At 34.7% G+C, this 71,097-nt stretch overlaps 7 protein-coding genes across 8 annotated transcripts; 4 read left to right on the top strand and 3 right to left on the bottom strand.

Annotated features, from left to right (window-relative positions):
- Positions 1 to 6,664: 6,664 nt before the first annotated feature.
- Positions 6,665 to 8,799, bottom strand: LOC112284320 (uncharacterized). The gene is made up of 2 exons (XM_024524030.3): positions 7,761 to 8,799; positions 6,665 to 7,138 (listed from the first exon to the last, which is right to left on the bottom strand). The coding sequence occupies exons 1-2, from the start codon at positions 8,638 to 8,640 to the stop codon at positions 6,798 to 6,800; spliced, it is 1,221 nt and encodes a 406-aa protein (XP_024379798.1). The 5' UTR covers positions 8,641 to 8,799; the 3' UTR covers positions 6,665 to 6,797.
- Positions 8,800 to 8,935: 136 nt separating this feature from the next.
- LOC112284327 (polyubiquitin 9) lies at positions 8,936 to 11,208 on the top strand. The gene is made up of 2 exons (XM_024524042.3): positions 8,936 to 9,233; positions 9,329 to 11,208. Exon 2 carries the CDS (start codon positions 9,760 to 9,762, stop codon positions 10,927 to 10,929), a length of 1,170 nt encoding a protein of 389 aa, XP_024379810.1. The 5' UTR covers positions 8,936 to 9,233; positions 9,329 to 9,759; the 3' UTR covers positions 10,930 to 11,208.
- A 1,503-nt stretch (positions 11,209 to 12,711) lies between these two features.
- Positions 12,712 to 14,446, bottom strand: LOC112284346 (DNA-directed RNA polymerases I, II, and III subunit RPABC5). Its single transcript, XM_024524071.3, has 4 exons — positions 14,310 to 14,446; positions 13,484 to 13,542; positions 13,241 to 13,335; positions 12,712 to 13,087 (listed from the first exon to the last, which is right to left on the bottom strand). Exons 1-4 carry the CDS (start codon positions 14,343 to 14,345, stop codon positions 13,056 to 13,058), a joined length of 222 nt encoding a protein of 73 aa, XP_024379839.1. The 5' UTR covers positions 14,346 to 14,446; the 3' UTR covers positions 12,712 to 13,055.
- Positions 14,447 to 14,464: 18 nt separating this feature from the next.
- Positions 14,465 to 17,183, top strand: LOC141046212 (transcription initiation factor TFIID subunit 7-like). 2 transcript variants are annotated; one of them, XM_073538886.1, is made up of 6 exons: positions 14,798 to 14,937; positions 15,027 to 15,205; positions 15,565 to 15,695; positions 16,031 to 16,150; positions 16,475 to 16,544; positions 16,658 to 17,183. In XM_073538886.1, the coding sequence occupies exons 2-6, from the start codon at positions 15,115 to 15,117 to the stop codon at positions 16,834 to 16,836; spliced, it is 591 nt and encodes a 196-aa protein (XP_073394987.1). In that variant the 5' UTR covers positions 14,798 to 14,937; positions 15,027 to 15,114; the 3' UTR covers positions 16,837 to 17,183. The 2 variants fall into 2 exon arrangements, with proteins under 2 accessions (XP_073394983.1, XP_073394987.1); XM_073538882.2 differs by lacking the exon at positions 15,027 to 15,205 and having other exon boundaries at positions 14,465 to 14,937.
- A 289-nt stretch (positions 17,184 to 17,472) lies between these two features.
- LOC112284336 (uncharacterized) lies at positions 17,473 to 19,512 on the top strand. The gene is made up of 5 exons (XM_024524055.3): positions 17,473 to 17,966; positions 18,197 to 18,290; positions 18,394 to 18,431; positions 18,698 to 18,833; positions 18,927 to 19,512. The coding sequence occupies exons 1-5, from the start codon at positions 17,592 to 17,594 to the stop codon at positions 19,355 to 19,357; spliced, it is 1,074 nt and encodes a 357-aa protein (XP_024379823.1). The 5' UTR covers positions 17,473 to 17,591; the 3' UTR covers positions 19,358 to 19,512.
- Positions 19,513 to 19,563: 51 nt separating this feature from the next.
- LOC112284313 (uncharacterized) lies at positions 19,564 to 23,159 on the bottom strand. The gene is made up of 9 exons (XM_024524018.3): positions 22,936 to 23,159; positions 22,459 to 22,688; positions 22,021 to 22,139; positions 21,693 to 21,887; positions 21,232 to 21,561; positions 20,932 to 21,093; positions 20,528 to 20,799; positions 20,272 to 20,380; positions 19,564 to 20,060 (listed from the first exon to the last, which is right to left on the bottom strand). The coding sequence occupies exons 2-9, from the start codon at positions 22,601 to 22,603 to the stop codon at positions 19,899 to 19,901; spliced, it is 1,494 nt and encodes a 497-aa protein (XP_024379786.1). The 5' UTR covers positions 22,604 to 22,688; positions 22,936 to 23,159; the 3' UTR covers positions 19,564 to 19,898.
- A 9,873-nt stretch (positions 23,160 to 33,032) lies between these two features.
- LOC112288917 (protein DEHYDRATION-INDUCED 19) lies at positions 33,033 to 37,169 on the top strand. The gene is made up of 6 exons (XM_024533665.3): positions 33,033 to 33,389; positions 34,517 to 35,006; positions 35,438 to 35,580; positions 35,873 to 35,950; positions 36,164 to 36,432; positions 36,630 to 37,169. Exons 2-6 carry the CDS (start codon positions 34,928 to 34,930, stop codon positions 36,739 to 36,741), a joined length of 681 nt encoding a protein of 226 aa, XP_024389433.1. The 5' UTR covers positions 33,033 to 33,389; positions 34,517 to 34,927; the 3' UTR covers positions 36,742 to 37,169.
- The last annotated feature ends 33,928 nt before the right edge of the window (positions 37,170 to 71,097 follow it).

Below are 71,097 nucleotides of genomic sequence, written 5' to 3' on the forward strand. Positions count from 1 at the left end.
TTCTAACAAATATTACAAACATGAAAAATCTTATTGTTAAGTGTTACTTTTAACAATTTTCGATATAACTTCTTGGACTTTTGCAATAACTACCTCTTGAGGTTGGTCTACAAATTTTTTTTAGCAACAACATTATTCATGCAATATAGGAAAAAAGATACAATCTATCTCATATTTTCCTCTTAAAACCATAGATTAATTTTTCATTGTATAAATCCAACTAAGTGATACCTTTAAATCTTAGCCAATCAAAAGATTTACAAATCATAACTTTTCAAATTTTTTCATAAGCAAAATGATCTTCTAATGCAATCATCTATTTTTTATTAATTAATTAAATTAAATAAATAATTTTTTATATTAGAACACAATTACTACTTGAATTAAATAAAACCTTTAAATTTTTATACATAATTAAGGGTAAATAAAAATAAATAAAAAAGACTTCATATCTAAAGTCATATACAATCATGCAAGACTAAAAAGATCTAATGCTCATACTTTTTAAAATAGACTTTTTCTATCTACAATAGAATCCAACCTCTCTTATCCAAGTTGCTGATCTTTTAGCCATCCATATCAAACTCCCAAAAATTAAATCAAAACTAGAATAAAAAATTATAATTTTAAATATTGTATATAAAATATAAATCTTATATATATATAATATATAATATATATATACACTTATAAATATAATAATAATAATATATTATAAAATAAAATATCAACATATATAATTTAATATTATTTTTAGTAAAAGATAGTTAAAATAGAACTCAAAGATATTAGATATATAAATATATTTGAATGTTTTAAAAATATATTTAAATATATTTAAATTTTGATATATATATATATATATATATATATATATATACACACATACACACAAAAAGTATAATTAATAAAAAATTTATAAATTTTGAGGTTCAGATAAAATTATTAATATAATATCAATTTTAAGAATAATTTGTAGTTTTGAAAAACAAAAACCAAAGTTCATTATTAATTCATTAAAATAGTAATTTCATACTTTTAATGTAAAAAAAGAAATCTATTTAAAAATAAATATTTTCTTATACAAAAAATTAGTATGTTTTTTAATTTTTAATTTTTATGAAATTGTCATGATAGTTTTAGAATAGTACATAGAATAAATCTGTGATTTTATTTTTGCATAACTACTTCATATTTAAATATTATTTGTACTATTTTTTAAACATTGTTCTAAAACTATATTGCTGCATTTATCAACAAAATCAATTGTTTGACTTAATATTTGAAAATTAGTTCAATTGATCACATATTTTTCTTCTATAATGTAATAATTTATTAAAATTTTAACTTGTAAATACAACATCATTCTACTAAAGAAAAAAAATATGTAACTAAATTTTAAATTTATATAGCAACATAAATATAAAAATAAGTATAGAAAATTTTAAATTTTATTAGTTTCTATTAAAATTTCATCATATTTATTATATTTAGATAGAAATTTTACTTAAAATTTAAACTAAATTATTTAAAATTGAATCTTTGTATCTCAGAAAAATTAAAAATATTTTTTATTAAATTTAAAAATAATTATTCAAATATATTTATATACTTCACTTAAGATGCTTAAGTTGGATAGCATTGGATAAGAATTCTATATAATCTTGATTTGATATTATTAAACTTCTTAAGAAGATGAATTTTTAGTTTTTTAATTAATATTTATTTATTTATTATGATAAATTGAGTAATTGTTTTGCTTAAGTTAAAAAATTATTTAAAAAATTCTTATTGCCTTTGCATTTTCTTATTTAATTAGTATTTTTGATGATTGTAGTGGTAAACAAATTTGATATACTATAAGCATCATTTATTCTGTTTTTCTTGCATTTAAGCTATAATGCTTATAGGTTTTTATCATTTATTTGTAGATTGAAGATCCAAATTATGTTAAAAATTAATTTTAAAAAAGAAATATTATAGAGCTAAATAAAAATGAAAATAAAAATGATAATTATATAGATTTAAATATACACAAGTTGTGATTACTAAATCAATTTGATACATTAAAGTAAAGATAGTAGTTCTATTAATATCAAAATAATATTAGGGTCTAATATTATGTATATTAATATAGTTTTTTATGACATATATTATGTATATTTTTATTTAATAAAGTAATATATGTCATAAGAAACCAAATTCAATATTTTTTTTAAAAAAATTAAATTAATTTTTTTTTGTAAATCAAAAGATTTATTTTTTATTGATAACTCTTATAAGAAACTTTTGATTTTTTAAATAAAACATAAGTTGTCATCTTAGTTAAAACTAAAAAAACTAATTCTCTTAGTCACTTATTATTAAGTTTAGGATCAAAGCTTTTTTAAAAAAAAAAAAAAAAAACATAAAAAGATCTAAAAACCATCAATATAACGTTTTATTATTTGAAGGAAGAAAAATTCAAATACATTTATAAACCATACAAAATAATACTTGATACTTTTAATAATAGTAATAATAATAAAAACAATGTACTTTAAAAGAATTTGTAAGAAAATAAGGCAATTAAAATATATTCAAAATATAAAAAATGTAAAGTATTGAAAGTAAGTAAATAAAATAGATGTAAGATTCTTCTTAATATGCATTAACCATAATAAGAAATCATTAAAAATAAAAGAATCAATTACAGAAAAAATTATCTAATTTTATTATATTAATACATATACTTGATAATGTAGAAAAAATTAACTTCAAAATTCAAAATATTCAAACTAAAATTTCTATACCATATTTAAAAAATAAAAATAAAAATTGGAAAGAAAAAAACATTATAAACAGTAAAGACAAAAAAACTACATATCACACAATTAGATCTAAGAAAAAATCTTTTATAAATTGGAATGGGACAAAACAATGCAATTATACTTTGGGACTTTACAACTCTATTCCATGTAAGAAATCTTCCCTTGTCCTAATCTGAATGACCTCAAACTATTGTGGAATCAGAAGAGCATTACAACAAAGCCCATGTGAAATCACAACAACACCGCACAATAACCAAGAGTGCAATTCCGGACACTGCCACCAAACTAGGGAATTATTCTTTGTTTTTAATATATTTTAATTGCCTTATTTTCTTACAACCTGAGTGCCCTAGTTGGGGCATTGCCCCGCCCTTCATACTTAATACAAGATGAACAAAGATAACAATGTACATCCCCATGTACCAGCTCTTGAGGCACCCTGCCAAACTGATACACACTCAACTAGAGTGTTTGTCAGCATTCTCTCTTGACATTGCAACGCCGTCAATCCCGAGATGCTTGTGCGATTCGTGTACCAAAACGCACACCTTTTGATTCGAATTCCTAATTGAGGTTGAGGTGCCACTTATAGAGTATAAGATATCCACTACGTACTCAATTCGGAGGATGGTAGCATCCTCCGGCCCGGATATTTTTACACACTGCCATGCAAATTTTGTCTGGAGTGAGTGAGGTGGAGTAGAGCAGGAAAGATTGCACTTGGTACAGAAGCATCTGGTGATGGTGGTGGACAGGAGGAGGGCCTTTTGTCCTATAGTCTTGTAGTTGGATTTTAAACAAGCCCTCACAAAGGAAAGAGAAGAAAACAAAGGCTCATGAGGACACATTCAAATGCATCGAAACACAACGGCAGTCAGAAAAGCCTTTTTCATTTTTTTGTCATTTTTTCATCATTGACACACTTATGATGAATCGAAGCACTTTCAGGAAATCATTTCTTCCCCATCCGAGGAAACGCCAGACTGGGTTCTTTGTCTGTTCGCTGCAGCACAGAAAAGAACGTTGACATGTACCCTAAAGAAGGGTGGTTAAAAAACACACGGCGTTGCGAAGTGGCAACGACTGTGGCACGGTCGTGTTCCAGGACGCTCGCCAACGACACGAACCCGAAATCCTCGACGCGAAAGCGAAGGCCACACACTCGGAGTTTGGCAGCGACCAAGTTGCGATCACGCCGCAAACTGCAGGAGTTTGTGGGTTTGACGACCATGGGGCACACTGATGGAAGTTACCCAGTGGAATCGACAGGAAGTAGCTGTCGCTGTGTGCACGGTGAAGTTCATCCCAACGCAACAGGAAGGGAACAGGAGTGAAGAAGGCGTATGAACTTCGTATGCACTGCACTCAGTGTTGATCGGATCTGAGCGTAAGGACCAGAACTATGGCTTCGCTGAGATATCCCCAGAATCGTGGCTCTTTTGGCTTCGCAGTGAATCACGTCTGTATTGACTTGGGTACTCACTAGTGAGGAACTCTTCAACTCCCGCAGGCTTCACTCGAATGTTGCCATGCATGGCGCGTTGAATTCGCTTCCGCTGACACCGAACCTGAAACCATAAAACCCGATCCGGTTTCCGATAACACTTCGTATAAAGCCCCTCTTCTGCTGCAGCTCTCGCTTCATAGTTCCTTTTTTTTACCACTTTCGTTCGTGCTTCGTTCGTTATGGTTTCTGGACAATTCTACGCATATTAAGATGTGGTGGCTGTACTGAACCCTGTCAAAGATGTTATTCTATTTGATCATGTATCTATGATTGAACCGTAAGTATCAGTTTTATCATATGTTGGAGTTTGTTTGATGTAGTGGGTTTTAAAATATGTTACATAATATAAATATATGTATATACATACATATATATATATATATATATATGAGCAGAAATCTGTGTTTTTGTGCAGGGCAATCTCTAACACTGCCATCAATTCATTCATTCATGTTGATTCATGTTTGGTTAATGAGAAGGCTTATTTATGTCTTTCTTTTATACCTAAGTTGTTTTATATGATAAACAAAACAACAATATTTTAATGTGTTGTTTGCAATGCACATTTCATTTTTATAGAATTTCCTTTTATTGTGTTGACATTTCCTTTTAATAATACACACTTTTTTTTATTTATTTTATTTAAATTATTAACTTGACAAAGGTTTGCAAATTTACATAGTACAAAGCAATATAATACAAACAAATAAGGATATATCAAATTTTGGTTTTAAAATAATAATTATAACAAAAAATATAATTTAAGCATCAAAACTTTGTTTTTTTTTTTGTTTTTTTTGTTTTTTGTTTTTTTCTTTTTTTCTTTTGCAAGGGTGTGTATGTGAAAATGTGCAATTTAGGGAGGACGTCAATGCCCTAAAAGGAGGATGTCCACCTAGTGGCTTTCAATGTTTATGGGATCTAAATCATAAAAATATATTGAAAAAAATGATATTTTATAAATTAAAATTATCTATATAATTTAAAGTTTTTTTAAAAAAAAACATAAACCATTATAATATATTATTCAATTCTAATGAATATTAAGCATAGATATTTGAGTGTAAAATTATATATCAAATACATAAACAGTAAATATATATATATATATATATATATATAAGCCAATTGAATACAATGAAATCCAATTATACATTTATTATTAATATTAAACATACATATTTTATATATATTGATAAATAATAAAATAAAAACATAAAAATAATAAATAAATAAAATAAAAGTTCCATGCACTAATATACAAAAAAATGTGATTGAATTGAAGGATTATTCATGGCTCTCAAACTTAATTATCTTAAGGCATCACCAATGATGGCACCAACATATGTGTTGACTACCTTAGCCTCAAAATGTGCCCCACTATGGCTTGTTCAACAGCCCTAGGAGAATAGATAGTTTCATCAACAGCTTGCCATGGAAACTCCTTCATGTCATGACTAGGGCTTGGAGTGGAGTCCCAAGAGATCCACTATGGGATGGGTAGGTGAATCTAAGCATGGCTTCTATCAGCAACAAGGTGGGGTTGTCAACAAAAACCACTTTTCTCTCCTTTTATCATATGAAGAAAGATATATTTAATAGGAGGAGCTTTTTGGAAGGAGAGGGGGGTGTTGGGAGTAGGGTTCTTAGAGAGCCACTTTAGAGCGGGCATATAGTGCGAGGAGTGGCTTATGCCGGCTACACACCTTGTAGTTGGGAAGTGCTCCATGCATGCCATAGCCAAGGTGCCATGGCATCCACCTTCTCGGTAGTCCCCACTGGCACCAACAAGTGGAGATGCCTTTATTTTAGACCATATACACCAAGAACATATATATTTTTAAAGGAGGACAATTATGAATACTAAATGGAAGAAACAATACATGATTTTCATTTTTGAGCTTTTAGATTAAAGGAGAAACTCAATATTGTTCTGTATTAAAAAATTAAATAAAATTAAATAAATTCATTATTCCAACTTTAAAACAGGCCAAATTAACAACAAGGGATTTAAATAGAGACTATTAGGTATATTCTAGAGTTTTAAAATAAAATAAACCTAATTGCTTAACAATCCAAAACTATCAAATCAATTAGTAGCTGTTATTTAGTACCAATTCATGGTTGAAAGGTACCACAGTAGTACTACTGCTAAAGCTATGGCTTTGAAAACATTGTTTTGATAACATTATCTTTCACTATGACCAAACCTTTAATAGCAGTTTCAAGATTTTTCTTAGGATGGTCTTGTGACCATGGCAAAGTATGATGATTACCCCTTTCTCTAGGTCTATTATGTGAAATGGGCCTTGTGCTAAAGATATTTACATGTGATAAGACTCTTGGGTTGAAAATGTAAACCCCGCGGGAAATCCAATGCTCTCAGAGCCAATAATTCACATAGTAATATCATTATTCTAATCATACGACCTACCAAAAATGTTAGAAAAAGAAAACAACTTTTATGTCACCGTATTGTTCTACCATTTGATGAGAGATCCGAACAAGAAATGCTGCATTATTGGAACTTTCTCAAGAACCTCAGGCTTATACATTTTGAGCATGCCGCTATTCACCTTGTTCCATGATGACACTCCACTAATATCATCTAGCATTGGGGAGTGCTCAGCCAACACACCCTTCTTCACCTTCTTCACGAACTGTACACACCCCAGGTACAGATACTCATGTGAGAAATTCTCAAGAATGTCCGCGTTGTGTATCGACTTGGGTTTCATGTACTTGGAGTCCTTCAGCTGTGCTGAGCCGAAAACGAATGGAAGAAAATGATAGTCATCCAATCCCCACACCCCATGTGACCCTGCACGATGCAACGCATTCAAACTGTCAGCATGTTCCTTGGGATGTATCCAATCGTTGCTTGGATGCAGGACACTACTGCCTGCGACCAAACAATCAGGCCGTTACGTCAACAAACTGCTTGCAAAAGGGACTCTGGTCAGGGTTGAATGAGATGGACACTACAACTCCTAAAATCAGCGCCCTACTGCTGTGCATGATTCCTCGCATACATGGTACTGCTACGGTATTACTGGTTGGGGACAAAACTATACATACTCGTGGGTTTTTCGGACCACTGTCCTATTACTGCAGAGAGAAACGACTAAAAAGCCAAACCGTAATATCCTGCGCAACATGAGGACAAAATGTTTTGCACACATAGCTTTGAATGGGCATGGAACCCTAAAACTGACACAAAATTATAACGACAGATGAAAGTCTCTTTGATGAAAATACGATACAGCTGATTACTTTCATATAATCGGTCTCATTTACCGAATAGGCATAGTGGTGAAGATGAAGAACGCAATAGCAGACTGCTGCAATTTTACCATGGTAGGACAGAACAAAGTGCTACATATGCTGAAAACCTTACACTTAAACAAGGAAAAAGAGAAATGAGTTGAGGATGAGTTGCAAACCTGCAGGTTCCAGCCAATAGGTAGTCTGCAGCTTGCGCATAAGGTCCAAGTACTTGACGAAAACACGTGCAACAAGAGCCTGATAATCGTCCTCATTTACCAGCCCTAATCTTGCCAGACAAAGCAGCCACGCAGCAAAGTTGGCCTCATGGCCAGAGCCATAATCGATTCTCGTTGCGTTTCCAAAACTGTCAGCGAAGTAAGGGGAAAGCTCCACTACGCCGTCTTTTAAACTTTCTGGAAGAATCCGAAGCATCAACCCAGGTCCTCGTTCCTCAAGCCAAGTCTGCCACTCCCGAAACGCAGGGTTTCCATATCTGGCGGGCTGTTGCTTAGGAGGAAGCTGTTCAACCCATGAGCTCATCTCCTCTAACACACTACAAATTGTTTTAATCAAGGGCGACTCACGGCAGTACTCCGATAGCTTCTTCCCTATCATTGAATCATTAAGTCCTACGATAAACCCTAAAAAAAATTTCCCTGCTTCCGAGCTGTGCAAGTGCTCGATGTCGCTTAGGTTGTTAATGCGCTTCTTAGGAATTTGAAATGCGATCGGCAGCTGCATAACGGGCACAGGACGCGCTTGCGGCACTGGCGCTAGCGCAGCTGAAGACATTTGCGGAGCAGGATTAAGATTGTGCCCCATATCTGGGTATGACACAGGCGGCGGTATTAACATAGAAGGTGGCATTCGCATTTGATCCATTTGTAGAGAAGGAGACAGCCACCGCAGAAAACTCCCTCCAGAAGCTGGATCTAGACCACTGGAACTCCGCAGTTCAGCTCCATTCGAACAGCGATCAGGCGCAGCTGATTGCGAAATTGTATCCGAACCGCTCGACCGATCAGGTGCCTTCCTTACTGAGTCCATTTCAGCCATACAAGTAGGAAAAAAAAAAAAAAAAAAGAAAAAGAAAAAGAAAAAAAAGGACACGAAAAGAACTGTGACGCGCACACAAATCTTCTCTCCTCTCAAAGCAAACTCATCAAACTCCACAATCCGCCCTACTCACGTCCAGATTGCAATGATGGGCTCAGAGGCGAGACTCGCAATCGAAGCTTCCCCTTCCCAAGGGCACAATTTCGGAGAAGTTTTCATTGGATGATAGTCATTCGCTTCACAGACGATGAAGAATGAATGAATATGCGGCGACGGCAATCAAGGGACTTGTATCTCCTTCGGAGAAGATTAGCTCGAACTTCTAACGGGGAATGGGATCTTCGGCAGATTCTCGTACTAATTTAATCTGTCGGATTGACTGTTGACGGATGAAATTAGAAAGTCGCAAGTCAATGCGTCGAATCCTCATCAAAAATCGCAAGCCGAATCCTCTATCTCGATTGTTGTCACTTCACTTCGGAGAATCTCGTTTTTTTTGTTTTTGTTTTTGTTTTTCCTGAAAGTTCCAGTGTGAATTTTGCAGCACTCGCAGCTTCCAATTGAGCCCCCAGCCATGAAATAAGCTGCTGCTGGTACGTAGGCTTGGCTTGAACAGAGCACACTTGAATGATCTAACGTCACTTCGACACACTCACACGCGTGTCTGCATTGTCTGGATTGTCTGCAGGGGGTCATTGAGACGACGAGTGTGCTGCTCGTTGCTTCTGTGGCGACCTTGTATCCGTATTTGTTGCCGATGCCGACGAGTTGTTGCTTCCGAGGTGACGTGATTCTGAAATCGATACGTTGCCGACGAGATTCCTTGCTTGTCAACGAAGCCATTTATCTTTTGTCTGTGGATTTCATGCCTCTCTGTCCATGTCCGAGGGCGTCGACAAGTGCGGATACTTGCGGAGGACGCGGTTTGTCGGCTTGCTTTCACGCCGTCGCGGTTACGCGAGTGGGCTTGGTCTCTGTAGCTGTGTTTCGATTGCACGCTACGTGTGATCAATCCCGATCTTTTTTGTATGTAATGGCGTCAAACGTTCTATTGCTTAGTACTTTGATGTTGTGCAAACGGGTCGGTTTATCCTGTCCTCCGGAAAGTCTTGCTTGAAGATGACGGCAGAGGAAAGGTTGTATATCTCTATTTGGCTAGCGGCAGTCGATTTACGAAGCTTCAAAGATTTCAGGGTAGAAATTGCAGAGGAAGTGGGATTTTCAATGGTTTTTTCTACCCGCGGTCGGACCCGCGTCCGAGTGCGAGTTGAGATTCGGGGCTTCCGAAACGTGCACACCAGGAAGTTTTTTCACGAGACGATTAAATTGGAAATGCAGAACTCTGACACGGTAGCATCTCTCAGAAGCAAGATTAGAGAGCTTCAGGGCGTACGTGTTTCGGAACATGTGCTCACCACTCATGGAGGTGTGGTAAACGATGCTGTCAAGCTCGGCGATACCTTCAAATTCCCGGGCGAAGATGCCTACCATTGCTTTTACTTGTGGTTTTGCGAGTGCCATGACTGCTTATTGCTCCATAACGCCGAAGATGCAGAGCCCTACATGCCAATCACGATTGGAAATGCTCCTCTGCCTCTGACTATGATGGTAAAACCCACATTTACGGTTACATTTCTGCGGAGCTACCTCGGCATTCTGTTCCATGGCAACACAAACCTTTCACACAAAGGAAACAAATTGAAGGATCGAATCAAGCCAAACAATACGTTATCGACACTTGCAGATTACAACATTACAGCGAACGGTTGTGTTGAAATGACTAGCTTTGCTTCTTCGTCACAAGTATTAAGTCAAGTGATAAACACTGCAACCAAAGACCAAACTCCAGAACACTTTCACACTCTGGTGACGTGCGGTGAGTTGAAGGACTTCTTTCATTTTGCACTCCGCACACCGTTTCATCATCAACTGATAAGAAGATGGCAAAAGGGGGTCGAAGTGCCTGTGTGCGATGATCATAAAATGGGCGGGGGAAAGACTTTCATTTACCGGTGCGGATGGCCAGATTTTAAGATCCGAGTAGTGTCTCTCGGGGTAGATCCATTGAGTTTTTATGTTAACGGAGCGGACACAGTGGCCACGGTAAAGCGACGCATCCACAAGGAGTGTGTCAGAATGGCGTGCGACAAACAGCGGCTTCTGTTGGATGGTAGGATTTTAGAAGATGACGATTACCTTCTCAACAGTAATGTTAAGGAAGGCTCTACTTTGATTCTTATTGTTGAGAGCGGAACCAAGAAGGGATTCACATGCTTTGGCGCTCACTGATTCCTCAATGGAGAATCCTACCTATTCGCGATGTTCATGCTTCGAAGGTTCCTGGCTTTAGAGGAATTGATAGTACGTGCCCAAGGCGTCTACCTCACTCGTATAGCTACAATGTACATAGAGGATACACTCAACGCAAATCTGGACTCAAAACCACAATCGCAATTTTGAAACCGCTTGGAATGGAAATTTACTGCTCATTGTAAAGCAGGCAGTCTGTGTAATATACTTATTTGAGGAATTAAAATTTACGGGAGATTGTTTCATTTTCAGTGCCAAGAACATCCAGTAGTAGTTGGTACATTACAAGGTTTGTATGAAAATCTCAGTAGTTAGCACCAACAATTCCTCTACGATGTCTTTGGGTGAATTTCAGAGTTATTCTTAGATGATCATTTGTTTCAGCTTGGGTTGAGGTGTTGCAAGATCTGCCCTTTATGTGCCCACTTAGTAACACTCATGCCTGTCCCTTTCATTTTATCCCCAAAACCCAAACATCCATGGCTCAATTAGCCGGTCTTTTGGAGAGTTTTGCAGGGTAAAATATGATCTATTTCTATCCAAATCCGCTTTGTCATATCAATTCATGTTCCGAAATGTTCACGCATCCACCTGGTCACGGACGGAATTAAAGCACCAACTTGCAGTGAGGTACGCAAGAGAGAAATAAATTATCTGAGGGCAGATACATGCAGACCTCGGAACTCTCTTCAACCATGACAGAATCTGAAGTCGGTTTCGAAATCCACACAAATTGTGCACCATTTGCTTCCAGCTCTGCCGCAATCAATGCAGTCTGAGGAGGTTTGTATAATGGATGATGGTGGGTGAGAATCACGACATTAAAATCGAATCCTCCTCTGCACAATCGTAGTTTGTGTTGTTGTAACAAATCCCCTCGAAAAATACAGGTCCTGGACTTTTAGAGCTCGAATAGTGGATGCACAAAGCGAGGATATGGCCAGACAGAGATAAATACAGTGCTCTTACGTACTTGCAGATCCTCGAAATGGACTAAAAGCAAAAACTGATTTAAGAATAGTAGTGCTCGCCTTCAACTCCTCAACCTGTTGCTCATTCAGGCAATCAACAAACTGTAGACAATACACGCTATCACAAGAGAAATCAATTTGACATAGTCATTGGCACAGCTCGTCAACATTTAGTTTGTGAATTGGCACATCCCTGAAGGGTGCTTTTAAACTAGGCCTAGTTTAGAGTATTAATGCAAGGAATCTCGTCTGCGCTGGGCAAATTGACATTGACCTAGTGTAGAGGTTTACAGATAAGTGTCCCTGGACAATGTCCAAGACAAAAGGTCAAAACTGACGACCAGGTTCAGGGTTTAGGGTTTAGGGCAATGAGCAACTATGAAGGCCTCACGCACCTTCAGCATGTTGAAACTCAAACTAATCAACTTGAGGCTTACATACCTATAAAAGACATACGAAGTGCTCAAGGGTGATGAAAGTGGCTTCGACCTCAAGGGTGATCAGTTAGATTGCCAACAGAATGTAGGGCTCCACAATGGCTGTAGCTTGGACACGATAACTTAATACCGGCTACATTATTCAGAAGAGTCCAAAAGGGCAGCAACAAAGGCTAATCTAATATCACCCCCAAACTGCCTCGTAAAAATTCAGCAACAAGGTGAAGTTGGATCTCAATTATGTTGTCATGCCATTCATGACATCACAAACTGTGTAGAAACTACTACCACGTCTTCAACAGACAACAATTACGAAAAACCACAAAAATTGTTACGAACTGCCGAATCAAGAGTTCATCCACGGTGTAGAGTCGAATTCAAAATCGTAAGAATACAGACTGCCTGCATAGCAATTTTACGGCGATTAAGGTTGAGGACATTTGACATAGTCGGAATGCCGCATTGTGACTGGTTAATGATTCTACAAAATAGCTTTTGACTGATTTAGTGCAAGACATCTACATTTCATATTATCATATATCCTTACGACCATGGTTCGTAGCCTGAATGAAAAGAGCCGCCTCTCATCCCTATCAAAACCTCCTGTGAAGAGTTTCGGCCAGTTTTCCAGAAAATTAAACATGCTATCCATTGTCCATTGACACTTCCATGATGTTGGCGCAGATTGTAATGGGTTTCAGTTATTGGTGTTCTCGTTCCTCTCCAAAGCTACACAACCATCACAAAGAAGGGGGGGCATTAATATTTTGCACAGGAGAAACCTTGTGGCACCATTGTCTACACTAGTATTCCAGACTAAAGTAAAAGAGATCGAAGAAAAGCTTTCAAAAAACCAGCAATGCTGGTGCAGGTAACGCTTACTGTTGTAGTTCAGAAGCTTCTCGATAAGGTCGACATGGGTCATCAGCATGCGCCGGCAGCAGTAGCGGACAAGAGCCAAGGCGTCCAGAGCATCTCTACAGTAGGCAGCAAACATAGTTTCACGGCATCAATAGAAATATAATAAAGGGTTTCCGGTCATGATTTCTAATTGCAATAGAGAAAGTAACGCTCTCTCGAAAAAACAATCTCGAAAGCATTGGTTACAAAATTTTATGATCATACCCTTCAGAATAATCGGCCTGCAAAAGGTCGAGATATGTATCCCATTTGTTTCCAATCACCTGCGCAAGAAACCAACAGCAACGATGAGAATATGTCGCCGCATAGGTTCTCATGATTGTAGATTTGTGCTCTACTGAACATGCGCCGCACTGCTGTATTACTTTCTCTAAAAAAAGATATAATGAGTTCCATGGACTGTCTTCGCATGCTTCTTAGCATGGCATGGAAGCCTCCAGAAATTGAGCATTGCAACTTAATTAATTAAAACGAAGAAACGAAAAGCTATAGCATCGACTACTGCGCAGGGTAAGTTCTCCGCCGCAAAGAAGGTCTCCTAAATCCCAAATACGAAAAAGGTTATGTTTTATGTAGCGTTAGTGCACGCTGCCGTTCAGAACACTACTCGCTCTAATGGCTAGAACCAAAACCAATACATGAAAAAAATGAAAGGTAAATGGTGAAGCACCTATCTGCTAACAGGAATATTAAATCGCACAAACCTAAACTGTTTCCCCATCCTTAACAGGAATCTAAATGACAAGAGGCGAAGTACTCATAGTATGAGAGAAGAAATGCTTGATAAACTCCTATTCATCAACTAACTCTCAGCAAACCATCGATATTCAGATCGTGAAGCAACTCCTTCAACAACATCCTCTCACACACGGAAGGTGGAGGAGAAAAAGGCGTCGGAAAAGATTCCACGAAATTGCATAACCAAACCCAGTTTTTCTTCTCTACTTCAAGTACACTTAGCCTTAAAGAATCAGAATACCCTAATCAAATCTATGGAAGTGAAGAAAACTTGAGCTGAGAAAACGCAAACCTTGCCGCAGGTGAAGCACCGAACAGGAATAATCATCTTGACAGTCTGCTCTGACTGCTGTGGGGTTCGTGCGGGTATGAGTCCCGAAATCACAACGACCTGGGAGGCGACGCAACTCGGTTCGACAGAACACAGGGGTTGCCAAATGCGACTTTTATGGAACGGAAGTCTATATTGAGGAAGTAGCAAGGCAAGGCTCACGATGTTGGGCGTCGCCACGTCGATATAAATTAGGGTTCGGGGTTTCAGGGTGTCGGAGTTTACCTTGAAGCCCAAGGACCCTCATGCTTTTTACTTTTATTGTAGTGGGAGGAGGCTTCTATCGAAGTTCTAGAGAGTATCGCTGGTGTACACGAAAGAAGTTGAGCAGGACTCAAGGTAGCCTGGTCGCGGAGTGCCGCTGAGGGTGATTTTGGTCCCTCAATTGCACGATAGACATGTAATTTTCTGGGTTGTTTTGGATTCGACAAGTGGAAAAAGCTTTCTGGGTTTGATTGTTCGAGTGATCTGGGCATGGAAGAACATTTCATCCTCCGTGTGCCGCAATCGGTCGCAGAGCGCCTAGAACGAGTTTTAAATGAAGATCCCGAGGCTGCCAATGACATAAACCTCGACCTTGCCTTTCAAGGTCAGCGATTTCCCATCCAATTCACATGCGATGTTCGCAAACTGAAAGGGAACTCGAACGGGATTCATATCTGCTCAATTTTTATGCAGGGATATCAAATGGACATCAGAGCTCCAGGAGGAAGCGGCCTCAAGCATTAACCTAATTCCCTTCTCTTACCTGTAGCAAAACTTGTCAATGATCTTGTTTGTCTGGTGTTATGTGCTATATTACTTCAGGCTTGGAGTTTCACGCTACTGCAATGTGCAGTCTAGTGAATCTTTCGGGTGTAAGTTTCGGCTTGCATTTATTGAGAATCACGGCCAGGTCCAATTCTCTGTGTTTGTCACCCAGAATTATGTCAATTACAGGATTCGCTCTTCTTTCTGAGTACTGTGTCATTATGGACAGGATCAATTCCTCATGACGTACTACTTAGAAAGAAGCGTGAAGCTAATAATTGCCCTAGTTTTAAGTAAATGCTCTGTTCAATGTGAATTCTGCGATGGATTTGGATACCTGAAGATAGAAGGGTTTCTACCTTGGAAGGGCTTGAGGCGCCATTGTGACAAGGTATAGAATGTTTGCGTGCACATGAAGGGAGCATGGCCAAGTCTAGTGCGGTTAACATAGTCTTTTCACTTGCAGATGGGAGGTCGGCCATATTCACGATAGGAGAGGACCACTTTCCGACGTCTTTGCTGGATTTGCCTTGCGTCATAGAGTCTTACAAGACTTACGATGACAATGTGCTTATTAAGACAGCGGACATTGGGCAGGTTTTGCTTTTCTGATTCCGATTCTATTGCATCTTCGGCTGGTTGCGTCTGAGTGTTTCACAATCATGTCACAGTTGTATGCCTAATTCATAGAATGTATGATTTTTTGTGATGTCCATCTGCTCGGTTGATTTAGGTCATGGACTTTGATAGCGTTAAGGAAATAGTCTTTACGCTAGGCACTTGAGTCGTGGGTTTTTTCTTTTTTTTCTTTTTTTCTTTTTTTCCAGCGTTCCATGTAGTGACTGCAGTGTAAAAGCGATGAAGTTCATTCATAACGTTCCAGTATAGTCGGGCTTTGAGGCATTTACCTTAGTTTATCCGAATGGTTGCAGATAATTTTGGTGCAAGAAGAAGGTCTACCAGTACCAGAAGGCCCAGAATACAAACATGGATTAACTCCAGCCATGCGTGATGCCCGAAGGCGACGTTTTCGTCGTGAACCAGATCTCAATGTGAGTCCGGGTCTTTCACCATTAGAAACAATTGAACTTTTTTGTCCTCTTCACTTGTTTCTTCATGAACTCATCGGGGAGGAGTTCAAAGTGTTGTTGCTTAAAAGGGTTGGGTGGATTTATGTTTCCAGTTAGTAGGAAATCCTGAGGAAGTACATCTATATGTAATTGACCTCTCCCATTCAAACCTTGCAAGACTCTGATGGAATTGAAGTGAAACAGTATGTAAAGCTTGGCTTGATTATGAAATGGTCTGTGAACAGTAATCGCACTCTTGTATTCTGTTGTTTTGTGACGGTCTGTTGGGTGGTTTATTGGATGCAGCCAGACTTGGTTCAACAAGTGGAGAATGATCTGCAAAGCATCATGGCCGGTGGAACTGCACGAGATGTGGATATCCTTTCTTGGAGTCATTTCAGATGTGCTGAACAAGTTCTTGTGTATTTCTCTAGATTTATTTTGTTTTTGCAAACAATCGTCAGTGATGAAACCTTGACTGGTGCCCACATGTTGAGGTTGTTGAACAAGAGGCAGATGAAGACGACGACGTTGAGGAGCCTGCTCCTCGCACCACTCCTGCCTCCAAAAAGTCGAAAGCTGCGGAGGCAGCTGCTGCTCCACAGTCTCCTGGCGATGGCGATGGGGACGACGATGACATGGACGAAGATTATGACGATGAGGATTAAAGCATAGTCTAGCTTTCTAATTTTCTCTTGACACTCATCTTGAGCTGTCCACAAACACATCACCCACATGTGTCCTCCTCATTCCTAGACTGTCGGAGTTTATGAGAATGTAGCTTAGAGTTCATGGATTGAAGTTCGTTTTAAAGGCCGCTGCCACCCCCAAACCATGAAACAGCGTACTCTTGCAAAAGTTGCTTGTTGTGCGAAGAATGTGTTTCTTTTTTGAAAACATAGGTTTATTGACATACAGTTGTATAGATTTTAATGCTTACATGAATTCTGATAGGCATGCAAAGGCAGGACAACCAAGATAATGATTGTTCATACAAGTTGTCATTGCTCTTCCATATCCTTTTGTATGCTGTATTTCTTGTCTTTCACATTCTTTAGTACTTGGGTTGAATCTGCACGAATACTTCTAGAATTAAGAAACTCCTTCTCTCATTCAATTAGTCCCTGCGGTTCTAATCTGCTCGCCATCAGGAGCATGGGCAGTTGAGCTTTTTGTCTTGCAGTTTGCTTGGCTGTAATACCTCGATATATAAGTATTATGGACCTTCGACCTCATCCATCCTTATCCATCCTTGAGGTGGCTTTCCTTGCAATGCTCGTGGAAAAGGAACAAGTTCTGAGAGGTTCCCAAAAGCAATTCCAATATGTAGTGCCCATCGCACGCTGTGGCTTCTCGATAGTTTAGGGCTACACCTGATGCTCCAGCTGTTGCAATTGCATGATTCTAGCTCGCAGCTGTTGCTATGGCCTCCCGTCTACTGACTCCCCTACCCCCTGCCCTCTCGCAGAGTTTCGGAATTTGCCCTTTGTTGAAGTACTACAGGCCTGCACGTAATGTCTACGCAGTTGGGAGGCATGAACTACGAACCTCAAATCCAATAATCGGAGGTAGTGGACCGCTGAGGAGGAGGATTAGCTTGGTGGAGTTACGCGGAATTAGTTGTGCAAGGCAGACCGAGAGCAGTAGGACAGTGGTTGTGTGTAGGGCTAAGGAAGGAGAGGGCACTGGAATGGTGACGGAAGAGACGGACGGTCCTTTGAAGAGCGTGAAGCAGGTGGCGTTGTGGGCCATGGCGGGTGTTTACACGTCCTATCTCTTTTTGCTGCCGTATGCTCCCGTAAGTGCAGCTCTGTATTAGGGCAATTGTGCCATCTATGTCGCACTTGTCGAGGTTGCTGATATAGCCTCAAGCAATTTTGAACGTGGGTCAAGATGGCCATGGAAGAATAGAGGTGCACGTATTGTGAGCGTAAACTGGAGATTGAAGTGAATTTGGTATGTTTCTTGAGTCGGTATGTGCGACATGAGCTGCTTGAACTGAGGAAGGCGGCGGTTGCTCTCCTGCAGGGAGATCCAGTCTGGGCAATTTCGCCGGCCACCATTACAGGAGTTCTCGATCTATCATTCAACTTCTTTTACGTCCTGCCACTGCTTAACCTATGTACGCGACATTCAGACCTAATTCGACATCTAATAGAGCCTATTGTCTTTAGCCGTGCTTCTTTAAACTCACATTGTGTATCCGTGTGGTTCGGGCAGAGCAGTAGGCTTTCATCTTCTGGAGGCTGCAGCTGTCCATCCTGTAAGCTACTCATCCTTTTAACCAATTCTATCAATCCTTGGCAATTAATAGAACTGAGATCCATACCAATGTGGTCACACCAAGTTCTAAGACAAGGAAGCGTAAGCGCGTTTTCCAGAGTGTTGTTGTCGACGATGACAGAGTTTTATTTTTGTGCCTTGAGACAAACCTCATGTTAAAAGAGTGGACGGCACACATGGAGATAGATTTTAGCAAGTTTGCTTGTGCGAATAATGTCGACTTACCCACAACTATGTTGATGCCAGACTGATGAAGCATTATTCAATTTCGTTCTTGGCTGGGCGCTCCTTTTCGCGCCCCTCATCTTCACGGATCGGAAGCGGGACCGCTTCCCTGGATCCCTTGATGTCTTCTGGCTCGCGTCCATGTTCCTGACCAACAGTAAGTGCAAGCTACTTTAAGATGCTCGCAAATCAATCTGACCATCGCTTAATTTTGTCAGAATATGTTAACGAATTATTGTTGCAATTGCAGCTTTTCTTATTCCCTACATGGCGATTCGATTGCGAAAAATTCCTGAACCACAAAAACCAATGGAGAGTACCGGACTGCAACGAGCTTTCACTGGAGAGAAGGGCTCACGTTGGGTAGCTGCCACTGGAGCCGCAGTTGGGCTTTTATCCATTGTCTGGTTTGCTATTGGAAGGTCCGGAGAGGGCTATGGTGATTTAGCTGATCGATGGAGTTATTGGGTCGACACACTTTCGAAAGATCGCCCAACATATGCCTTCATCTGGGATTTGTGCTGCTACACGGTATTCCAACCTTGGCTCGTCGGAGACAACCTTGAGAACGTTCGCGCAGATAAGAAGGACCTAGTTAAGAAGCTGAGGTTTGTGCCATATGTTGGTCTGATCGTTTACTGCTGGAGTCTTGAAACAAGCAAAGCTGTCAAGCCAGAGTAGGTGGGGGTGTAGACAATAATTTCTACGTTTTACCCATAATCACTGTAGGGGGTCTTATGAACGGAGAAAGCTTTCACAATTGGATTTTTCCGTTAACATGTTCATTATTCATTTCCAAGTTAATTTGATCAGTAATAAATGGACATATTAGTCAATATCGAATTTGATGCAGGATGTGATACATGCAATAAAAAAAGAGACGTCCATTTGCAAAAACATAGTTTTATTGTCGTAAGCGTAGCGAAGTTGTCAATATCATATCGATATTATCTCTGCTGTTTTCGCTAGCTAATAATCATATCGATATTGTCTCTGCTGTTTTCGCTTGCTACGATCAAATACATCGTTACATAACTATCTTCTACCTCATTCATCGTAATGAACAGATCCTCAAGTGCATCCCACCTTTGCAAAATCTAGTCAGAAAACAGCACACCTCTGTACTTTTGCTAAGCAGGAAGAAGACCTAAATACGGTGTGAATACTCGGTCAGCAATATACAAGCTGTATGATGTAAACAAATGCTGACAAGGAAACTCACTTACAAGGTTCCAACATTCCGCATGACAAGAACCTTAGTTTCTAGCATATCATCCATAGCATACTTCACTCCCTCACGCTGGATACCGGAGTCTTTCAGGCCCCCATATGGCTGACTGTCAACTCGCAAAGCTGGAGAGTCATTTAGGATCACACCCCCGACCTGGACATCGAACAGTGTTCATAAGACCAATACTTACAAAGGCACCCACATCAACAGCATCGCATCTAACTTCACATCCTCGTAGTAATTATGATTATTATTATTATTATTATTATTATCTTTCTTCTTCTTTTGTTCTCTTCAACTGAAGATACACATGCACATATTCGTAACGAGATGAACGAACGATGCACGTCAAAGATGGACTCACCTCCATATGCTCAAAAGCGTAGAAAGCTTTGTTCAAATCCTTGGTGAAGATGCCCGATTGAAGTCCGTAGTGGGTGTTATTGCACTCTTTCACAGCTTCCTTGAAATCACTGCCAAAATTGTACAAACTATTAGCATTGGAGAATTGCAGCTCTTCAATCGCAGTATTGCCCACATCAGAAACTCAGCAGATGATGGAGCTTTACTTTCGTTGTAGGAATACTCATGCCTCCATCCAGTTTCGAAGTTTGACGCACCTGTATTTGTATAAGAGAACAACAGGGCCAAAGATTTCCTCTTTCCGGGCATTGGCTTCAATTGGCACATCCTCAATAACTGTTGGCTCTATAAAAGCACCTTTCCGGTTTCCTCCCGTCAGAAGCTTTCCACCCTTCGCGACTGCTTCTTTCACCCAGTCCTCGATGCCCTTGGCTGCCGATTCTGAGATCATAGGCCCGAGGTACGTATCTTCCTCAAACGGATTCCCCATCTTCAGTTTCTTCACTGCAGCGACGAATCCCTCCTTGACCTGGGAAGCACAAGCCAATACACAATTCAATAATAAAATTTCACACGAGAACGTAACCTAATTAGCATTTACAATCACGAAACAACCTTGAGAACATAAGTGAAATTCCCAGCAGCACGACGATGAGCATACCTCATCATAGAGGCGCTCGTGAACATAAAGGCGTTGCATGTGGATGCATGATTGGCCACCCTGGTAGAAACCCCCGTTGATCAACCTTTGAATTGTGTAATCCAAGTCTGGAACATAGTCATCTACAATGCATGGCGCGTTACCACCCAACTCCATGACCACCTGTTTCATAAAGACGACAAGAGAACACTAGTTCAATCACCAAACAAAGATGTACAACTCTTTGCAAATGTCTGGCATGGTTCTCAAAATTTGATGAGTTATTAATCCGTCAACTTTATATGGTTAATCTGTTGTTACCTTCTTTTTGCCGGCGCGAGCCTTCATGTCCCATCCAATTGGTCCTGAGCCAGTAAATGTCAGGAGCTTGAACCGCTCATCCACAGTAAACATATCAGCGTCCTCCCGTGACACAGGGAGGATGGAGAATGCTCCCAGTGGCAATTCTTCTATTTTGTGTAGGATTTCTCCTAGAATGAGCGCTGAAAGCGGCGTCCTGCTAGCTGGCTTCAATACGAAAGGGCATCCCACTGCTATCGCTGGTGCCACCTTGTGCGCCACAAGGTTGAGCGGGAAATTCCATGGACTCACCATGGACACAGGACCAATTGGAAACTTTTTGACGATTCCCTGCAATGGCAGATTCATAATTCTAAGTCGTGTCGTGGAAACTCACTTTGGTGATGAGTTTACATGAATCGATGCGGCTTAGTGCGGGGGTCCATATTCATGTAAGCGTTTTAGCAGGTTTGAAGGATTACCTGAAGACCTTTGTTCCGTGCAGAGATATCCAAAGGAATGTGCTCGCCATAAATGCGGACACTTTCTTCAGCTGCAACCTGGAAAGTGTCAATTGTGCGTGTAACCTCGCCTCGAGCATCTTTAATAGGCTTTCCAGATTCCATTGTCAATGTCTGTGCGATCTCCTCGAAACGGTTCTTTAGCTCTGCTACTACCTGCGAACAAGAGAACACAAGGATCGAGTCAGCTTAATTTGGATACTACAGTATATTTAAATTTCGACCTTCTAATAGAGAGAGAGAGAAAGAGAGAAAACTGGATTCGAATAATTCATAAGTAAGCTCCAACCTTCTCCAGAACTGCTTTACGCTCGTATGCACCCATGGCAGCCATAGCAGGGGCAGCGGCGACGGCTGCGTCGATTGCATCATCTATGTCCTTGTGTGTTGCTTGTGGCACCTTTGCAGCTGCAAACCCACATCGCACATGTCAACGGCATGTATAAGAAGACGATTGAAATTCTTTTCAACGAAATTATTAATACTAGATTGTTTTTTGGTCGTGAGTAGGATGTGGCGTAATAACAGTCTAGGGCAATCATGCAGCTAAGCTATACACGTACAATGGCGTAAACACACGACAAATTCCTGTTTCAACCAACACTTTCTCTCCCACAAAGGCGAAATTCACCCTTCATACTCCCCGTCACAATCGAGTGCTGCACTAGATTCTCAATCACAGACAACTTCAAGTCGCTGATAGCTACAGAACAGAGTATGCACGTACCAACGTCATTGGTATACTTGTTAGTAACATCCAACCACTTGCGGTCGCCATCTACAGGTTTGCTAGCAAGAAAAATGTTGTACTTCTTTGGGGTAACGTCGCCAGACGACTCCTTCGCTTTTTGCACCATATGGCCGAGCGTCATTTTTTCAAGACTAGAAAGTGCTCCAGTGAATTTTGAAGGATATTGTTGCTGTGTCTGTAAACCTCTTTTCTTGATACCAGAAAACCTACAGATGTCAAAAAGAAAAAAAATGAACTTCACCGTCTTATCAATCCGTTCACTTGTCAAGAAAAACTGCCGCCGACGAATTCCATATCTTCTCCCCCTTCAGATATAACCCTTATCAATCGACCCCGTCTTCATCAGAACCAGGAATTCAAGCATCCGCTCGTACCATCATCAAGTCGAAAACTAAAGAATACTACGAATTACGTGAAACCCAATTGATTGGAAACTCTGCCTCGAAAACGCACTCGTTCGAATCGCCAGCAGCGACAAACAAAAAACCTCCAGACTCCACAAAAACAGCCCGAATCAATGGAATTCTCCACCAAATGGTGCGAAATTTGACTGCAATAGAAGCTCTCTTATCAGGGAAGCTGAAAGTAGATACGATTCCAGATGGAATTGCTGTCCTCCAGCTTTAAATCGGCGTAATACATCACTTCGGAGGAGGAGCTTGTGGACGTCGAGCACGAGGAACTGGCTCACACTGAGAGGAGGTCTGTGGGGCTTTGCCACATGGACGGCGTCATGCGCAGCCAATTGGCGATGAATCGAGTATTGGGAACATGATTCGCATGTGGAGAACCTACTTGTTTAGGGGTTGGGAACACAAATTTCGTTGGAAAGGCGGGCGTCAGGAGGGCTTTCGACGAGGACGGGAGGATGACGAACATTATCTCATCCTTAATGATTTCATCCATTCGTACATGGGGCGTTGCTTCTCGAGAAATTACGACTTCCGCTCTTCTTATTAGCCACTCGTTGAGAGGCCATATCGACTAGGGAATAGAGCTCGACGGAGTTCGTTTGTCGTTGACGAAATATATGAACATGTGATCGAACCGTGGACGGCGTCCGACGAAGGAGGTGATTGGTTCCAACGCAATTCATGTTCATGATAAATGTGGATATTAAACTTATCAAAATAGATTATGAATAATTTTAAATTATTTATGCTAAATATTTTACCTTTGTTTAACCTGATTTTTATAACAAATGTACATCACAATATTTAAATTGAATCATTTTGTAAATTTAAATAATTCCTATAAATTTCATATTTTGTGTTATTGAATAAAAATATGCAATTTTTTTTTTTTTTTTTTTTGAGGATGATAAATTTATAAGATGATCATAATGTAAAAAATGTATACACACTATAATTACTTAGAATAAAATATCAAAAGGCTCAAGCTACAAGAACATCCCAAGTTGCTATATGCACATCCATTATGTCTACATATACATTCAAGGCTTTTGATTGGTTTATCTAAATTCCTTTTTCCTTGTCACGATGTGGGTCTCAACCTCCTTCTATCTCTTCTTTGTTCCAATATGAGACTCAATTCCTTGTTTCTTCTTTAATTTACAACGCAGGTTCTAATATAGGTCCTAATGTAAGTCCTTCTTTTTCTCTGTTGTCCTAGCATGGATCTCAATATAAATGTTGCCTTCTACCACAAGCATCACCAAATTAATCTTAGTGGCCAATGTTCAATTTTGGATTTATTGGATTTAAGTCTTGAGATGCATTAAATTGCTTACTAGCATTGAATTTCAATTGAGTTGCTGCAATTATACACTTAATCTATCATTATGTGACAAGGGTGTAGTATTATCATGGACATATATATTTACTCTAATATTTATCTATATGATTAAATAGAAGTAGTTAAAAGTTCACTCATTTCATAATATTTTTTAGAGAAGTTTTTTAGAAGCTTCATAGATGTTTCTTTGTTTGTAGTAGATTGATAAGTTAGAAACTTGGTCAACAAGTTAACCACGTATTGGTAGCTTATGGAACAAGCTAATTATGTGGCACACATATAGAAAAATTGCCTTGTAAATTGAGATACGTGTCTTGCAAAGTCAACACGTTTTGGAGGTCTTGTAGGAGATTGCCACATACCTCCTAGTTAAGAGTATATATGGAGGCAAGAATGAAGCCTTCTTCACTCTTATCAATGCCTTTCTAGTCTTTAGTCTTGTTTTAAGACTTTCTAATCTTCTTGTCTTAGACAATAGCCATTCTAGTTTAATATAATGCCATCTTTGAGTGATTTTCTAGTCTTTTTAAGTGACACAAGAGTGTATTGAGGTTTTCTTTTTTCGAGATTTATGTCTTTGATAAGTATTCTATTTGCAAAGATTTTCAATGCTTCAAAGAGAGGGTTGCCTTGTGAGTAAAGGATTGAACATTATTTTAAGATGAGACAATAATTTTATCTTCTTTGGAATTTCTATCTCCAAGCGCATGTCAAGGACAAGAACTCGATGAAAGCTAAAGAGTAAGTGAGACTTTTCTCAAAAAGAAATAGGACAAAATAGAAATATGTATATTAAGAAAGAAACTGGAATGGCTATTGCCAAAATACAAGAAAACTAGAGACCCTTGAAACTAGACTAGAAGCAAGAAAGGAGTTGACAAGAGTGAAGAGGGCTTCACTCTTGCCTCTATATATACTATCTAACTAGAAGCCACGTGGCGATGTTCTATAAGACCTCCAATATATGTTGACTTTCTAGGCCACATGCCTTTGCTTGCAAGGCAAGTTTTCTATGGATGGACCACGTAGTTAGCTTGTTCTTTAAGCTTCTAACATGCGTGGCACATGGCTAACTTGTTGACCAAGTTTCTAACCTAAAAGTCAACTATAGACTCCTATAAAGTCAAAGCAGCGTCTATGAAGCTTCTAAGAAGCTTCTCTAGAAGATATTACACAATTAACCTACTTTTACATACTTTTATCTATTCATATAGGTAATTATATGTATGTCCGTGACATTACCCCCCCTTCTAGGGACGAGTTCCACGAGGAGCGGTGATTATATATTGAGAAAATCTAATATGCGACGAATTGTATTTGCTACATACTCTGATCTTTGTTCTCTTCGAAGATAGTTGATGGGTCCTCTTAGCCATCGATAGTGTCCCATTCCAGGGCGAGAAGACCACCCTGTTATTTGATCATTGTTGAGGCCTTCATAACTTCCTTCAAATAATACATTTGAAAGACCATCAGGAGTCATTCCTATCTCCAATAATATCTCCAATCATCGAGAATCTCTTCCAAGGTCGTGATACCAAACGCGTTGTATCTCACCATCTATTCGAAGAAGAACATGTCGTTCTTGAGGGTCTTCATCTCGGTTGCGTCGTCTTGAAGGTTGTGACAATCGCAATGTCTCATCCGGTAAGTCAGCAAACGAAGGTTCTTGAGTTGAATCCGCTGGTTGTTGGCTCTCCATCTAATTAGCGTCACAAAATGCAAAGAAGTTACAAACAAGGATAGGAAATTGAATGTTATCTTGCCTCAATCTTGTCTCTTTTATAAGAGAGGTTTTCATCTTGGTTTTGATGGATGTCGTTGATGAAAAACTTTGACTTTAGCTGATGCATTTGCTAGATTCCTGGATGGCTCCCATGTGCGCTCACTAATATCATATCCGCACCAATGAACTAGATATTCCAGCTTATTTCGGCGCCGCCTTGAGTCTAATATCTCTTCTACCTCAAATTCTTCATTATTATCTACTTCTATAGGAGGCGGTGGCATTTGTCTTCTTCCTTGTATATCCACTGTCTTATATGGTTCAAGAAGAGACACGTGGAATACAGGATGGATCTTCATTGACTCCGGTAGATGTAACCGATATGCAACTGGGTTGATCTGTTCAGAAACAGAAAAGGGGCCAAGCCTACGATAGTCCAATTTGTCACAAGGTCGAGTGGTCTTGATATTGCGACGAAGTAGCCATACCTTATCACCCACGTTGAGTTGTGGTTGCTCTTTACGATATACATCTGCATTTATCTTTTGTCGTTCTTGAGCTTTCTTCAACTGCGCCTTCATTATTGCATGTAACTCTGACAACCGATTTGCCATATCTTCTGCTACAGGATTATCAACTTTTGAAAAATCAAAAGTATCAAGTCGTGGATTATAGCCATAATTGGCAAAGAAAGGTGTTTGTTGCGTGGAGGAATGTACCGTATTATTATAAGCAAACTCTGCCAATGGCAGAAGGTTTGTCCAATCATCTTGTTGGTAGTTGATGGTACACCTTAAATACTGTTCCAAGACTTGGTTTACGCGCTCTGTTTGTCCATCAGTTTGAGGATGGAAAGCTGAAGATAGCTTTATGTCCACTTTTAAAATCTTGAAAAGAGTCCTCCAGAATCTCGACACAAATTGAGTTCCCCTATCCGATATGATATCTTTAGGCAATCCATGATAGCGATAGATATTATCAATGAAAAGCTTAGCTGTTTCTTCACCTGTGATAGATTTTGTACATGGCATAAAATGTGCCATCTTGGTGAAACGATCTACTATCACAAATATAGAATCATAAGATCTTGAGTTTGGAAGATCTGTGATGAAATCCATAGAAACAGAAGACCATGGTTGTTCTGGTATAGGTAATGGCTGAAGAAGTCCGTAAGGTCGATGTCGAGGAATTTTTGATCTTGAACAAATATCACATGATTGTACAAAGTCTTTGACTGACTTCCACATTTGTGGCCACCAAAAATCTCTTGATATGAGTTCCAGAGTCTTATTATATCCAAAGTGCCCTGCTGCTGGAAAGTCATGACGTGCTTGAAGAACACGCAAACGTGCTTTTCCTTCTGGAACATATAGGCGTCCTTCAAAATATAATAGATTATTCTTGAACTCGAACTTAGAAGAATCATGAGACTTAGAAGAATTATTCTCGATATCATGAACAAGAGGGTCTGAGGACATACTGGACTGGATTTGCTTGAGAAAAGTTGAATCAACAGTCAATGTTGATTTCACTGCTCGGAGATGAAATTGCTCCGGTTTCAAGAGGACCGTTCTTTGTTGCTCAAAAGCTGCATCTCCTTCTTTTGGTGCAAAATAAGAACGTCTAGACAGGGCATCGGACAAACCTTGTTGTTTTCCTGGCCGATAAGTGATAATGAAGTCGAATCTTGACAAAGACATACTCCAACGAGCTTGACGACGATTCAACACGCGTGCTGACATGAAATACTCGAGGTTCTTGTGATCTGTATACACAGTGACTGGACTAGAAGCACCTTCTAGATAATGACGCCATTCTTGAAAGGAATCCACGATTGCAAGAAGTTCTTTATCGTGGATCTCATAATTGATCTCGGCTGCTGAGAATTTTCTTGAATGAAAAGCTATCGGATGAAGTTTGTCATCTGTTCCCATTTGTGATAAAACTGCACCCAAGGCAAAATCCGATGCGTCTGTTTCCATAAAAAATGCCTTGGAAAAGTCAACACGATATAAGACTGGTGCAGAGACAAACGATGTCTTCAAGGCTTCAAATGCTACTTCCGCTTCTTGATTCCATTGGAATTTATCTTTACTAGTCAAGCGTGTAAGTGGAGCTGCAACTCGTGAGAAGTCTTTGATGAAGATCCGATAGTAATTGGCAAATCCCAAGAAACATTGGACATCTCTCACAGTCTTTGGAATCTTCCAATCCATGATTGTTTGGACTTTCTTAGAATCCATCATAAGACCATCATTTGAAATGATGTATCCTAAAAAGTCAACTTGAGTAGTGTGAAATACACACTTTTCCATCTTGGCGTACAATCCTGCATCTCTGAGTTTTTGTAATACTTGACGAACATGTATTTCATGTTCTTCAACATTCTTAGAATAAATCAGGATATCGTCTAGGTAGCAGACGACAAAATTGTCTAAGAATTCACGAAATACATCATTCATGAGATGTTGAAAAGCAGCTGGTGCATTCGTGAGTCCAAAAGGCATGACATTATATTCAAAATGCCCGTACCTGGTTCGAAACGCAGTCTTCCATTCATCTCCTTCTTTGATCCGTACTAGATTATATGCTCCTCTTAGATCTATTTTTGTATAGATCTTAGCTTGATTTAACTGGTCAAGGAGTCCTGATATCAAAGGTAATGGATACCTGTTCTTGATTGTGATCTTGTTGAGTCCTCGATAGTCAACACACATTCGTAAAGATCCATCTTTTTTCTTTACGAATAAAATTGGAGCTCCTGCTGGAGATTTTGAATGGCGTATGAAATTCTTCGCTAAATTCTCGTCAATATATGTCTTGAGTTCAGCCAACTCATCTTGCGATAAACTGTAAATTGGTCCAAATGGTGGCTGAGTTCCTTCCTTGAGATCGATTGAACAATCGTATGGGCGATGCTCAGGAAGAATATCTGCATTCTTTTTCTCAAAAACGTCTTGATAATCCTGATATTGACTTGGAATGCCACTTGAAGTCTTTACGTTTTCAGAAATAGGTGCAGCATAAATAGCAAAAGTTGATCCTTCTTTTGCTGCGTGTATAAATGCTTTTGCACCTATAGGTGCGAGTTTTACTATACTAGACTCATGGTTTTTTACTTGGTTAATAGAACTGTTACTAATGCTCTGAGGAAAATCAAGTTTACGCGAAATCCAATCTATTCGAGGATTATACTTTTCTAACCATGATAAGCCTAAAATTACTGGATTAGAGGGAGATCTAATTATATTAAAAATTACGCAACTACTATGACCATTTATTACTACATCTACAGGAAGTGTTTCGTGAGTTACATCTCCAGAAGACAACGGACGACCATCTATGACTTCTACGTGTACAGGTTTAGTTTTTTGTATTAATGATATTCTATGACATCTAGCAAATTCTTCATCTAAAAAACAAGATGAGGCTCCTGAATCTACCAAGGCAGAGGCTTTGTAATTATTAGGTCCTAAACGCACATCTATTATAAAACAAGGAGATGGTTCTGAGGAGAGGATAGGACCTTTATTAGAAGTTGTACAAGATTCCAGCTGCACGGTCCCTATTGTAGCTGGACGTACTCGTTTTCCGACATACTGTCTTCTTTGACAGCCGTACTCCTCATTTTGTAGTTACGTCGCTTCTTTGGACAATGTTGAGCAGTGTGCTTAGGTTCTCCACAATATAAGCACAATCCTTCTTGTCGACGACGAGACTTTTCTTGCTCAGTAAGAGGTTTGAAACGTACCGCATCAATTTGCATATCCTCTACTTCTGAAGGTATGTGTTGAGGAGACGTCGGTGTTGCCATTGAATTGTAGTAACGTTGAGGCCCACTTGTGCGACTCTCGGATCGAAATTCAAAAAGTCGATTGTCGCACTTCACAGCAAAGTCAATTGCTTGACTCAATGTTTGAGGATCAGGTAAATTAAGCATCAATTTCTTTACCTCATATTGTAATCCGTAGAGAAATTGACTCACAAGTGCGGCATCATCCCACTTGATATCAGTTGCAAGTTGTCGAAATTGTGAAGCATATAATGTTACTGATCGATTGCCTTGACGCAAAATACGGATCTTGTTGGTTGCAACACGAATTGCATCATGTTCTCCAAACATGGATCGAAACTCCGCCAAAAAAGCCTCCAGATTATCCAATGTTGGATCTCGTCGTTCAAGAAAAGATGAAAACCATGACAATGCTGAACCTGAAAGAAGTGTACCAATGAATCTTACTTGTGACCCTGGAGTTGGATAGCTCTGGGGTTGAAGTTCAATCACTAGTTGGACCTGATTGATGAATCCTCGAAACTTGGATCTGGTACCATCAAACTTCTCGGGCAAGGCAACTCTCGGTTCTCTAACACTCGAAGGGTGTTCCATTCTGGGAGAAGGGACATGGTTTGGTGCAGATGTTGAAGCAGCCCCAATCATCTCTATATCTTCACTTCCTACCATTCTTGTTGCTCCTTGTGGTGGTAAATTGAGTTGATGCATCGCAAGCATTAACTCCCTCAATTGTTCTTGCATCTGTGCCATTGCACTCTTCATTTCAACAAGCTCTGCCATAGTAGCACTTAGAAAAGAGAAGATGTCTAATAACGCTCAAAACAAATAGAAGAGAGGAATTGATAACAAAGAAAATACTAAGAACAATATCATGTTAAAAGAGGGTAATCCGCAACTTCTAATGCGCTTATGTCTTATCAAGAAAAAGGGGTAATCCACTCTTAATCAAGAAAAGACAAAGCTCTGATATTGTAAGTGTACTCTTGTCAATCTGTCAAGGACAAGAACTCGATGAAAGCTAAAGAGTAAGTGAGACTTTTCTCAAAAAGAAATAGGACAAAATAGAAATATGTATATTAAGAAAGAAACTGGAATGGCTATTGCCAAAATACAAGAAAACTAGAGACCCTTGAAACTAGACTAGAAGCAAGAAAGGAGTTGACAAGAGTGAAGAGGGCTTCACTCTTGCCTCTATATATACTATCTAACTAGAAGCCACGTGGCGATGTTCTATAAGACCTCCAATATATGTTGACTTTCTAGGCCACATGCCTTTGCTTGCAAGGCAAGTTTTCTATGGATGGACCACGTAGTTAGCTTGTTCTTTAAGCTTCTAACATGCGTGGCACATGGCTAACTTGTTGACCAAGTTTCTAACCTAAAAGTCAACTATAGACTCCTATAAAGTCAAAGCAGCGTCTATGAAGCTTCTAAGAAGCTTCTCTAGAAGATATTACACAATTAACCTACTTTTACATACTTTTATCTATTCATATAGGTAATTATATGTATGTCCGTGACAGCGCACTTACTTGCCAACTTGTATTCAATCCATGTAATGTGAAGGCTTGTCTCTGCACTCTACAATTACTAATACTATCCACAATCACATGACATATAAGTTCTTTATAGATAAATTCAAAGAGCTAAAATGTCCAATTCTCTTCAAATACATTAATAAAGAAATATAGGTTTTCAACTTGGATTTTAGAAATATCCAACCTCATCCAAGGTTTGAAAGTGCTTCAAAGGGTTGGCTAGCTTGATAGGAGAGCAAGGCAAAGAAGAGAAGAAGGGACACTAGGACTTGTACCAAGGCAAGGGAAGAGGGATTTGGATGAGCCAATTAGAAGTGTTGGAAGTGTATATAGACATAATAGGTGTGTATATAGCAACTTGGAATGTACTTACAGCTTGAGCCATAAAGGAAATATATATATATATATATATATATATATAGTCATATAAATAGTTCAATTATATTTATTTGATTGTTATACTATAAAATGTAAAATTGATATCTTTTAATTTGTTTGTTGTCACGTATTATTTCTAATAAAGAAATATCAGCAATTTTTCATGTAAAGATGTATAAAAGTATGTGAATCATTTGTTTAATTTAAGAAAATAAATGATTTTTTATGGACAAAAAATTATATTTTAATTGAAAAAATATTTCACTTTTAGAAGTTTTAACATTATATACCCTAAACCCTAAACCAAGTAAACTTAGAGTGTAGTAAATGTGGTGTTATATCCTGACAGGAGTTTGTCTTTGATTTTAAACAAATTACATTGAAAACAAAGTCTTAGTGCATCTTTTCAAGGTTTCTGGTTTTGTGAAGTTGACATTGTGTTTATTCTGAGATTATATGAAATATACAAGGTCGGAATATTCTGAAACCTATTTATGTCAATTAAGTGAAATTATTCTTTTATATATATATAATCTAAAATCTTAAAAGATTTTTTTTTTTTTTTTTTTTTTTTTTTTTTTCACTGTACAAATTTCACATTTCTTTTTTCTGTGATTAATGAGTATGCCTGTTTTAATTTTAACAATGTGTAAATGAACTAAAAATTAATTGCACATAAACCAATTTATTAAGAGAGATCATTAAATCCTGATATGTCGAGAAAAAAACCAAGGCTTGTTAGGCATCATTAAAAGTGCAATTATCTGTATGTATATATGTCTATATATACATATATACATATATATACATATATACATATATATATATATATATATATGTTTAATTATACATTCTAAATTATAAATTTCTCAGTATATGTATTTTATCATTTTTCTAGAAAATTAGAATAAAAAATCAAAATACTCTATTTTCAGTTTGATCACAGTTATTATTATTATTATTATTATTATTATTGTTGTTGTTGTTGTTGTTGTTACTACTATTAATTTAAAAGTAGACAAGGGAGATCAAGAACAAAAATAAAACAAGATAAATTGGAAAGATAATAATATAGATGGCACAGGGGAATTTAGAAAAAAAATGCCAACTCATGAAGAGTTCATTAAGATTTTACTTTCACCAACACACAGTTCCCCCATCAAAGCTAAAGAAAAAAAGAAGAAAAGAAATATGCCATGAGGGTACACGTAGTGTGGGAACATAAGTTCCCCAAAGCTCCCCTACGTTCCCGGCGCGTCATCGAGATGCGAACGCTGGGCGGGCACAGCCACACCGACTGGGGGGGGGGGGGTGGGGAGGAAAGAGAGTGGAACAAGTGGGGGCATTGATCGGGATCAGCAAGCACAAGCACAAGCTCACGCACACACACACCACAAGACCAGAGCAAAGCCAAAGCTAAGGCAAAGGCACTGTAGTGCAGCACCCACACCTGGGGTTTCACGGTTTCCTCCTCCGTCCTCCTCGCCCTCATCATCATCGCTCTTCCTTCCTCTCCTTCCTTCAATTCCTTCGCCTTCACGCTTAATTCCATCGCGGCTTCATCGGAGGCTGCTTGTTGATCTCCCACACTACCTACTTAGGGCCCCAGCTCCACTTTGAGTGCCTCCAGGCAGAAAGATATCTATCTAGATACAGGGCAGGGCAGGGCAGGTCGTGATTCGTTGTTATTTTTCTGGCTGGTTGAGGAGCTCGTGAGGTATGGCGTTGTTGCAAGTTTTTCGTGGGCAACTTGTGCGCCGAGGGTGTTGAGGGAGTTTGGGAATCGGGTTTGAGGTGGTGTATCAAGGGGGTGATGGGTGATTGAGGGTTGGGGTGAAGCGGGGTAAATGTGTGATGCTGGGGATCGATCAGGTTGATCCTGGTTGTCGAAGAGAATGGGAGGTCTGAGATGGGGTGCTGGAGGTTGCTTGTTGTAATTCGCTTGTGTTTGTGTTGTGGGTACGGTTTTGCCGGATGGTAGGGTTTCAGATGTAGGTCTGGTCGGTTTCGTGGTGTTCGTCAGGTGGCAGTGTTTGTTTCTCGTTTTGGGGATTTCGGATTGGTTGTCTAGGGATAGAGCTTCATGGTGGCTGATCATTTATGCAGCAGTCTAGAAATGTCTGTGTTTATTCGGTGGTTTTGTTTTTAAGTTATTATCTTTTTCCATCCTGACTTTGTATAATGTTTGTCTTCTGTTAATTTAGCTTCTTTTTCTTTTTCTTTTTCATGTGGATTCCTGCCTATCTTTTGGTTTTTTGGATCCTTGGTTCTTGGGAAGCAGAGAAATATGGGATGTTGTTGCGCTCACACTGCTTTGAAGCCATAATAGTGTATCAGGTGTACCCATTTCAGTTTAGATAATGGTCTTTGCTTCAAATTATTGTAGGGATAGAATTATACAGAACATTTAGCAGCCCGCGTTTGTACATGACCATAGCTGGATTTTTGGGAATGGTATTTGCACCCGAGTGTCCAGATCTTTGTCGTGTCTGCGCTCTTCAGCGCTCACCACCATGGCTGAATGTTGTCATTAAGAGCTGGTGGAACTAACGGAAAGCGTTTAATTCTTCAAATGCTTAGCCTAATTGTGGAAGTAGAGTGCGTGGTATCATAGTGTGAAATTAAACCTTTATAGTGTGTCAATTGTCATGCAACTTCAACTTTCTGCGTTTCGATTGTAATTCTGCAGTAAAGCATCGGTTTTACCCGTATGGACTGAGGGCACTGATTGATAGAATTTTTACAGAAGGTTAGAGATGTTGTACATACTAGTACTTGGGTGTAGCGGGAGAATTTTACAGTCTGCGGTACGGCCCTGATTAATGTTGGGACTCTGTTATGTAGGAAACAAGCACAGGAGGGAACTTCCACCTTCGGAGACCACTGAGGAGAACGTATATAGTCGCGAACTGTTGAAAGGAACAGTTTTTGAGGATAAAAGTTAAGATCACAGTTGTCTTCTGCTGGTGATGGTGTGAAGCGAGGGGAGGAGTTTTGAGCGTTTATTTTGTCACAACTGGAAAATAATACCAATTTGTTGTAAGTATTTTGGAAGAGACTAAAAATAATTGGACTGAAAGTCTTTTTTCGGGTCGGAAGGACAATTCGGTTGTAAATTTCTACTAGCGGAATCCGTATAGAGGCAAGGGCGGGTGGGATTGCCATATCGTTGTCGTTCGTTGGGTAGGTGTTTTGGTTCGAATCGGAGGTAAGCTTTGGGGAGGAAAAAAAAAAAAAAAAAAAAAAAAATTCAATATGGACGGGGAGTTTTGGACTGCCCGCATGTCAACTTCAAAGCGTCATCACACACTTCAGCCCTCTCAATCTCTTATTGGTGTGTTCCTCCATTCCGTATTTGGTTTTCTTGCTGTTTGGTTGTGCGTGTAGAATTTCGACCAGTCGATTATTGGAGTTTGCTCAGGTGTTGACCATATTATCTGATGTTCCTATTTCCAATATAAAATTAAGAAGATAGTCTCCTTTTTACTGTAAGGGAGATTGTTATTAGGTAGTCAAACTAAGTGTCCGCCTTGTCTTAGCTGTAAAAGATTTGGCAGCAGAATCTTCATGCAACAAACTCTCTGTTCTTTTTTCTTTTTTCTTTTATCCCCCCCCCTCCCCTTATGGTCAACGTGTTGTCTTGAGCTTTGATTTACCCGTCTGAACATGTAAGTGACGTTGCGTTTAGTTGTTATGGTCCTTCACTCTGGTTTTAAAACACTCAGCTGTGAACTTTGTTGTTTTGGTTTGTTCATTTCTTTACAGACCGTCACCTTAACCTAGATGATGTGGATGGTGATGAGGACCTGCGAGCTGAATTTTCATGCCCTTTCTGTTATGAAGAATTTGACACTACTGCCCTCTGTCCACATCTCGAGGAGGAACATTGTTTTGAATCTAGGCCTGCTGTAAGTCTCCCTTCAAATTCTGTGTTCTGAATATTCATTACCATCTGGGTTCTATATTGCAGAATTTCAACGTCTTTTTACATTTGAATTTCGGCAAGCTCCGACTGTCTGATGGTTGGCATTTTGCTTATGGCGGCGGTCATTTAATGGGGAGAATATGAGTCTTATGTATATAATTTGACTATAAAGTTATTAAATGATCGTATTCTTGTTCTCACTAATCAGCTGTATTGTTTTTCTACTGTGATACGATGACGCTGCTTTGATGACTTCGCTTGTTTTGAGAAAGCAGATGTGCCCAGTGTGCGCTGTTAAGGTACCTAAGGACATGGTTGGCCACATTTCGTTGCAGCATGGCCACCTTTTTAAGATATCCTTTCTATGCGACTTTCAAGTTGCCTTTATCGCGTTTTTTATTGTTTGTTTGACGTCTGTGTCGAGGAATATGTCGGTGCTCTAATCATCAGAACGTCCGTCTCTTCTTGAGTTAAGAATTGTTGATTAGAGGTGCGGGGAAGTGTAAGAGTGCAGCCATATTATTCCATAGTGCGTAATGGTGTATTTCACCTTAACAACAGCTCACATGCAGCGCCGAAGGAGGTTCAGGAGAGCTGGAGTTCCATCCAATGCTACTCTCTCACTTCTTGGAAAGGAGCTCCGCGAGGCGCACTTGCAGGCTCTTCTAGGTGGAACATCTCGGTCATCGGGCTTGTCAAGCGCTACCGATCCACTCCTCTCATCTATGGTGTACAACGTCCCCATATCTGAGACAGAAGATCCTCCCAAACCCACTGTTGTAGTCGAGGAGCAACCAGCGAAGTTGTCTTCTCTGAGCCAGCAGTCAAAGGCGAGGCAAGTTGATACTTCATTGTGTACCTGCTTATTCCTTATCTATGATTGATACTGCTGGATCCCTAGGCAATCAATGCTGCGGTATTCCCATGTGCAACCACCTGAGTTTTCGTTCTCGCAGTTTTTGTCACTAGATTCCTCGTCTTGCCGTTTGGTTGTGCTCTAAGATTACTTTTTTTGTTCTGTCGTTTAAGCAGTGCGGAGAGTTCACTTACTGCGGAAGAATTGGAGGAGAAACGAAAGCATGCCAACATGCGCGCCAAGTTTGTACAACAGCTTGTGCTGTCAACACTTTTGGGTGACGATTGAGAATTTGACCATCGTACATTTTAATCGCTGCCACAGGATGATTTCAGCAAAACTTTAGATGAAGGGCTGCATTGTACAGCTTTGCCACCTTGTCTGGAGACCATTTCTCGGGTGCTGTAAAGCATCCTGTATGAGCATCCTTTGCCAAGAGACCCTAATGCATCTCCTCGGGGCTTGTATAGGTTAGCAGAATGCTTTAAATTGCCACGAGGTCACGATCTGGCATGGCAGCTCAATGATGCATATCATTAGAGACCTGTAAGCAGAAAATTCTTGCGATGCTCTTCTAGGGTCCAAATAATGGGGCCTGGATTGTAGTATTGTAGTGAATATTATGTCCGTCTTGGTGCCTACTTTGAGGCACTTCCAAGTGTAACGGTCTAATATCTCTGAACTGCACCACATGCTGTATGGCTTTATTCCTTTAATATGCGGGTTGGTTACCTTGCGAATGTCGTCTGAATGGTTGATTTTTTTTGCGTCTTATGTTGCACCGGGTCGTGGACGTTGGATGGATTTATTCAATTATTTTCATTTTGGATCCTGTTCTGGTTTCCGACTATGCTCTCTGCCCTTTCTTTTTCAGAATGTTGAACGGTGTCATTCTAATGTGGATCAGATGAGCAATGTGGGACAAATTGTATACACACCAATAATTGCAACAATGTCTGAGGAGTTCCTTTGAGAGGCTATATTCTGGATTCAGTTCATTTTGTGACCCGCTCAAGTAACAGGAATTTCATGCAGGTTAACAAAACCAGCTATGATACCAGCGATGTAAGACGTGCATTATAGTCTGCAGTGTAGGAAAGTCGGCACCCACATAGGTTTTGGTGTTCTCATTTTACTATGGCTATATGTACAACCCTTCAAAGTTAGGATCTGTTCCCTCTGCTACTTTTCCTGAGTATTAGAAGGGCTATAAAGCAGAAGTTTGAAAGGAATAGTCAAGTTTACTTTTGGGAAAATGGGTTGAAACTTGAATTCAACAAAGATTATGAGTAACATTACAGGTCATGCTTTGAGGCTCAGTTGGAAAGTGGTAAACTATTCATTATTTGCATTGCAATGTGGTAAAAGTATTTGAATAAAGGCATTGTTGTAATTCAAGTGTTGGTAAATAATAAACAAGTGATTTTTTTACTAGTTGATTTCTTTGCACACATCTTTCTCTTCATGGTCATGTAAATAGTTTGAAATTGAACCTACTAATTAATCATTATTATTGTACATAAATAAATAAATAAGAATTTAAAATACTACATTTTTTAGAACATGGGGAAATTAAAGACAAACTTTTAAAACATGATGGATCTCAAATCATAAAAATATATATTTTTAGAATGTAGTGGATTAAATTATTAAAAGATATGGTTGTATCTTTATTATCACGTTCTAATCTAAATATTTGCTATTAAATTTGGATAAAATAAAATGTAACTTAACTATGATTTAATAAAAAATTAAATGTTAAGAATGAAAATTGAAATTAAAAGTTTGATGCTTATTTGAATAGATTACAATCTTATTTATAGCAACAATATTTACTTGTAAAAACTGAACATTCAATAAAATTTTATGTTATTTAAAATTAAAATTAAAATTATATATATAATTATTTTAAAATTTATTGTATTATTTAGAAGTAGCTAAGTCATTTTGGAATAGGTTGTAGATTGTTCTAAATACTTTTTAATTTTTTTCTTAAAGGATAATTGTGTAATCATAAAATATTATTATATTTTGACAAAATATCATGTAATAATATCTATACTAGTTTGAAATGCATATAGAAGTTTAATTTAGATAGAATTCTAGGTGCTAAATAAATAAAAGATAAAATTAATTCTTTTTTTAGTTTTCACAATTGTTTCTAGTCCAATATATGGATATAGATATATAATTTTTTAATTTTTTTTATTACTTATTTTGGTAGCTGTTTTATAAAAAATAAGAAATATTTAAGTTTTTGGAATAAAAAACTACTTTTAGGTATTAATATTTTAACCACAATAAATCTTAAATACCAAGATTAGTTTTAAGCCTAGGAATACTAAGAAATATCAATTTTTATGAATATAAATATATAAGTACTCATATAAGAAAATATAAATAAATATCATGTTCACAAGAAAAAACTATTTTAATTTATAACTTCTATATGTGTTAATTTAGCTTCTTGAATAATACATATTTTATGATACATAAAAACTTTCTTAAAGAAATAAGAGAAATATAAATAAAATTTACTAAGAAAAAAAAAACTACAATTAAATTTTAGATTTAAATAAAAAATCTTATAAAAATAAAAAAAGATAAAAAATAATATATAAATTTAGTTTTGTACAATAATCAAGTTTCAATATTTCTATTATAGTTAGAATTTATTTATTTTGATAAATTAACAAAAAATATCTTATTTTTTAAAATATTATGATTTTAAAAATAATAATTAATTATATATATTATTTAATATAATTACTAATTCTTTTGCTAGTACAAAGATTAATTTTATAGTTTATCAATTTAATACTTATTTTGGTGGAAAATTAAATTAATAAGTTGCACTTGCCAATTGCTTAGTCGTTTTGCATTTATGCTATGGTATGTCTTATTTTTGTTAGAACTTTTTATCTTCATTCATTTAAACAAGATTAAATTCAAATATTCTATTAAATATTTAAACAAGATTAAAGTCAATTATTGCAATTATTAATCTTGTCAAGTTATTAAAAATATATGTCTATATAAACTTCTCAAAAAATAACTAACATATAACTTTAAGTAATACAATTATAAAGATACATATTTCCATTGTGACTATTGCCTAGAACAAAGAGATTTAATAGTTTTGAATCAAATTAAGAATACAAGAAAGGCATTTATTAGAGTTATAATGATTTCAATCTTATCTAGATATTTATACACTAGTAAAGTTAAATATAGGTAGTGACTTTTAAAAATTATTAAGTCTGGTAGAAGTCAATATATTATACTGTTATAATTAGGGTATTTAATACCATATACTTTATAATCTAGGAAATTTATCTTTAGAAAATTTAGGTCTAACCAAACTTCTTCATTTTCAAAAATTATGAAGTATGGTTTAAGTATGGTTGTATTTTTTAGAATGTTGTATTCAAAACAATTGTAAAAAACCTCAATAAATGTGAGACCTTTATCATAGAAGATAAGATAAATCATGTATAGCAAAATTATGTTATGTGCTAAAATTAGAAGGACTATGTGATGGAATCCTAAAGTTCCACAAATCAAGCTATTTATTCATGGGATAGTAGAAGAGCCATAATTTCCTGAGTGATTTTGGTAGTTGGGTAAAACATTTCTTGAAAAAAAGAACTGTATACACACATACATACATACATACATAAAATATATGTTAAATTTTAAAATACCAAAATACTAAAAAAATAACATACACACACATTCTCTCGTGCTCTTCGGTCATGCACACAGTCATGTTTGATCTAAACAACTGATTAATCAAGGCTTCGACAGGAAAATCTTTCGATCGGAAGGCAACATCCTCACACATTCTCTCGTGCTCTTCGATTTGCTCAGACAGCGATCGGTTGAGTTTATGCGGCTCCCGGACCGCGATGTTGTGATCTCGGACTTGAAGATTCGAGTATCGACGCATCCATGTGCGGCACACTTCCATTCATTCCAGACTGGGATGTGGGTTCCTCAGTCTGAGACACGCTCATCGATCGGGCTAGAAATCTTCCTTCAGTCGATCCCACTTGACCTGTGTTTTCTCGCATGGGTTGCCATAAACTTAGTGACGACATCTTTGCACAAGAATTTTGAGTGCGCAGGACCTGGTCTAAACTGGTGGTCCTGCTCACTAGGACACTGGTTTAGGTCGTCGTCTCATATGGGTTAGAACTTGTCCAGGGGTCTGCTTCACATAATTGGGAGTGGCATTACATTAAGATCTTCGCACCATTCCATACTGTTGTGTTGCTACCCAGGTGGGTAGAGTCGGCAGACCTGAGTTGATTAATCCGCCGGTGTTCTCAGAGCTCACCATGAAGCTGTGAGGAATGAGGTCCTGCATCGAATGTCACTGCTGCGATTTGACGATCGCACTAACCATCAGTGGCAGTGACCTCTTCGTTGTCATTGCAGCCCTGGACAGCACCCGATGATTGGTTGGCTGCGGATTCCGATCCCGGCGCTGTATCAATTGCGTCTAAATTCACGAGTCCCATGAATCCGGTAGTTTCGCAGATTCTGTTGCTTCTTTCAGCTCAACGTTTAAGGAGCAGTGAAGGTGTTCAGAGATCTTGATGACGACGTTGGATTACATTCAAATGTCGATTTCCTCTGGTCATTTCTAACCGCCGAATTTCGTCATCGTGCTCATGTCCGTGATACAGAATGAAGCTATTATTTGTCAGAACCTAATTAAATTGCTCCTATTGACCAGGCTTGTTATTTTTGCAGAGCCACGAGTGAACAGTGAATGAATCAGATAGTAGAGTCTTAAAAGTGATTCTACTGTGTTAATTTGTAAGAAGTGCTGGATTCAGTCTTTGAACTGGCAGAAATCTTTGCTATCATGTAAATCTACATTATCTGGAAAATAAACACATTCCTTTTCCGACTTTTGCAGCATTACTAAACATCACGTTCTAGTACATGACGTGAAAAATCATGAACGAGGTTGTCACGGTTATAATTACAGAATATCTCCTGTATGAGATTTCATTGTTACTGAACCTTTCATTTCTCCTGTATGACATTATTTTCCTCCTTTGGACATGACCTGCTCTTTTATTCTTTACACCAGTTGGTGAGCAGTGAATGAATCAGTGAGACCTTCCTGCGCTCACTTCCATAAACTTGGAATTCTTTTCTTCTTTATCTGGTTTTCATCGTGGCACCAGTGTTTTTTCTTATTATGAATACATGGGTATCACCGCGTCCTTGGTCCAATGTCTAAATCAGATGGAAATCTGGTTTGTTGTCAGATGTCAGAGGGTGGTTATGTGAGCAGAGAAACCAGCTTCCTTGCTATCGCTGCTGCATCTGAATTCAAAGGATCCAGAACAGTTTGACTGGTCTGTCTGAGTCCGTTGCCTGCAGGGAAACTTTGTTCAAGTATGAATAAATTAAACAGACGAAAGCTAAGTCCAGTATCTTCAGTCGAAGTTGGATCCGATTAGTGGTAGTTGGATGTGAGAATTAGGTTACAGATTTCTTCTTTGTAAAATAAAATACATATCTCAATTAGTGACTTTTACTTTATTTTATTTTTTACCAGTTGGTCATAATACATGTCTCTTTAAGTAGTGGGACATGCATTTAGATCTATAAAGTTTGGTAATCTAATCTCATTTAATTTCATTTAGATGAAGAACACAGTTGTTGTAGTTTATCATATTTATTATTGTTTACTGTACAAATATCAGAATTTCAAATGAGACAAGTTTCTATCATTTAAAAAAACATTTTTTACAAATGCTTTTGATATATAATAAATAATTATAATCTGGAAATTTAATGAATAACTTTGTGAAAAAATGAATATATATATAAATCAAAATAAAATCAACTTTGTTAAAGAATAAATGCAATCGTATATACACTTGTAAAAAATATAAAAATAGACTAAGGATTAAAAAACAAATTTATAAGATTAGGATCACCTCAATCTTTATTTGTGTAAGCTTGAACATTAGAATTGATATGCTTACTTTACTAATACAATTCTTTTGGAATCATTCCACAAGTTTTTACTTAATATTAATTATAATATTCTAGAAAATATTATTTTGAGTTTTATTTTATAAAAGAATTAGAACTACTATCATTTTTTAGTAGTAAAAATCAGATTATTTGTATTAAAATCAGATAAATATTAAATTATTATTACAATTTTGTTAAGTATTTATATACTTATTGGTTTTAAGAATAAACTTTCTATTTTAATGGTTTTAATTTAGATTAAATTATTGGTAAATTTTTTAATTTTAGTTTTAAATTTCGAGAATCAATTAAAAATTTGGTTATGATGATGCTTATACAAGTTATTCTAAATATGACATAAAATTCATCTTTTAATATTAAAAATTATTTAGCTATATTTTTTGCAAAGTATACTTATGATTTACTATTTGAATGAAAAAAGAAATGTTTAAATAAATTAAATTCAAAATTAAGATAAATATTAAAAAAATTATTTTAAGTAAAATTAAGAAAAAAAATTCTTCAAGAGATAAATTTTTTTTAACTCTTAAATATTTTTTATACAGTAATAGTAAAAATAAAAAAGAAGAAATCAGGTAAAACACGAAATCAAGCATAGATGTAACATTTAAGAAATAAATTCAATGAACTAATAAAATATTGAAATTGAGTGTATAAGATATAAGATTCATAGATTTATTTTTAGATATGGAATTTGTAGTTATGTTTTGTAACTTGTCTATTTAATATAGATCTTATATAGATTTTTTTATTTTTTATTTTTAAATTGCTTCTACAAGATTGGTCAATCTCTCTAGGTCTTTTTTTAATTCGCAATTATATTATATAACTTATTTGGTAAGCAATGATATTATTTTTAAAAAGTATTTAGAAGATTTAGTGGTTCATATATTTAGGTAGAAAGAATTGCAATTATTTATGTATTATATTTAATGTTATTTGATACAACCTCAATGTGTGTGTAATTTTCTATATATGTGTGATTTTATGATTAATAGCTCAACAATATTTAAGATTTAAAATACCAACTTTCACAACCATTAAAAAAAAAAATTCAGTGAAAATTTTAGATTTGATATAAATATTATAAGTATTTTAAAGAATCTTTATTTTTTCTAACAATTTTAAAGAATTAATAAATATTTATAACCGACTCAATATTTTTAATAATATTTTTTGAAAAAATTAATTTAATTTTATACTATTTATGAATTATATAACTATTATTAAAGATAAAATTTAAAAATAATGTATGAATAAAATAAAATTATAAAATTCCTAATATAGTATATATCTTTTTAATTCTGGTCAGAAGTTTTTAGTTTTGAAAATAAGTCTTGTTGTTTAAACTTTAAAGAAATCTTAATTTAATATTTTATATAAGATGTAATTTACACTCAAAGGTGAAAATGAAGATAGTTTTTAATCTTTTGGTATATGATTATAAAAAAAAATCTTTAGATAAAACTTATGTCTCTAAGTAGTACTTTCATGCAATGTCTAAAATTTTGAAAATATTTAAGAGTACATTAGAGTTTATAGTTTGCAAATGTTTAAATAGACAAAAATGATAATCTAATACTAAAACTAGGCTCAAGATGGTGTGACTAGTATTCAAGTTTGTGAATTAATGAAATTGTATGTATATTAGAGTTTTAATTTATATAAAATAATATTATTAAAATATTATTTTATTAAAATAAATTAAAAATTAATTTAACTATTATATGTAATTTAATATAAGAAAATAATATTATAAAATTACATTTATATGTTAAAATTTAAAAAATTATGATCAACTAAAGAATATAATTTTTAGACACAAAATATTAAGCAATAGGAATAAATCTAAAAAACTTTTAGAGGTTTATTTTAATCATAATTTTCTTTTAAATGTAATAATAATAAAAATGATATATTGGAAGAAAAGACGATAAAAAAATAAAATTAAATCAGATTAGTTTTAATAGTTTTTGATACTTTTTACAACTTCTTGTGTAAAAGATAGATGTGATATAATATTATGATTAGAATAAGTTTCCAAAAATTTATCGTAAGAATAAAAAAATTCATAAAATAATTTTTTAAAAGTATATTTAGGCCGTATTTATAAAATAATTCTTGCACTAATATAAGATCAAAATAAAAAATTATATAAATAAGGTTGTAAAATATTACATTGATATAGGTGTTCAATTAATTAATCTATTTGAATGAAAATATATAATTATTTATAAAATTACATATATTTAAAATATGCACAGATTATTAAAATAATTTGGATTTTTTAAAATCAATTTGTGTGGATTTTTAGAAACCTTGAAAAACTTGAACTTTTCATTAGTTTTTAGAATCTAATATAGTTGTTTTCAAAAGTTTTACATGATTTTATTAAGTCTTTGTAAGCTAAAATAAACCTCTATTAATTTATTCAAATTCAAAACAAGTAAATTAACTACGTAAGTTCTTTAAGTTATAGCTCTTATTCAAATTTTAATTGAATCATTTTTTAATCTTCTTAAACATCCAAGAAATTCAGTCCAATTTTGCCATTAATTCATATTTATAATAGTAAATTTTCACAATATGCATACTAAAAATTTCTTTTCTTAATTTTTAATTTTCTTAATTTTATTTTATTATTAATTTTCATCCATTCACAAAAAATCATCTAAAAATGACTTTTTATTTATGAATCATTTTTTATTGATTTATAAAATTTATCCATGCTTAAATTCCATCTATGTTTAAATAATATTGAAAAAACACAACAAGTAAGACACAAGTAAGTAGAAATCAGATACCATAAAATTGCTCCTATTCCAACAAAAAATATATATCTCATTGTTGACCTTCTATCATTTGCATCTCCAACCCAATCCGCATGAAAATAACCATGCAATGCAATATTATCACCTCCAAGGTACAATTTGAAGTTCAAAGTGCCTTTTAAGTACCTCATGATCCTCTTAATGGTTGTCCAATGGATTGATCTAGCTTTTGATATGTATTGACTCACAACACTCATTGCATATGCAAGATCCATCGTTGTGCCAACCATGGCATACGTAAGTGAGCCCATTGCTACCTTATATGGAACATCTTTCATTTCATCTTCAACTTCAGCAAATTCCTCATCCATGAGCTTCATCAACTTCATATTGGCCTCCAATGGTGTTCGAAGAAGCTTGCAGTCTTCCATGTTGCAACACTTCTTCAATATACTTCTTTTGGCTCAATGTAATGATCTTCTTTGCTTCATCTTTCATAAGTTCCATTCCTAAATAATAGTGAAATTCTTCCAAATCACTCATCTCAAATTCTTTTACTAGCTTTGCTTTCAATGAATCCATCTTTTTCAAGGTGTTGGTCAAGATAATTAAATCATCAACATAGAGAATAAGAATTAATAAGAAGACTTTTGATTGCATCACATATATGGAATGATTAGCATCACTTCTCACAAATCCTTCATTCACAAAGAATGTGTCGATGTGTTGGTACCAAGTCCTTATTGATTGTTTGAGCCCATACAAAGATTTCTTCAACTTACTAACAAGGTGTTGTTTGCCTTCTTTAATAAATCCTTGAGGTTGATCCATGTATATGTTTTCTTCCAACTCTCCATTTAAAAAAGCCGTCTTCACATTCATTTGATGCATCTCTAAGTCCATTGCTGCCCCGATTGTCACAATGGTTCTATTGGTGGTGAATTTGGCCACGTGAGCAAATGTCTCATTAAAATCAATACCAGCAACTTGTGAATAGCCTTTGGTAACCAATCTTGCCTTATACCTCACAACATTGCCCATTACATCCCTCTTTATTTTAAACACCCACTTATAACCAATTGAAGCTTGATTTAGTAGAAGTTGAGTCAATTCCCATATTCTATTGTCTATGAATGATTGATATTCTTCTTCCATCACTTTCTCCCACTTCAAAGCATTTGTGGACTTCATTGTATCATACAAACTCAACAAATCAGCAAAAAGTCCAACATTGGCATGTTCTTCACTTACTTGAGGAAAGATGTGATTCTTCCACCATTCGCCACGTTGTTTTTTATCTCTCAAAGGATATCTCCTTTTATTTGAAGAAGACTCAACTTGTTGTATTCTTTTATCTCTTTTAACCTTTTTTTTTTTTTGTAGATAGTCTTTTCTCACTCAAAGATTGATAATCCTCATCACCATCATCATCAACATCTTCATGCTCTTCATTGCTAGTGTTAGCATTTTTAAAGGCCTTGTTTTCTACTTTCTTTGCCTCTTCATCTTCATTTCCACTTTTACAACCATCATTATCTTCAACTTCTTCATTCTTTTTTGAATTTGAAGATGTGTCCACAAACACACTATTACTTCTACTTGGACACATCTCCAAGTACTCACAAGCATTCTTGTGCTTCAAAAACTCAACATCATGACTTTTGATGATCTTTTTGGTCTCCAAATACATGAGCCTATAAGCCTTTGTACCTTCATAATATCCAACAAATACACCTTTTGTACCTTTTGCATCAAATTTTGATCTCATATAATTTGGTGTCTTTGCATATGCTAAGCATCGAAAAGTCCTTGTGTATGAAACATAAGTTTTCTTCCGACTCCAAGCTTCTTTGGGAGTTTTTGATGTAAGTACACTTGTAGGGCACCTATTCTTTGTATACAATGCTATTACCATGGCTTCTATCCAATACTCAAATCCAAGGTTTTGTGCATGTAGCATACTCCTTGCCATCTTCACAATAGTACGATTTGCTCTTTCAGCAACTCCATTTTGTTGTGGAATGTATGGAATGGAGGTTTGTCTTGCAATACTATGCATCTTCAAGAAATCATTAAATTTCTTTGACATATATTCACCTCCATTGTCCATATGCAATATCTTTATTTTGCACTCACATTGCTTTTTTACAAGTATCTTAAACTCCTTAAACCTTGTGAAATACTCATTCTTTGCTTTGAGGATGAAAATCCACACCTTTCTTAAAAAATCATCAATGAATGTGACAAAGTATCTTGTACCTCCTATTGATGGCATCCTCATAGGTCTACAAACATCCTAATGGACTATCTCCAATAATTTGGTTGCACGTGTTGCAACTCCACTTGGAAATATAGTCCTTTATTGTTTGCTTTGAATACAACCTTATTAAGTAAGTATTATAGCATTGTGACTTATATGACCAAGATCTAAGCCACTTACTATGGATTAGAGCTCTTTCATGCTCTTGTCATTCAAATGACCAATACATCAATGCCAAATGCCAAACTTGTCTTGATCTTGAGGGGATTCAGCAAATGCTACCACTTCAACTTCATTCACCTTCTTATACTTGATGAAATAGAGGTTGCCATTTCTAAAGCCCTTTGCAACATCATCTCCTTTCAATTTCTTTACAAAACATCCATTCTTATCAAATTGTACTTTATAACCATATGAAACAAGTTTATTCATAAAGAGGAGGTTTTTCTTCATCTTTGGCTTATATAAGACGTTCTTCAATCTGATCATCTTAGTTCGGCCTTTCACAAAAATCTCTACTACAATAGAGCTTGTTCTAATAGCTTGTACTAAGCCATTGTCTCCCATGAGTATATTTGTTGCTGAAATTTCTTCATAAGTATCAAATGAATACTTGTATGGAGTCATGTACTTGATGGCATCCAAATCAACAATCTACTTAGACATGAAAGCCATGGAAGTACCTTCATTTGCCATGAATACATAATCATCACCTCCATATTCATCACGAGCATTGTTTGTACTTTCTTTATCTTTTTTCTTAACCTTGTACCAATTTCTATCAAAATGACATGGTTTTCTACAAATGAAGCAAGTTTTTATATTTCCATCTTGATTAGAATAACTTTCCTTGCCTTATCTTGAAAAGTGAGCCCAATCCTCACTTTGAGGTTTTTTTTTTTTTTTTTTTCCTCTTAATCACTTCACGAGTAAGTCTTGCTGTCACATAATCCATTGTGAGCTCTTTTAGTTTGATGGATTCCAATGCCATAATGAGGTAGTTATAGGACTCGGATAGGCTCATAAGCAAGGTCATGACAATATCACTGTCTCCTAAAGGCTTGTCAATAATTTCAAGTTGATTAGCAAGGGCCTTTATCTTATTGACATGAGCCATGAAGTCATCACCTTCTTCTATCTTGAAAATAAAGAATTTCTTCTTTGTGAAGATGATATTGGAGAAGTTCTTCCTCTCATATATGTTGTAAAGGATCTTCTATGCTTTTGCTAGTTCTTTGCAAAAGATGATGTGAGAAAAATTGGCTTCATTCAAGTTGATAGAAATCATACCAAAAGCCTTCTTTTCATGTCTTATAAAGTCCTTCTTCTCTTTAGCATTAGCATGCATGCTTATAGACTTTTCACTTTCATCTACAATATCCCAAAGGTCCAAAGACGCAAACAAAAGTTCCATTTTTACCTTCCAATGGTAGAAATTGTCACCTTTAAACTTCTCAATCACTCTCAAATCTTCACCTTCACTAGAAGCCATGTCTAAAAATAGGTCTATCAAAAAATACTAAAAAAAAGAGTCTCTATGTACTTAAAATTACCAAAATAATTTTATACTAGCAAAATCTCAGAATGCCTTCTTGTGAAAAAATGAATGTTTCTTCACTCTAAACACTCCCAACTCAACTTTTAAAGCTTCTAACAAATAAGTGGATTCCACTCAGCCTCATTATCAAGTTTTTTAACTCATAAAATTCACTCTCTCATTAAAACTTCCACAATACCAAAGATACTATCAAGATCTTTGTATAAGGTCTTAATCACTCAATTCTAGGAATTAAGAACCTTCAAACAAATGTGAGTGATCTATAAGGTCCAAATCAGAACCTTTACAAGCCAAAACACAAGATTAAATTATACAAATCCTAACATTAGCAAACACTATAAGATCTATTCTACACAAGAGTAATAACCAGCAAATAACTTCAACTTAGTTGAAAAGCACAATCAACTGTATGTGGGCCTATAACCTATTGAAGAAATACAACAAACAAGACACAAGTAAGTATAAATCAACAAGATTAGATACAAAAGAAGTATGAAATGAGATACCTTTCACTTCCAACACTCTTTACTTATACATAGAATTTACATCCATTGTGGCTCAACTTCATTCTCATTCATCCTTATTTCATCTAACTGAATCCTAGATTCTACTTAACGTAGCCACTACTCCAAATCCTAGGTGCCACTTAACTTAGCTGCTACTATAAATCCTAGCTGTAATCTTAGTAACTTTTCTATTACCTTTTGCTGTCTTTTAATCATTAGCAACTTACGTTAGGTAATATCTTTTGTTTGTCCAATATTTATTTTATCAAATAATTCATTATTTATTTAATAATTTTATCTAATAAAATAATTCTATTTTAAATCTAATTCTATTCTAATTTAATTCTATCTAAAATCTATCTTAATTGGTAGCACCTTTTTTAGAATCCTTGTTGAATTGGAAGAGCTTTCCATCTTGATTGATATGTTGAGAGATAAATTCTAGTGTAGTCTCTAAACTTTGCAATTTTTGTCTGATTACCATGTTGTAATTACAAACCTCAACCATTACTAAAATCTATAGCTATATCAAAAATAAATGCTTAATAGTATTAAATTTATTCAAGTAAATCAGAAATTTTAACTTTTTAATTAAAACTTGCATCAAACATAACCTAAAGACTTTAGCAACAAGTCTTTGTAATGCATGTTATCCAAGTTACTACATAATTATTAATCTTTATTTCTCTAAATGTTGTTTTGTGTTTGTTTTGTGTACTCGACTTACTTTCTAACCACACTATATTTCACCTTCCTAATGTCACTCAGTTGCCATCATGTAAATAAACAACCATACAAACCTCTCAGCAAGATAAGACATGTAGAGACAATAGGAATAATAGTAGAAAAAATATTATCATTTATCTCCTTTTTTGTATCTAGCGAACATGCATCCAACATAAAGGTATCCATTGCAGTTCTAAATTGCATCCATTACCTCCTACTTGTAATTTGTGCAACTAATATAAGATCATCCTTCAAGTCCTCTACAATCAAATTGATTCAAATTGAAGGAGCTTTATTTGTATGACATATGATTATAACTATAGTCTATCAAGGATATGAATCTTGAATAACTAAAAAATCAAGATACTCTTGTATCACTCAAAAAGACTAAATAATTACTTAAAGATGATATAATATTAAACTAAAATGACTATTGCCAAAGACATGAAGACTAAAAAGTCTTGCAACAAGACTAAAGACTAAAAAGATGTTGATAAGAATAAAAAAGACTTCACTTTTATCTCTATTTATATTATCTAATTAGTAGCTACATGACAATATTCTATAGGACCTTCAAAACATATTGACTTCATAAGACATATATTTTAACTTGTAAGATAAATTATCTATATATATGCCACATAATTAACTTATATTACAAGTTATTAATACAAGTACACATGTATTTAACTTATTGACTAAAATTTTAATCTATCAATCAATTATAAGTATGTGTAAAATCAAAACCATGTCTATGAAGCTTCTACAAAGTTATTCTAAAAGATATTTTGAAATTAATCTACTTTTACCTACTTCTATCAAATCATATAAGTAATTCTTCAAATAAATATGTATATTTGTGTCATTATCCTCCCTTCTAGAAACGAGTTCTACAAAGAGTGGTCATCAACTTTTATGGATCTTGCAATTCTTTATTTTAGTTTTGATCGATGTTTTTGATGAAAAGCCTCAATCTTCTTTGTTGCATTTACAAAATTCTTTGCTAGCTCCCATGTGTATTCATTAATATCATAACTATGCCAATAAATAAGATATTTTAGTCTATTTCAACATTGCCTCAAATTCTTGATTATTTTCTACTTCTTTAGGAAGAGGTTACATTTGTCTTCTTTTCATAATATTCACTATCTTATATGACTTAAAAAGAAACATAAGGAATACATGATGGATCTTCATAGACTTTGATAGATGTAATTTATAAGCAATATAAATGACTTATTTACAAATAGAAAAAAGATCCAGACCTATGATAGTTTAACTTGACACAAGAATGAGTAATCTTCATATTGTGATGAAGTAATCATACTTTGTCATCTATGTGAAGGAAAATTCCACCCATTGTTATATGGCATGATTTGCTATCTAAGAATACATTAGGTATCTAGTTGTAGAGAGTTTAGCTTAAATCTTTATATAAATCCTTTCTTAGCTTCCAAAACTCCTTTGATTTGCATAAAACTCAAAATATAACAAAATTCCTTCAAAACATATTTTTTCCACGAAGGATTTTCTTGTCTCAAACTTTAGAAATTCATAACTCTTGATCTAGCTATACAGTTTTTTTCAAATTTATAGGATAGGTAGAAATCACTCTTAACTTTTACCAAAAAAAAACCAACCGCAAATTCACTCTCGATCTTTTGGCATCTAAGAAACCCTAGCAGATGCTTTAAACCCTAATTTACAAGTATCTGAGCACTATTTTCTTAATATTTCAAGAATCCAATACTCAAATGTCACCAAACATATGTAAAGAGTTTACTAACATGAAATTACACATTTTCTGGAATTTTGAGCTAAAACCTTGTCAAATTGCTCAAGTTATAGCTCATGACATAAGCACTAGTAAATTGGGTCACTTACTACCCTTAGATTGCATGCCCTAACTTCAAAATCCAATAACTCCTTCATTCCAACTTAGAATCTAGCAAACAGTATGTAAAAAGTATAGCTGCAAAAGTATTCTCTCTAGTCGCAGTTGCCGATCCTCAATTGCCATGCGTACGCGTATATTATGTCAAAAAGAGAGACAGTAGCTCCCAAATCAACACCTTAACTTTGAGTGCTTGTATCTCCTTCATATAAACTCCAAACCATACAAAATTTGCACCAAAACCATAGCCAAAAACCTAAAATTGCTGATCCTAGCCTTTTAAGCTCGAATGGCTCCGACAAACTAATCCTAATCCCTAATATGGCCTCGGGCAGCCTCCTCAAAGCCCATTGGTCATGATTTTTGACCAATACGAATGGAAATTTTTATCATCCATCTCCATTCATCTATATTGATGCCCTAATTACTTCCTTTGCTACCAAAATCCTTCTTCAATCCTTTTTCTTATAAGATTTATATAATTTATACTCTAAACACCAAATAAAAGAACCAAAATAAATTTTCAAATGTCACCAATGTCTAACAAAAGTGATTCTAAATATTTAGAAGTTACTATCAACCAAAACAAATCTTAAAAGCCACTATCAAAAAAAAAATTAAAGTTATACAAATTCTATAGTAATCTTTTTGAACAACTTCTTCTCAAGGTAATAATCAAATTATATTCTACAACCAACTAAAATCTATTAACATAGCTTTCACTATATTTCTTAATAAATTATATATTAAGTACATAATTACATTATTTTTATATAGTAGTTGATTGACAATACGACACCGTCAATCTAAATTATAAGATGGATTCAATTAATAGTCTCTTGTGATTGGTAGTATGAAGTGAAAGTAGCAAGAACAAGAAAAAAAAATCACAATACAAAAATAAGTGAAACAAGTACAATCAAGCAATTGTACACTATAAAATTAGTGACATTTTGTAGACTAAATTTTTACTTAGTAAAAAATAAAAGTAAAAATAAAAAATATATTTTAAATTTTTTTATTTTATTATATTTTTAATAATATAAGAAACATGTAAATCCAAATTATTATGAATAAGTTATGAAAGATTGAAAATAAAAGATAAATAATAAAAAAATTAAGTGAATAATTTTTATTTTAAGGATAACTTGCTTAAGAAATCAAGAATTTGAACCTCACCAAAGCTCACATGTAGTATATATGGATGATTAAGAGAGGCCACAAGGCCTTAATCTTATCCTTCTAACTATCTTAAAGGTGCTACAATCCATATGGCACTTATGCACCTCAATTCTTATAAGGACTACACTAGCTATTAGTCCTATTTTCTACTAGTAAAACTAATATTTGTATATTTTTGAATTTATTAAGGTATTTAAAAACATCCAATTAGCTTAAGAACCTTCTGTGGCCTTTAAAACTTGCTCCATTTCTTCATAATGGCTCCTAAGGTGGTAAAACTTATTTTTACCAAAGTCTTAAAAATTACTCAAAAAAATCCTTAAAAATTCTAAATAAATTCTAAAAATTCCGATAATATTTTTGTAATATATATTTAAATTTAAAGCTATATTTTTCTATCTTGGTAATTTTTACAATAATAAAATAAATTTAAATCAACCATAAATTATATTTCCTATATAACTAACTAGAAAGACATAAAGTTCTTTTTCATGCTTCTTTTAACTATTAATTAATATTTATAATTTTTTTATAAATAATATATATAAATAAAAGGACAATATAAATATTGATGTTAATAAATAATTCTTGATATTCAATAATAAAAAAAAATACTAAATCAACTAAGATAATTGCATCTAAGACTTACTAAGACTCCATTTCTACAACTAACATTCTAATTTTCTATTTGTCGAAGGATTTCTATACTACTCACTATATATTGTGGTTTTAAGCACTTTAAATTTATCTTTTTATCTTAAAACAACTAATGAGTCAATTTGATGACTCACAATCTATGTTGAATTGTGATTGTTTTTTATAATAGATATCTTTATTTATATTTTGTTGTTCTTAAGCTTCTTTTGATTGTGCCTTTATTATTGTATATAACTCCAACAAAAAATTTGTCAAATCTTTCTTTATAAAATTATAAACTTTTAAAAAATCAAAAGTATTAAATTGTGGATAATAACTATAATTGATAAAGAAAGGTATTTGTTGAATAGAAAAATATTTCAATTATTTTTATGACAATTGATGGTATACCTCAAATATTATTCTAGAATTTGATTCATCTATTTTATTTGCCTATCTATTTGAAAATAAAGACCAAAAATAATTTTATATCTATTTTTAGAATCTTAAAAAGAATTTTTTAAAATCTTAATACTATCAAGGATATAAACTGGAAAAAGATGCATAAACTTAGAAAATCTCTGTCAAAAGAAAAGTGGCAAATTAAAAATAAAATACTATGTATATTAAAAGAAAATTAGAATGGCTATTTTCAAATGACAAAGAAAATAGAGACTCTTAAATCTAGACTAAAAATAAGAATTGAGTTGATAAGAGTGAAAAGGACTTCATTCTTGCTTCTATATATGCTATCTAACTAAGAGCTATGTGACAATGTTCTATGAGACTTCTAATATGTGTTGACTTTGCAAGCCACATGCTTTAGCTTACACGGCAAGTTTTCTACATGTGGGCCACATAGTTAGCTTATTCTTTAAGCTACCAAAATGTGTGGCACATGGCCAACTTATTAACTACGTCTCTAATCTAAAAAGTCAATTAAAGACACCTATAAAGTCAAAATAGCATCTATAAAGCTTCTAGAAAGCTTTTATAGAAGATATTATAGAATTGACTTACTTTTACGTATTAATATCTAAAACTTTTAACTAATTATTGCTTTACATTTGTATGTCTGTGACATTATCCTCTCTTCTAAGGACGAGTTCTACGAGGAGTGATCTTCATATATTGAGAAAATCTAAGATGTGACAAATTGTATTTGCTACATACTCCGATCTTTGTTCTCTTTGCAGATAGTTGATAGGCCCTCTCAGCCATCAATAGTGTCTCATACTAAGGCAAGAAGACCACCCTATTATTTAGTCATTGTTAAGGCTTTCATAACTTCCTTCAAATAAAACATTTGGATCACCGTCAAGAGTTGTTTCTACCTCTAATAAAATCACAAAATATTAGGAGTCTCTTCTACGGTTGTGATACCAAACATGTTATATCTTGCCATCTATTTGAAGAAAGACATGTCATTCTTGAGGATCTTCATTTCAATTTTATTATCTTGAAGGTTGTGACAATCACAAAGTCTCATCTGGGAAGTCTATAAATGAAAGTTTTTGAGATAAATCAACTGGTTATTGGTTTTCCATCTCTTCAGTATCACAAATATACAGAAGCTACAAAAAAAGATATAACATGGAATGCAATCTTTCTTAAATCTTGTTTCTTTTATAACAAAGATTTACTATTTTTTATCTTGATTTAGATGGATGTTGTCAATGAAAAGCCTCTACCGATTTAGCTGCATTTACAAGATTTTTTATTGGCTCTGATGTATATTTATTAATATCATATCCATGCCAATGGACAAAATAATCTAATTTATTTTGGCCTTGCCTTGAATCTAGAACTTTTCTACTTCAAACTCTTCATTATTATCCATTTCTATAGGAAGAGGTGGAGCTTGTCTTCTTCTTTCTATGTTCATAGTCTTGTATGGTTCAAGAAGAGATACATGGAAGATATGATGGATCTTCATTACCTTCGGTAGATGTAATCAATAAGCTACTGAATTGATTTATCCACAAATAAGAAAAGGTCCAATCTTGCGGTAGTCTAATTTATCACAAAAGTGGGTAGTCTTGATATTACAATGAAGTAACCATACTTTATCATCTACATTGAATTGTGATTGTTCCTTTAGATAGGCATCTACATTGATCTTTTGTTGTTCTTGAGCTTCTTTTAATTGCACCTTCATTGTTTCATGTAACTCTGACAAACGATTTGCCAAACCTTGTGCCATAGGATTATCAACTTGTAAAAAGTCAAAAGTATCAAGTCATGGATGGTAACCATAATTGGCAAAGAAAGGTATTTGTTGCATAGAAAAATGCATCATATTATTATAAGCAAACTCTACCAATGGTAAGAGGGTTCTCTAATTGTGTTATTAATAATTGATAATATATCTTAAGTATTTCTACAAAACTTAGTTTACGTGCTTTGTCTGTCCATTAATTTGAGGATGAAAGGTCGAAAAAAGATTTATGTCCACCTTTAAAATCTTAAAATGAATTTTCTAAAAACTTGATACAAATTGAGTCTCCCTATCCGATATAATATCTTTCAGCAATCCATGATATTGATAGATATTGTTAAAAAAAAACTCGGCAATTTTTTCACCTATGATAGATTTTGTGTATAGTATAAAAAAACTCGGCAATTTTTCACCTATGAAAGATTTTGGTCAAATAATTTACTATTACAAATATAAAATCACATGATCCTAAGACTGGAACATCCATAATAAAATCCATAGAAATAGAAGACCATGGTTGCTTTGGAATAGGTAATAGTTGAAGAAGTCTATAAGGTCGATGTCAAGGAGTTTTTGATCTTGAAAAAATGTCACACAATTGAATGAAGCCTTTTATAGCCTTTCACATTTGTGGCTACCAAAAATCTTTAGATATTAGCCCTAGAGACTTGTATCCAAAATGTCATGCTATTAAAAAGTCGTGACATGCTTGAAAAATATGTAAATATTGTCATATTATAAATGCTTAAAGTATGTAAAAATTAATTAAAATATATTATATATTAAAAAATCTAGATATGTATTAGAAAGATTAGTAGATTAAATTAAAAAAAATTTGAATAAGAAACCTTATTTTTTTTTTTGTACTTACTTTGATTTTTACATATAAATATATATATATATATATATATATATATATGATCTAAATATTCAGTATGAAGCCTTGGAAGAAGATAGAAGCCTTAGAAGAAAAATCTAAACTAATAGGAGGCTAATTGGGAGGGATGAAAGCAAGGCATCGTTAGATGAAGACAAGAAATGGAGAACTTCATCCCCATTGGTCAAATGTCATATCTAATGGACTTCAAGGAGGCTACTTGAGGCCTTATTAGAGATTAGGGTTTTGCTTTCAGGGGCATTCGACCTTTGGAGGCTAGATTCAGAAAGTTTAAGGTTTTGGGTATAATTTGGATGAAGAGTTTGTGTGATTTTGAGTTTTTTTAAAGGAGATATAGGTGTTCAAAGTTAAGGTGTCAAATTTTTACCTATTGTCATTCTTTGAAGTATAACATATGCATACAAAGAGCAATGAAAGATTGACAATTAGAATTGAAAAGAATACTTTCTTGCCTATACTTTATTTATATTATTTGATGAATTCTAAGTCTGGATGAAGGAGTTATAGGCATTGAAGATAGCACATGTAATTCAAAGGCAATAAGTGAGTCGTTTTGTTGATAGTAATAGTTGGAGCCATATCTTAAGTTTCTGGATGAATTTTTAGCTCAAAATTTCTATAAGTGTGTGTTATTAGGTTAAAAAGCTATAAATTAAAGTTTCATGGTATTTAAATACTTATTTTGTGAAATATGAAGAAAATAGCACGTAGATGTATGTAAGCTAGGATTTAAAGCTACTATTAGGATTTTGACGATATCTCAAGATTCGGTATGAATTTGTAGTTGAATTTTCTTGTGGTAGTTTTTGAAAGTATATCAGTATTTCATATAAAATTTTAGGCTGTTTGGATGGTCCGATCATAAAATATGAGTTATTGAAGTTTGAAAAATATTTCTTATAAGGATATATAAGGTTTTAAGATACTTTATCATATATTTGGATGTTTTTTTTGGTAATTCGGCTTATATATTGATGTAATTTTTTTAAAAGAAAAAATAATATATATATAAACTTGGTACTTTTATATCTTAGACTTGATTGAGCATTTAGTAGTAGCGAGAAGCTCAGTGCTTTCTTAAGGCAAACTCTCTCTACCCCGACAATGTGCTTCTCCTTTTGGCACATATAGGAGTCCTTTGAAATAAAATAGGTTGTTCTTGAATTCAAACTAAGAAGTATCATGAGACTTAAAAGAAGTATTCTTGATATCATGAATAAGAAGATCAGAGGATATATTTGATTGAATTTGTTTGAAAAAAGTTGAATCAATAGTCAATGTAGATTTCACTGCTCGAAGATGAAATTGTTTTGATTTCAAAAAAATTATCCTTTGTTGATCAAAAGCTACATTTTTTTCTTTAGGTATAAGATAAGAACGTCTAAAAAAGACATCAGACAAATCTTGTTGTTTTCTTAGATAATAAGTGATATTGAATTCAAATCTTGATAAAAACATACTCTAACAAGCCTGGCAATGATTCAAAATACGAGCTAATATGAAATACTTGAGGTTCTTGTGATTCGTATACACTGTGATTAGATTGGAAGTACCTTCTAGATAATGATGCCATTCTTGGAAAGAATCCATAATTACAAGAAGCTCTTTGTCATAGATTCCATAATTAATTTTGGTTGTTAAAATTTTTTTGAAATAAAAAGCTATTGAGTGAAGTTTATTATCTATTCCCATTTGTGATAATATGACATTCAAAGCAAAGTTCAATGCATCTATTTCCATAAAGAATGTCTTAGAAAAGTCAATGCAATATAAGATTAGTGCAGAAACAAAGGCTATCTTTAAAGCTTCAAATGTTGCTTCTACTTCTTAATTCTATTGAAGTTTGTCTTTACAAGTCAAACGTATAAGTAGAGCTACAATTCGAGAAAAGTCTTTCATGAAGATCCGATAGTAATTGACAAATCTCAAAAAACATTGGATATCTTAGACTATTTTTGAGATCTTTCAATCCATAATCATTTGAATTTTCTTAAGATCCATTATAAATCTATCATTTGAAATGATGTAACCTAAAAAGTCAACTTGAACAATGTAGAATATACACTTTTCTATCTTGGCATAGAGTCCTGCATCTCTTAATTTTTGTAATGCACAATGAATATGAAATTTATATTCTTTTGTGTTCTTAGAATAGATCAAGTTTTCATTTAGATAACAAACAACAAAATCATCTAAAAACTCTCAAAAAATATCATTTATAAGATGTTGAAAAGCTGTTGGTACATTTATAAGTCTAAAAAGTATGATATTATATTCAAAATGTCCGCACTTGGTTTGAAATGTAATCTTCCATTCATCTCTTTCTTTGATGCATACTAGATTGTATACTCCTTGTAGATCTATTTTTATATAAATCTTAGTTTTATTCAATTGATCAAAAAATCTAAATATTAAAGATAGTAGATAGCTATTTTTGATGGTCATCTTATTGAGTCCTTGATAATCAACACACATCCGCAATGATCCATCTTTTTTTTTTACAAATAGAATTGGAGCTCTTATTAGAGATTTGGAATGGCGTATGAAGTTTTTGATTAGATTTTCTTGAATATACTCTTTGAATTTGGCTAAGTCATTTTGTAATAAATTGAAGATGGCTCCAAATAGTGGTTGTACTCTTTCTTGAAGGTCAATTGAGCAGTTAAAGGGACGATGTTCTAGAAGAGTATCTACATTCTTTTTTTCAAATAGACCTTGAAAATCTTAATATTGGCTTGGAATACCACTTGAAGTCTTTGCACCATTAGAAACGAGTGTGGCATAAATGATTTAAGATGATTCTTCTTTTACAATATGTAAGAAAGCTTTTGTATTTACAAACACAAGTTTAATTATTCTAGACTTGTGATTTTTTACTTGATTAATTACACTCTTAATTATACTTTTAAAAAAGTCAAGACTGTGAAAAATCTAATTTATTAGAGGATTGTATTTTTCTAACCAAGATAAGCCTAAAATGATTGGATTATAGAAAGATCTAATGATATACCACAAAGCTATTATGACCATTAGTTATTACTTCTATTAAAAGGATTTTGTAAGTAATATCTCTACAAGACAACGGACGACCATCTATGACTTCTATGTGAATAGGTTTAATTTTTCTTACTATAGATATGTTAAGACTTTTAGCTAATTTTTCATCTTAGAAATACACTGAGGCTCTTGAATCTAATAAGGAAAAGGCTTTATAATGTATAGGTCCTAAAATAATATTTAATATAAAACAAGAAGAGGATTTCAAAGAAAAAATATGACCTTTATTAGGTATTGTATAAGGTTCCAGTTTCATGATCTCTATTATAGCTAAATAAAATCATTTTGTGATATATTATCTTTTTTGATATTTGTATTCCTCATTTTATAATTGCATTGATTCTTTAGACAATGTTGAACAGTATGCTTAAGTTTTCTACAATATAAGCATAATCCTTCTCAAATGCGACAAGTCTTTTCTTACTCAGTAAGAAGTTTTAAACATACCATATCAATTTGCATATCCTCTACTTTTGAATGTATGTATTGAGGAGGCGTTGGTATTGCTATTGAATCATAGTAACGTTGATGCTCACTTATCTGACTCTCAAATCAAAATTCAAAAATTCAATTATCTTACTTTATAGCAAAGTCAATTGTTTGACTCAATGTTTGAGGATCAAATAAGTTGAGCATCAATTTCTTTACTTCATATTGTAATCCATAGAGAAATTGGCTAATCAATGCAACATCATCCCATTTGATATCAGTTGTAAGTTATCAAAATTGTGAAGCATATAATGTTACAAATCAATTGTCTTATCATAAAATATGGATCTTGTTGGTTGCAACATGAGTTGCATCATGTTTTCTATACATGGATCAAAATTCTACTAAAAAAAACTCCAAATTATTCAATATTGGATTTTATTGTTCAAAAGAGATGAAAACTACAATAGTGCTGAATTTGAAAGAAGTGTGTCAATAAATCTAACTTGTGATCCTGGAGTTGGATAGATTTGAGATTGAAGTTCAATCACAAGTTATACTTGATTGATAAATCTTTGAAACTTGAATCTTGTGCCATCAAACTTCTTAGGCAAGGCAACTCTTGGTTCTATAGTATCGAAAGGATGTTCCACTATAAAAGAAGGGACATGATTGGATGCAAATGTTGAAGCAGCTCCAATCATATCTATGTCTTCACTTCTTGTTATTCTTCTTGCTCTTTGTGGTGGTAAACTGAGTTGATACATCGCAAGCATTAACTTCCCAAATTTCTCTTGAATTTGTGCCATTGCAATCTTCATTTCAAGAAGCTCTGCCATGATAATACTTAGAAAATAAATATCTAATATTACTCAAGATAAGTAGAAGAGGGGACTTAAAAAAAAAGAAGATACTAAAAATAATATTAATTTAAAAGAGGGTAATCTACAACTTCTAATATGCTTATGTCTTATTAAGAAAAAAAGATTATCCACTCTTAATTAAAAGAAGTAAAAGCTCTAATATTATAAGTATATTCTTGTCAATTTGTAAAAGACATGAATTGAAAAAAGATACAAAAACTTGGAAAATCTGTATCAAAAGAAAAGTGGCAAATTAAAAATAAAATACTATGTATATTAAAAAGAAATTAAAATGGCTATTTCTAAATGACAAAGAAAATAGAGGCTCTTAAATCTAGACTAAAAACAAGAAATGAATTGATAAGAGTGAAAAGGGCTTCATTCTTGCTTCTATATATGCTATCTAACTAAGAGCTATGTGGCAATGTTCTATAAGACCTCTAATATGTGTTGACTTTGCAAAACACATACCTTAGCTTACATGGCAAGTTTTCTATATGTGGGCCACATAGTTAGCTTATTCTTTAAGCTACCAATATGTGTGGTTTATGGCCAACTTGTTGACTACGTCTTTAATCTAAAAAGTCAATTAAAGTCACATATAAAGTCAAAAAAGTATCTATAAAGCTTCTAGAAATCTTTTATAGAAGATATTATGAAGTTGATCTATTTTTACCTACTAATATCTAAATCTTATAAGTAATTATTGGTTTGCATATGTATATTTGTGACAGATACACATTGAATCTTCCTATCTACTATAATATCTTTGAATAATCTATGATAGTGATAAATATTATCAAAAAAAAACTTTGTTGTTTCTTTACATTTAAATGATATTATATATGTTATAAAAACTACTATCTTAATAAAATAATTAATTATTTCTAATATAAAATCATTTGAACCTAAGATTGGAAGATTCATTATAAAATCCATAGAAACAAAAGACCATGGTTGTTTTAGAGTAAATAATGGCCAAAGAAGTCTATAAGGTCAATGACAAGGATTTTTTTTTTAAAAATTTTAAACAAACATCATATGATTGTACAAAGTCTTTAATTGCCTTTTACATTTGATTCTACCTAAAATCTCTTGATATTAATTCTAAAGTCCTATTGTACCTAAAATCTTTGGCTATTAGAATGTCTTAACAAACTTAGAAAATATATAATTATGCTTTATTTTTTGAAATATATAATTATTTTTTGAAATAGAATAGATTATTTTTAAACTTAAATTTAGAAGTATCATAAGACTTGAAAGAATTATTCTTAATATTAAGAAAATGATGAAAAAATAAGAATACCAAAAGACATAGTCAATTGAACTTGCTTAAAAAAGATTGAATTAATAATCAATATTTATTTTATTACTCAAAGATAAAAATTCTTTAGCTTGAAGAGAATTATTCTTTATTAATAAAAAAAACTATATTTGCTTCTTTGGATAAGAATATTTAAAAAAGACGTGTGAAAAATCTTCTTATTTTTAGGATCAATAAGTAATTTTGAAATCAAATTTTAATAAAGACATGCTCTAATGGACTTGGCAATGATTCAAAATACGTGCAGATATGAAGTACTTGAGGTTCTTGTAACTTGTATATATAATAACTAGATACTATACTTTTAGATAATGATGCCATTCTTGAAATGAATCTATGATTGCACAAAGAACTTTGTTATGGATCTCATAGTTAATCTCGATTGCTAAAATCTTTTTGGAATAGAAAGCTATCAAATAAAGCTTATTATCTACTTCTATTTGTGATAAAATAGTACTATAGCAAAGTCTAATGTAATTATTTTTATAAAAAAATACCTTAAAAAGTTCATATAATATAAAATTGGTCCAAAAATAGATATCATTTTTAAATCTTAAAAAGATGCTTCAATATCTTTGCTCCATTCAAGTTTTTCTTTACATATTAGACATATTAAAAGAGTTGCAATTTGAAAAAATTTCTTAATGAAAATCCAATAATAATTAGAAAATTCCAAAAAATATATATATATATATATATATATATATATATATATATATATATATATATATATATATTTCAAATCTTTTATACTATAATAATTTGGATCTTCTTAAGATCTATCATAAGATGATTATTTGAAATGATGTATCTTAAGAAGTCAACTTGAATAGTCTGAAATACACAATTTTTTTTATCTTAGCATATAATCTTGTATTTCTTAGTTTTTGTAACACATAATGAACATGAACTTCATATTTTTTTATTTTCTTAAAATAGATTAAAATATTTTTTAAACAAAAGATGAAAAAATTATCAAGAAATTCACAAAAAAAATCATTTGTTAGATTTTGAAAAGCAGTAGATATATTCATGAGTCAAAAAGACATGATATTATTTTCAAAATATCCATACTTGTTTTGAAACATAATTTTTTATTTATTTCTTTTTGCGATACATACCAAGTTATATATTCATTATAGATTTATTTTTATATAAATCTTTGCTTGATTTAATTAATAAAAAAGTCCTAAAATCAAAGATAGTGGATATCTATTCTTGATGGTGATGATATTGACTCATTGATAGTCCACACTCATCTTTAAAGATCCATCTTTTTTCTTCACAAATAAGATAAGAGCCTTAGCTAGAAATTTAAAATGGCATATAAAATTCTTAGCTAAATTTTCATCAATGTATTCCTTGAATGCATCCAACTCATTCTATAATAGACTATAGATTGGTCCTAATGGTTGTTGAGCTCCTTCTTGAAGATTAATAGAATAATTACAAGATCAAAATTTTAGAAGTATATTTATATATTTTTTTAAAATAATATCTTAATAATCTTAATATTGGCTTTGAATACTAATTAAAATCTTTTCACAATCAATAATAAATGTAGCATATTAAGCAAAAATTGACCTTTCTTTTGTAGTATGCATAAAAACTCTTGCACATACCAATAATAATTTGGATGTTTTAATCTTATTGGTTTTTACTTGCCTAAAAAAATCTTAGTCTAAATTATAAAAAAATAAAAGTTAATAGAAATACAATCTTTTTGAGGATTATATTTTTTTAGTCTCAATAATTCTAAAATAATTGAGTTGGAAAGAAATCTAATCACATTAAATATTATTAAATTATTATGACTTTTAGTTGCTACCTCTAAAGAAACAATTTTATGTGTAATATCTCTTGAAGACAAAAAATAATCATCTATCACTACTTCATGTATATATTTGGTTTTCTTAATTAAATATATTTTTTTTTATTTTTTTACAAAGTCTTTATCTATAAAACAAGCTAAGATTCTTCAATCTAATAAGACTAAGACTTTATGATTTTTTGGTCCTAAATAAACTTCTACTATGAAACAAGATGAGGGATCTCAAGAAAGAATATGACATTTACTAGATTTTATGCAAGATTCTAACCGCATGGCCTTTAATATAGCTAGAAAAACTTATTTTTTAACTCATTGTCTTTTTTGCCAATCATGTTCATTATTTTGTAATTATATTGCTTCTTTGGATAATGTTGAGTAGTATGCTTGGATTCTCCATAATATAGGTACAAACCTTCTTGACAATGATAAGTCTTTTCTTGCTCAATAAGAAATTTAAAATATATCTCATCAATTTACATAGGCTTTGACTTAAACAAATAAACTTCCAAAAACTTACAAGATGTTACCATGGCTCGACTGATATCTCTTCAACCAAATCTTTATCCTTAGAGTCAATAATGACATATAATGACTTAAGTAATAAATTACTGTAATGAATCTATTTTCAACATTGTCAAAAACAAATCTTTGATATTATCTTTCAACTCATATTGAAATTGATTTACAAGGGCTTTGTTATTTCGATCCATGTTGCAAGCAAGATTTTAGAATTAAGCAATATATGTGGTGGTTAAACATGATCTTTATTATAGAATTATGAGCTTAGTTTTTGCTACTATTTTTTAAATATTTTTTGCAAATATAATTGTGAATAACTGTCACGGACACAAAAATACAGACTCGAGATCTAAGAAGAAGTTCAACAAGAACTGGCAAGAATTAGATTAATTAGATGAATACAAGAACAACCCCAAAGAGGTGAGCTAGAGCTCCAAGAGATGTGTTGTCGAGACTGAAGAACTCTTCAGCCTCGATTCCAATATATACTCCTATTTAGGAAGCTTCTCAAGCAACTTCTATCAACTAGGAAGCTTCTAGAAGGTTCCAGAGACTTGCTTCTAGAAGGTTCTAGAAACTTATCTCTAGAAGGTTCTAAAGACTATGTCCCTAACATCACTCCTTCCTTTAGCTTCGAGGTCTCTGAGAAGCAATGTTGTTGTTAATCAGTACCAATGCTGTCATGTTGTAACACGAGTATACCATGAAAATATAAAGAAAGGGGACTTTTATTAATGTTCAGTTACCTCGAATATTGGGAGCAACGACCAATTTCAGTGCAAATACTGAGAGGCCAGGTTCAGTCACCTCGTTACAGTCAGCCGAGGCATATTGAAATGCTCCGTTCGATTCCAATAACGGGAGTCAGCAGAAAGGAAAGGAACCAATTCAACGACGGGTGAGCCTGGTTCGAAGAGCCAATTGAATCGAATTTCAAGACATCCAATCGAGGTCTTACTACGGGTCTCTTAGCCAATCTGACGAGAAGGATCAATTGGACCTACTTACGAAAACATCCAGCTCTGACTACGGGCCTCTTATCCAATATGAGACCTGACTTGGTCGGGCAACCCAATGCGGTCCAATTACCGGAACATTTAGGTCTTACTACGGGCTTCTCAGCCAATATGAGACCTGAATTGGTCGGATGACTCAATGTGATCCCGATTACGGGGGTTTCGATTTCGTTTCAGGCTGTCCTATTTTCTATGCCATTTCAGGGAACGTTGTCATATTACGTGCTTTCTTGCTCGAGAACGTGCCGAGCGTCTGGCTGTAGAAGGTAGTATGAAGATTCGCCAATAGTCAAGCAGTCTATCAGTTTTTGACTGTTAGAATATAAACGACTGCAAGAATACATCGTAAATCTATACGGATGTCCTTCGACTGCTCACCGAAGTCCTTTTTGTCCTGGCCGGTAGGTCTCTAAACGTTACAGAGAACCCAGAACAGCCCAAACTGTTAATCTTCGATACCGCTTTGTACTTACAATCTTGTATCCACTAACTGTCTTGTTAGATTAACCCAATAAATTTCATTCACTCCGCATACTAAATCATATAGACATCTTTTTAATTCTTCAATCTCAAACGTAACTCGGTTTCACAAAACACTCAAGAGTAATCAAACCCACTTCATTAAAAATCCCGATTCACCATTACAACACTGACTTCAGCAATGATTGTCTCAGTCTTCCCAAAACCCTATGAAGAAAAAAAAATCCAATTCTCTGTCTTCTTTTCCCGCCCGAAGCATGAAGCTTGCCCTCCCCGATCTTCAAAAAAAAAAAAAACCTCCCAAAAACTTATTCCCCCCCTAACCTTATCCTCTGAATTTCTTCAATCTTCCGTCTTGGATCCGGAATTGGCTCCCACCGTCAGAGCTTAGATCCAAAATTGGCTCCCGCCATCAGAGCTTTTGCCTCCGTTTTTTACCTTTAAGAGATGCATTTACCGAAAACAACGTTCCTTAAAATGACACAGAGAATAGGACAGCCTGAAACAGAATCGAAACCCCGTACTCGGGTCCACATTGAGTCGTCCGACCAATTCAGGTCTCATATTGGATAAGATGCCCGTACTAACCTGGATGATCACGTAATTGGGTCAAATTGGTCCTCGCGTCAGATTGGCTAAGAGGCCCGTAGTAAGACCTAGATGTTCCCGTAATTGGATCAAATTGGTCCTTCGCGTCAGACTGGCTGAGGCCCATAGTAAGACCTGGATTTTTCCGTAATTAGACTGCATTGGATGCCCGACCAATGCAGGTCTCATATTGGGTAAGAGGACCCGGATTGGATTCTTGAAATTGGATCTAATTGGCTCATCGAACCAGGCTCATCCGTCGTGTAAATTAGTCTTTTTTCTTCCTGTTGACTCCTGTTATTGGAATCGAATGGAGCATTTCAGTATGCCCCGGCTGACTGTAATGGGGTGACTGAACCTGGCCACTCAGTATTTGCACTGGAGTTGGTCGTTGCTCCCAATATTCGAGGTAACTGAACATTAATAAAAGTCCCCTTTCTTTATATTTTCACGGTATACTAGTATTACAATATGACATGCACTTGCTCTGAACCTGTGCATCCTCCGGTATGCACCAATTTACCCAATTGCTGTTTGATTCAGAATATATCCTCTACGTCTTTGTCCAATTCGTCGTCTTCACCTTCATTATCCAAATCACTTTCATCTTCTTGCTGCGGAATCTCTATACCTTCATTAAGGTCTTCCATATTCATCTCAGCGTCTCTTCGTTTAAATATTTTTACTCGCTTCCCTGCAATTGATATTTTCAATTTTGTACCATCTAACTCCCGTAATGAGTAAGTCGCATTATCATGAACAGTTGTTACCACATATGGTCCAAACCAACGTTTTGAAAATTTTCGCAAAGTACTATGTTGATTATCCAGACTATTGTCATAAACAAGTACCTAGTCACCTTCCTCGATTGCTTTTGGTCTCAATCGATGTTGCTTATCGAATTGCGCCTGGTTTTGTAACCTTGCTCTTTTTAACCTTTCCAATGCTATCTGCACATCTTCCGTTCTTTGCTCCAATTGTTGAATCTTAATAGCCAGAAGTTCTTCTCTTGTCAATCCATCTTCCCATGGTAGCATACTCCAAATAAGTATCTTTTCTTCAATCGACATAATTGGTTTTCGACCTGTCATAAGTTCTACTGGCATATATCCTGTCACCGAACTATGTGTTGTTCGATCAGCCCATAATACAAATGACAAAAGCCGTGGCCACTCTTTAACTCCCATTACAAGCTTTAACTAATGCTTTTGTAATCGGTGGGTGACAGCGTTCGCTTTTTGCATTCCCTTCTGGATTATAAGCAGTAATCAGTGATAGTTTAACTCCACATCTTTCAAAGAACTTACGAGCTTCTTGAGCATTTAATTCTCCATGATCTGCAGTGATTTTTCCTACGCATCTGTAGCAGCAAATGACATCTTCAAGCAAAAACCTACAAATCCCCTCTGTAGATTTTGTCCTCAATGCTCTTCCTTCTACTTGATTTGATAAATCTTCACAAGCTAAAACCAAATATCTCATCTGCCATAATCCAACTGGCATAATAACCAAATCAACAACCCATTTAAAATGAATAGCCAGAAGATACGTAGGATGAAGACCATCTCGATGTCGGATATTAGAATACGATTGACAGATTTCACATGACTCTACAAATGAGAGCACATCTCGATACATATTTTTCCACCAATATCGTTCCTTGAGTTTAGCAAAAGTAGCCCAGATTCTTCTATGCCCTGTCCATAAACTATCATGAAACTCCTTTAATAATTTTAGTTTTTCTTCCTTTTTGCCTATCACTCGTTGTGGCATCCCAATTCCTTTCTTCGGTCTCTTCCATAAGAATCCATCTCGAAGTAAAAATCCATATGCTTTTTTTCTTATTTGTTTCAATTTTTCTGTAGACCAATTCCCCTGCTTAGTCAAGGTATTTAAGTAATGACCAATATCCAATAACTCTCCTTCATAAGATTCTTCAAGAAATAGCTTGTCTTCTCTATTGAGATTTGATATTGAATAGAATTTCAATCCGACGTCATCAATGTCTTCAACCATTTTGTCCTCCCTCTCGTATCTTGCTCAAGATAGCATGTTTGCTACTAAATTGTCCTTCCCAATAATATGCTTAAATTCTGGATTTAGTGACTTAATATAAGCAATCCATCTCAACATTGCAATATTTGGTGTTGAACAGTTAATAATCATTCCAAGCAATGGCAAGCAATCTATTTTAATTACTACTACTACCCCAATCAAATAGTCCTTTTTAGCTTTCATAGCCGAAATGACTCCTCAAAGTTCTCTTTTGACTTGCGAATATGCACGCTGACGAATACTTAAAACTTTAGCCTCAAATCAAACTGCAAATCTATTCCCACTTGAATCATCTTGATCCACAGTCCATCCAATGGCAATTGGATTTGCGTTCATAGTAAGAATCACTGGTCTATTGCACTTATAATCAACCTTCCTCAATATTGGAGGTGACATCAATAATTTCTTCAATCTTTGTATTGCCTGAATATACCTTTCTTCCCATTTAAATCGGTAGCCCTTGCGTAACAGTTCATATAATGGATCCGCTATGTGAGCATAATAAGGGATCCAGATTCGATAAAATACACATGCACCTAAAAACCTGCGAACCTCTGTTAAAGAATCACAATCTTCTTTCATCCTTCCAATTGCATCAACTTTAGTTGGATCTGGTTTTCTTCCGTAAGATCCACATAAATGTCCAACAATCACAACCTCTCGTACTCCAAATACAGACTTCATACCCGATAATGTAAGATGAACTTCTCCAAGTCGAGTTAAAATCTTTTCACAATCTTGTATATGATCAACAACATATTTGCGACACCCCCTCTTATCTAAAGTTTCATCCTTGTCTCTTTCTCTGCACCCTTTTATAGGAACATCATTCAAAAAAGGCATAGTCTTTTCCGGAATAAAATCTCTCAATACCTTATTCATCCCATTCATCATATGCGCAACTGAGTTGGTCGCGCCTTGAGGAAGAGTGCACATTCTAACCAATCCAAGTGGTGTCTTCATTATTGTCATATCTCTACTTCCTTCGGCAAGTTGAAATTGATCATAACCTGAATACAAATCACCCATTGAATAGATCGCCCTTCCAGCAAACGCCTCAATAAATTCATCCACAATAGGTCCAATTCCTGCATTCCTGATAGTTACTGCATTCACCGGTTGCATATCTTGAATAAACCGTAGTGATCCATTCTTCTTAGGTACCGTAAACCATCGACTAGAATACGGCACAAACGAGGGTTCCAATATTTTCATCTTTATCTTTTCTTTTATTAGCTCAACCAATTTAGGTAAATGTGCCCTCGGTACTGGAATCGGTCTTAGATTCTAAGGTACATGCGGTACAGTGAAGATAACCATAGGTGTTACAATATTTGGATCCACACACCCAATTTCATGAGATTCGAAGGCAAACGATCTACCTTGTTTAGCCAACATCTTTTTGAAGCAAGTAATTTCCTCCGGTAATAAAGAATCATTAGAACCAATCTTCAATTCTTCAAAAGTTTCTCTAGTAATTTGATGTCCAATACTCATTGGATCTCTTAAACTTGCTTCTTTTGATACTTCTTTCATTTGTTCTTTAGAATCTTCTGGTAATGGTCCGACAACAGGCTTTACCTTCTCATCTGCCGTTTTATATCTCGTCTCTACAGTGACTTCTGGTGCTTGAAAAGATTCAAGTATGGTATAAACCTGTCTTGAATGAATCTCAACAATCTTATCATTATCCCCTAACCCAATAGATGTAATCAATTCCAATGAATCTTCTAGTCCATTTTCTTCATAAACACCTAAAATCCTCTCATCATCTTGCAATGTACCTAACTTGCGTAATTGTCCTTC

Source organism: Physcomitrium patens, chromosome 1 (genome assembly GCF_059467195.1).
Source record: "Physcomitrium patens ecotype Gransden chromosome 1, ASM5946719v1, whole genome shotgun sequence".
NCBI classification, from domain to species: Eukaryota; Viridiplantae; Streptophyta; class Bryopsida; order Funariales; family Funariaceae; genus Physcomitrium; species Physcomitrium patens.

What these genes read in the sequence shown, in the direction of transcription:
- LOC112284346 (XM_024524071.3), bottom strand. Translation starts at nt 14,345, where the DNA reads ATGATTATTCCTGTTCGGTGCTTCACCTGCGGCAAG. An exon ending in GGTGCTTCACCTGCGGCAAG is followed by an intron (nt 13,543 to 14,309) that starts GTTTGCGTTTTC and finishes TTTCTTGCGCAG; the next exon opens with GTGATTGGAAACAAATGGGA. An exon ending in GAAGCTTCTGAACTACAACA is followed by an intron (nt 13,088 to 13,240) that starts GTAAGCGTTACC and finishes ATGGTTGTGTAG; the next exon opens with CTTTGGAGAGGAACGAGAAC.
- LOC112284327 (XM_024524042.3), top strand. Translation starts at nt 9,760, where the DNA reads ATGACGGCAGAGGAAAGGTTGTATATCTCTATTTGGCTAGCGGCAGTC.
- LOC112284320 (XM_024524030.3), bottom strand. Translation starts at nt 8,640, where the DNA reads ATGGCTGAAATGGACTCAGTAAGGAAGGCACCTGATCGGTCGAGCGGT. An exon ending in CTATTGGCTGGAACCTGCAG is followed by an intron (nt 7,139 to 7,760) that starts GTTTGCAACTCA and finishes TGCATCGTGCAG; the next exon opens with GGTCACATGGGGTGTGGGGA.
- LOC112284336 (XM_024524055.3), top strand. Translation starts at nt 17,592, where the DNA reads ATGGCCTCCCGTCTACTGACTCCCCTACCCCCTGCCCTCTCGCAGAGT. An exon ending in CCTGCCACTGCTTAACCTAT is followed by an intron (nt 18,291 to 18,393) that starts GTACGCGACATT and finishes CGGGCAGAGCAG; the next exon opens with TAGGCTTTCATCTTCTGGAG. An exon ending in GTCCATGTTCCTGACCAACA is followed by an intron (nt 18,834 to 18,926) that starts GTAAGTGCAAGC and finishes TTGCAATTGCAG; the next exon opens with CTTTTCTTATTCCCTACATG.
- LOC112284313 (XM_024524018.3), bottom strand. Translation starts at nt 22,603, where the DNA reads ATGACGCTCGGCCATATGGTGCAAAAAGCGAAGGAGTCGTCTGGCGAC. An exon ending in CAAGTATACCAATGACGTTG is followed by an intron (nt 22,140 to 22,458) that starts GTACGTGCATAC and finishes GTGGGTTTGCAG; the next exon opens with CTGCAAAGGTGCCACAAGCA. An exon ending in ACGCTTTTGAGCATATGGAG is followed by an intron (nt 20,061 to 20,271) that starts GTGAGTCCATCT and finishes TTCGATGTCCAG; the next exon opens with GTCGGGGGTGTGATCCTAAA.
- LOC112288917 (XM_024533665.3), top strand. Translation starts at nt 34,928, where the DNA reads ATGGACGGGGAGTTTTGGACTGCCCGCATGTCAACTTCAAAGCGTCAT. An exon ending in GCCCTCTCAATCTCTTATTG is followed by an intron (nt 35,007 to 35,437) that starts GTGTGTTCCTCC and finishes ATTTCTTTACAG; the next exon opens with ACCGTCACCTTAACCTAGAT. An exon ending in GTTTTGAATCTAGGCCTGCT is followed by an intron (nt 35,581 to 35,872) that starts GTAAGTCTCCCT and finishes TTGAGAAAGCAG; the next exon opens with ATGTGCCCAGTGTGCGCTGT.
- LOC141046212 (XM_073538882.2), top strand. Translation starts at nt 14,823, where the DNA reads ATGGAAGAACATTTCATCCTCCGTGTGCCGCAATCGGTCGCAGAGCGC. An exon ending in CCTCGACCTTGCCTTTCAAG is followed by an intron (nt 14,938 to 15,564) that starts GTCAGCGATTTC and finishes TTTCACTTGCAG; the next exon opens with ATGGGAGGTCGGCCATATTC. An exon ending in GTCGTGAACCAGATCTCAAT is followed by an intron (nt 16,151 to 16,474) that starts GTGAGTCCGGGT and finishes TATTGGATGCAG; the next exon opens with CCAGACTTGGTTCAACAAGT.